Raw genomic sequence first — 72089 nt, forward strand, 5'->3', positions numbered from 1 at the left:
CATAAAAGAACAAATAGGTTCTCAAAATCATCAAATAAAATAGTTACTAGCAGCAGACAAAGAAAAAAAAAACAATTGAAATATGTTATCATCAATATAAAAATAAAGAGATGTGGTATGATTGCCAATGAGACAACTATCCATCGAAGTTCAACAGAAGTGGACGAAAGCAATTTAAGGATTTAAACTATGAGAAAAACCCATACAGTATAGTCGGTTATAAATGAAAATATGAAACAATTAAATTGAGAAAACTAACAGCGTAATTTATAACTGTACATTCTATGGAAAATACGCACCAACGACAACAACTGAACTACAGGCTCCTGACTAGAGATAGACAAATAAAGATCAATATATTTTTGAGCTTTTGGTTCCTTTTTAGATTTCTAATAGATGGTTGAAAGCGCATATAAAAAATTAACTAATGCCGCCGATTGAAATTCATGACTTATAATATTTGACTTGAGAAACAATACTGGTACTCCAGATTTAGGGTATATTGTTTTATTGTGGATGTTCTATGATATACAAATGTATAGCTATACAAACCAGGATCAATAATCTAAACAACATTACTGTCTGTTTTATGAACTCGCCTACACAAAGAAACGTCATCTGCAAAACATTTCATAATAAACAAATAAGCTTTTGAAATATGATAGCTAGGCCATTTATTTTTTGAACAAGCATGCTTATGTTAATGATTTAGTACAATTGACATACATGTAACCTAATTGATGCCCAAGCAAGTTGTGTCATGTTTGTTTGTTGATGATGAGATAAGACGTCCAATTAATTATGTTCAGGGTTTAAATCATAAAGCTGTTATTACCATTTGATTTTTATGTGGTTATCAATAATAATTAAAACAGTAGGGAACCGTTATGCGATTTTTTATACACCCAACTACAATACAGTCAACGCATATATTATAATAATACCATATGTGTTGTGATCTAGTTGACACATATTTATGCTAATTTACGAAAAATCAAGGTTCCGGTTCGTAAACATTGTTGTATAATTATGTCAAACAAGAGATCATTGACACTGTTTGGAACACCCACATTGTTCAATACCAAACAATACATATATGTGGAGGACTCTGAACCGCGATTGTAATCCAAACCGCGATGGTCATACTGAGGTCAGATGGTTTGACCTGAAGTTCAATGGTGGCATTGTGACGATATCTTGTTGACGGTTACGCACAAATGCGATGATCTACACGAACTACATTTTTAATGCTTTCTATATATGTCGATGTGGAAGTCATCTGTAGATTTTAAATTAGCAATCGATGGACAAGTAGAAAGTAAAATCACAAAAATACTGAACTCCGAGGAAAATTCAATCGGAGAGTCCCTAATCACATGGCAAAATCAAATGACAAAACACATCAAACGAATGGACAACAACTGTCATATTCCTGACTTGGTACAGGCATTTTCAAATGTAGAAAACGGTGGATTGAACCTGGTTTTATAGCGCTAAACCTCTCACTATAGTAGACCATCGCACATCAGCGAACAGGCCATTGCAAATGTTACACTTTGGCATAAACCGTCGCATTTCAATGTGACCATCGCACTTCAGCGTCACAATCGCACCTCTGAGTCCTATATATGAATGAATGATATTTTTGCAAAGATTGTCAAAATTGGCTCTGGTGAATACAAAGTCAAAAGTTTAAAACTGAACTTAAATTATAGTCTATAAACACGTGTAAAACACTTTTTTTTCAATTATGATTAATTATCTTTGATTTTACTTTCCCTAGGTGCAATGGTTTTTTTACGTTTAAGAACAGTCAACATAGATAAAAGTTAAGAATATCTCAACATTAATTTATGCCTGAATAAGATATAAAACAATCGATAACTCAGCATCAATTAAAGACGTATGTCAAGGGATAAAAAAAAACATTTAAGAAACATAAAAGTCGACGGAAAAGAAAAAAGAAATGATAAGAACAAAAACAAAATGAGGAAGAAAGACCTGATTCGTGTATACAGGCATGTGACATAGTATAGTGAGGCTTTGTTTTTCGTATATTAAATGTGACCCCACATCAGAGAAAGTTCTTTTCACCAAAGGGTGCCGATTGGCAATCACAAACCAAGGTTATGAAACGTATCCCATTTTGAAATTGCATCACACCAGAGGATGTCATATTTTATAAAAGTTACAAGAGTTATCATTATTAGGTAAAACCCCGCGATAATTCATCTTTGGAAAGCAAAGGATGTTTTGAGTTATAAACAATTGTTTTGCATCTTCTCGTCATTTATTCAGTGTGCAACACAAGTGTGAAACTGTATTAACACATGTCATTAATCTTAATGTAAAAAATTAAACGAAGATTATATAGCTAAGCATGAATTTGTTTAAAGAAAAGTTTGATCTTTCAAAAATAAACAAGAATGTAGTATCCGGTTCACTTTTATCGTTGATAAAAGCATTAATTTGGTAATATTAAGATTACTGTGGAAAGGAGAATTAGTGCTTTTTTAGTATATTTTACCTTTACATTAGATATTCATATCAACAGCAAGAAAAACATTTGATTCAGTCGAGGAATAAGCGAATCATTTGTTAAACGCGAAAAGATGACAATGATAATATGTTTACATGTATTAAGAAGTGTGGTTGTTGAAACAAAGTAGAATAAAAAAAAAAACGTTTTAGGTTTATAAATATGCATCAGCTAGGCAAGGGTTACGATCCAGTCCACTCCTCTACACCCTTGGAAAGTTAAGCCAACATTTGTAATTACAAAGATATGCTATCTACCGGTAGACAAAAACCACCCTCATTCTGACTGCATCATTTTTTACCATGGCAGCACCTGCACTCTCTTCAGTATGGAGATGTACACATGAGTGTGTCTAGTTTACAAATTGCATGAAGCAGAAACCGAAAATATACGTTGACATTTGCGCTAAAACATACCAAGACACTTCAATATTTGAGTTAGAACTTTAAAATTATCATTAAAATCATCCTATGTTACGGGGTTAAAGACATGTTTTACAAACAGCACGTGGCAATTGTTTATTAATATTTTCTACATGTACACGTGATCAGCTAAAAGTAGCTTTTTTGATTGAATGCAGCTAGTTACAACTGCGACTAATTAATATTATTACCTTATGGATCCTAAATTCTATCTTAATCAGCCAAAGGCGCTCAATGCAAGAAGGGGACAAGATCGTAACCCTTCGCTAGCGAAGATTATAAATATATGCAACATAAATCTTTCGGGACACAAATTCTGCACAGAAACCGTCCTACCTGCATGACGAATATGTATATGTCCTTGCAAATAAATCCCAAACTGCTGTATCAGCTAATAAGTCAAAGACAGTTCACTTGGAAACACCATATATATCCCTAAGATAGTAATCATGTAGCTAGGTACTCCTAGATAATCATAGGTGTGTTCTATGTTCCTTTTGAATTTCAACCAAAGATGAAGAACTTGATCTTTCGTTACTGTACTTGCTTTTGTATTTACGTAATTACCTTTACAATCAACAGTGTATTGCTGGGTCTTCAAAGTACTCATCTAAACCTAAATTATTAACATTAATGTTATAAGTAATCAAAGCCGGACTTATTACCTGAAAGTGTGTGGATGTGCTAGTACACAATATTGCATTACAGAAATAGGAAGATGTGGTATGATTGCCACAACTCTCCAGCAAAGACCGACTGACATAGTTCTTGAAATAGTTAACAAACACCTCTGCCTAAGGAACCATTTTATAATTTTCATGTGTGGCGACAAATGATGCAATAATATCTAATGTTTTTGCCAAGAACTGTTCGTATAGATACATGTATACTATACATTAAGGATCGCAAACTGTTCAAAAGATAATATTCTAATATTCCCGATTTAATCAGAAATCCATGTTTCTGGAAACTGAAATTGAGAATGGAAATGGGGAATGTATCAAAGAGACAACAACCCGACCATAGAACAGACAACAGCAGAAGGTCTCCAACAGGTCTTCAACGCAGCGAGAAACTCCCGCACCCGGAGGCGTCCTTCAGCCGGCCCCTAAACAAATATATATACTAGTTCAGTGACAATGAACGCCACAATAAACTCCAAATTGTACACAAGAAACTAAAATTAAAAATAATACAAGACTAACAAAGGCTAGACGCTCTTGACTTGGGACAGGCGCAAAAATGCGGCGGGGTTAAACATGTTTATGAGATCTCAACCCTCCCCCTATACTGGAAACTGTTTAGTTTGATATGAGGTCTTTTGTTTAGATAAAAATAAATTGATTTTAATTGTGAATGCGATTTATATACATTATCATTTTCAAAATACAATAGTCTATAAAGAAAGGACTAAGACAAACATATTTTTGATCAATATTTTAGCACGTTTAAGTCGTCAATATTTTCATTTTTTTTTTCATTTGGTGTTTTAAAGATGCCATGGTCAACACAAATGTTGATACTCAATTCATTGTATATGGGATTTATCTGGCTTTGCCTAATTAATCGCCCGATGACCAGCCTGACCTAATTATGATAAAAAAAATTTCTTGTATAGATGACTTCAACTATTACTGACCTTTGTTTTAGATCATCTAATAACATATATAAGGAGCTGAGGTTTGATTGAGATTTGACAAGGCATTATTATTTATTGTCAATTTCGATCAAATCAAGGTTTAGGTAATAAAGATATGATAGAAATTAGTAATTAAGAAATTAGAAAAAATCTTATATACTTATTTGATATAATTTGAGTTGATATCGGAATTACACAAACGTTTAGAAAAATGAATTTTACTAGGCCATTGTATTAATAGTACATATCTGTATTTCAGTTATATACCAATCAATTATAATCTAAATATTCTGAATGACATTTGTCGGCAATATGTTTAAAGAGCTTGATATTAGCGTGTTAGAAAAATGTAATTATTTAGTTTTTAGTATCAATCTCCAAACAAGGCAAATGTACATACGCTTTTACATTTACTGATTAGGGGCGATTTTATCAAAATAGCTGTTCACTGTTTTTTACCGCTTCATTGACACTATGAGAAGAATTACTGAATTTATCATCGCACATTAGGTTCTTCTTTGTACGTATATACATGTAAATAAAAATTGTTAGAGAAGCTACCAAATATATCAATACCATGTTGGTGAATTACATAATTATGTTAAACAAACTGATTCCATGAAAATCATGTTTTCTAGAGATACTAACTTTAACATCCGCATATGACATAGAATACACTTTTGATGTTTCACAATTATCATTATAAGTAAGACATAATCATCTGTTAAATTTAAACAAAAAGACCTCTGCATGATGAACGTAGTAAGCTTCAATTTTTCCTTCCATATGATGTTTAAGTTAATGAGGAACTCTTAGAAAAAAAAAGAAAAAAAACCGGCAGATTTGGATTTCCCTAGCTGCAATGTATATGCACGAGAAGTATTTGTGAATAAACGATCAGTGTGTATGACACTTATGATGAGGAGAGAAACGTTAAGAGAGCTTTTATAATACTGTGGAGCATTAAAAGAATACTGAAAAAAAAAAATTTAATCATTTACTTGTTTGCTTGTTTTTGAGGTTCTATAAAAACAATCGCCATTTTGATTTTTAATGCACTACAACGTTCAAATTCTTTTGGGCACCAATTTTTTGTTGATCTGCTTTAAGTCTTGTATCAATTGTCATCTCTTTCTTATGGTCATATGTTAGTATTACATTCATACAATTGATCAGTTAGTGTTGATTTGAAAGAAACTGTTGATCCAACGTTTCCAAATTATTAAGTTAGTGTCATTCCATAGAAAGTTTCTAAGAAGCTTACAGGATTTTGTTGACACAGAGGATATGTACAGATCAACACGGATGTATTTCACTTGGAGTAGTTACAACCATGTCCTCCTTTCCTCGATGTGTACATCCCCGAACGATCAAAAGCACAACATGTATATTCATAATTAGATTCTTGCATGACGGGTGCCACAATATGAGCAAGACAGGAATCCTCTTCCGTGGCTCGTGTGCTCATTTTAACTGCGTTCGGTTTATGTTTTACTTAATCTTGAGATTTCCTTGTAGTATTAGGGACTAATATTTTCATTATAGTCTTTTCTCTTGTTCTATAAGTTTAAAATAGACAATGTGCATCTTAACTAGGCAGGAATACACAAACTGGCATATGTGAAAACTCTAATGTGAGCTTATTAAGTATATTGATATGCAAATGGTTTAATCATTGAACATGTTAACACAAACAATGAAATGAACCTACCTTCACTCTGCCATGTTTGTTTAGATAAAACCGGCCATTCACAAATAATCTATCTGCTCCCAAGTTTGTATTCTTAAGATGTGATAAAACATCCGATTTAACTATGATTTAGTGCATTTATCAGATATCACTTGATAACAGAATAAGTTGATTAAAATGTGTGCGTTTCTTCTCCAAATAAGTACATACTAACAATATTATTTTTCTATATGTTATTTTTTTTCAAATATTTTTTTTCTGTAATGCAGCAATGTTTTGATACATCTTAATATTTAAATTTTCTTGTTTGCCGTTGAAAGGTATTAGGATTCTTAAAAATAATAGGCACATCAACAAAGACAAGAACTTCACCATATTTTCAGTTCTGTTTGCAAAACTATACACAAGTTACTATTCACATAGAATGACTGTCAAGCTCATTAAATAAGCCATTCATTAATAAATCCCATCATACAACAGCGGATATTCATATTCCAATTTGCACATGATATACATTTATTAATACTTAAAATACTAATTACGAAATAGTTGGTATGATATAACGCAAATAATACAATTTTCTGTCTCCTAACTAAGACCATGCACATATATTTCATAATGTTGTAGGGTTTAGCATATTTGTAAACGTTCACATCTTTCCTACCTTGGACAACGTTTACCAACACAACATAATTAAACTTTAGCAAATGGATTAAAAAGGCTTATCCTATGATGTCGGCACGAGAAAAAAATACAGAGTTCGTCAAGACCTCAGACCTGCTAAATCGATAATCAAGTTTCCTCAAACAAACAAACCAGTAAGACCATATCCTTTAACTTATTCAAAGATTTCATTAATACTTTGAAAAGGCATGGCCTACTGCAATGCCGAAGTATGGTTATAACATAATAAGATGAAGGCCCATTAGTGTTCATTACAGTTTGTCAATACCTATTTAATTATTTTGATATCGTTAGTAAAACACAAATGTTAATACCGATAAACTCAAAAATAAAAGAATTGATGAGATTAAAAAAAACATAAGATTACATCATTCGGATCTTAATGTAAGGGATCTATAACCCAAAATTGCCGTAAAATTAGGAAGTGAATATGGAGTGAATATGGATTATCTCTATTCCATTATTCAGTCATTTGTTTTTCTTTTTCGAAATAGTTTGCCTCCATCGTATAGCATGTATAGAGAAAATTGCAAAAATAGACAATAATCAGACATATTAACCATTACCAATTAAGTCGGTTTTCTAGATTACCTAAAACATCAATCACGCAAAACTCAATGTTTTATCACATTTTAAAAGTCATTTGTTATGTAAAAAATATCTTTTTTTTTACGATTTCGTTTATTTTTTAAATTTTTTTATCAGTGTTGTTCTACACATCTTAAGAAACTTATAATTTTTGGACGTTTGGGTTGTATCGTCGTTAGACGTTCAGACCTGCATTTAATTTACGGGTTTGTTTGTTTTTTTTATTTTTACTCTTGTACATTCGATATATAATTTAAATTGTGAATGCTATGAACTAACATGTTTTTTGCGGATATTTAGTTATTCGCTTAGACCTTTACGGTGACCTATAGTTGTAAGTTTCTGTGTCATTTGGTCTCTTGTGGAGAGTTGACAATCTACCACATCTTCTTTTTTATATTTACTGCGTTTCATTTTCACAGGTTGCTCAGGAAGATCAGTGCTAAACACATCAGCGAGCATAAATATTCGCGTTCATTATCTACTCTCGAAAGTCACGAGAATAAGTTATTTTACATATAGCATATGCACATTACTAAACAATACACTATATATACGTAACTTATGAACGATGTGCATAACATACATAGTAGACATATGATATTTAAGGTCCATGATTATTACAGTTTACCTTATATGTTAGTTGATTTCCAAAGAAACAACTATATGAATCAGATTCAAATAAACAGGGATTTAAACAACCATTGCATGTTCCTAAGTTACAAGCAAAATTAACAACTTAAGTTATCCCTTGCAATTCCCAACATGACGAAATACAAACAATTCGAACAATATCATAATAATATCAATAAAAAAAACTAAACAGATTAAATATTTAGAATTGTATGAGTTATCTTTTACAAAATACCTATGATAAAAGCTAACCTATACAGAGTTCAAATATAATCAATAGGTTCAAATCGTATGAAATGTTTTATATTTGTCTTCACTTATCTCTAATGATTATCTTTACACTCCGGGGGACTGTTGTATATGTCCGACAAAGGTAAGAGGAATCAAAATAATATTGCATTTGATTCGTGGTATGTACAGATAAATGTTATTTATAATAAATACATTGTTATTTTACGCTGAGTTAAATGTCAATTGATAAATGTCGAGTTTAATAATGTTATTTATATAATGAAGACCCCTAAAACATGATAAAATCAGTGATTTAAAAAATATGCAGTGAAACCTGATTGAAGAGAACACGTATGGAACAGCAAATTAGTGTTGTCATAAGATATGGGTTCGTTTAATATATTTTCAATACAAATGAAAAACACTACAGAGGATCCTAACATTAATTTTCTTAAAACAAAGGTGTTTGCTAAACACAGGGGATCTCTTCGATAGTAAAGACTGCATGCATACATAAATATATTGTTTTTTATTTTTCAAAAAAGGCGTATAAGTTATAAATTTCTTAATTTGCGAGGTTTAGTCTTCTTATGCTAGATTTTAGGGCCTAGACAAATCATTTAAATTCTCTTCAAAAGGAGATCATTATTCAATTGTGATTCAAGAGAAAAGAAAGAAAGGATTGCAGTAATGACCAGACGGTGAGTGTTTTGGTTTTATTTTATTGTTATTTTTTACGCACAAAATGTGGCCTCATCACTTAGACAAAAATTATTTAATAAACTGTTTTCTGACAATGTGCAATTGTGTAAAAAGTTAGTGCATACAATTTTCCCCTTTTTACGCTACAAATCATCCATTTAGTATGAGTAAACTGAACTAAAAACAGTAGACTTTACTTTTATAATAGGTCACAGCTGCCTGTTTTGCAAATTTTAAACATCATACATCACCCATTAGTGGCCTTTGGCTGTTGTTTGCTCTATGGTAGAGTTTTTGTCTCTTTGACACATTCCCCATTTGCATTCTCAATCTTATTGATACATATTCATGACAATTACAATATGTGTTTACATATTCATGTCAGCAGTCAAAAAGTTTCAGACTTATCATCCAGACTAAGATTTACCGTATAGCGGGTTATTTTCGCGGGTGTAAAATATCGCGATTTTAAGGATAAAATACCTGACAACGTGCCTCTGTATCTAACTTATTTACATATGATAGCCAGTCGGTGAACAATCGCCTTTGGCATTTATGGTATAAAATTTACAAAAACCGTGATTGATCCGTCCGAAGGGGAAATAATAGACAGTTTACAAAACGCTTCAACTTAGAAAGTATCGAACGTATGCATAAATTATCGCGGAATTTATCTTCGCGATTTCTCCTGACCCGCCAAAATAAGCGAAAATAAACACACCGCGAAAACAACCCGCTATACGGTATTATAATCAGGCAATAAGGGTTACATTCGGTTTCCTCATGAAAGATTCAAGTTAAATTGACAATTGATTTGGCAAACGGTAACTTTATTTTATGAGCCTGTTACTTGATTTTGAATTATATTGAAACATAAATGTTTAAATTTGATGACGCAATTAGTCCAGGAAAGAAATGACCTCTTCTAAAAATTGGACCTTTTTTGGGGGAATGAAAATCATTAAACTTTACTTCTGTGTTGAAAGTTCGCAACTGTAAAACGAATAATGAACGATTAGCAAACATCTGAGGATTTCATACCAAAAGTAAATATCCAACAACGGAATATTCGTTTCATTACAGCAACGTACGATAATGCTTGTGATATTGTGAAAAAACTCAGAACGCAGGTACATGGAATGTTTGGAAATGAGTGTTTTATACGCACAAAGCGTGTAACTTGTCAAAACAGCAAAAAATATGAAACTAGTGAGCGGTATCAATATTGTCAAAGTTATCAAAATACAAGCCGAAAATGAAAAGGTACAATAAGCACCAAAAGTGTTAATGGAATAATTGGAAATTAAAATATGATATATAGTATTCAAGTCATTCGTATACACGAATAAGAGCTACTAGACTGATGTATACCCAAAGACGCATAGCGAAATATCATCTATACTTACACAGGAATTGAAACCATAAAAGGTCAAATGTATTTGATGTGCACAACTAGCTGTTAATGCAATAAAACGGAGATAATGAAACTATTCTATATAAATATCAAATTTGTTGAGAACAAAACATGCAAAAGGCAGGACAACACAACCAGTTATTGCTGACTAAAGACTTGGCAAATAATTTGATTTATTCATTGTGATTTCTCAACGATCGCCGTTTAAATTCAGCAAATACAATTTCAATAGCCCGATATTAGTTTGGAATAATTGATAACAAAATGCAATACTGGTGTTCGAAAAGAAATGTTACTGTTTTATCATGCTTTACTTTATTTTATCTATATATATATTCTTGTTTTATTTTATAGACATGGGATTTAATGCATATTCAGTCATTTACGTGTTCATTGCCCAGATATGTAAGTTTCTTTAGATTGAATATTTCTATAGAATGTAAAATGTAATAAGAATGTTATGTGAACTGACTTGAACGTTGTGGTCAATATGAACTCCCTTTTACTACTCTGAATTTTACTTTATGGTATGAATAAAAATACATAATACGGCCCAAACAATGTTGATAAAATACAATCGAATTACATGGTTGAGTCCTAACACCATACTTAAAGTTGAAGTGCTTCAAACATGTTGAACAGATAAACCAACTATTGCGTATCATAACTATGGAAGTGGAACGATTGTTTGATATGAGCAAAACTCCTAATTGGTGCTCTAAATTCCTCCGCTGGTAAAAAGTTGCCGCCACGATAAAGACAAGATAGCTGAAAGTAGAATCAAACCGCAACAAGCAATTCAATTATAAAACAAAAACTCTACTGAAAGGACATAAATTGTGTTATCCGAGAACAATTTTAACCCGAGCCGCATTGCAAGACTGAAATATGCAATTCAACTCATTCTGTTTTTTATCCATATCTATTACAATATCTTAAACCTATTTGTATATCTAGGTGAAACTGTATAACAGCCGCATGCATATAATCCATTATATTGAAATATAAAAATAAAAAGGTATGGGCTTTGCTTATTGTAGGTGACCTATATTGTTAATTTTCTGTGTCATTTGGGTCTCTTGTGTAGAGTTATCTCATTGGCAATCATACCAGATCTTTTTATTTCTAAATAGAGTAGGTAAAATGTTTAAATATTTGTTTAGAAGTCAACATTGTGTTATAATGTTAATCACCATTAAAACATACATCTATGTAAACAAATACACACAAAATTGGATGTAGACACTATATACATGATATAGACAAAGCACATCATAGCTTAAAAACAGAACGGCAGGATGTATAAATACCGATCCACATCAAAGGAATTTAAATGATTAGTAAAGTAAATATACGACGGCAAATAAAAGGATTTTAAATGATTAGTAAAGTAAATATACGACGACAAATAAAAGGAATGCTATAAAACGTAGTAGAAATGATTAACAACTTCAGTACATAAAATCAATAATCAAAGACCATAACGTAAAATTTGTAAAGATGAAGCGGAATATTTATTAACAACGGTTGGTATCTCCCAGTGAACAATTTTATTTTAGAAAAATGCCGATGCGTTTTTTGTCTGAATATAAGTGCACATCCCACACTAGGCAGGTAGAACAATACAAATCTACCAAAGCAGCAGTGTTAAGATCTCAAATGTTATGGTGTTTACCACATGTACCAGTACTTAAAAAAGATATATCTCACATTGTTATTAAACTGAAAATGACTAATATATACCTTTGACTGTTAAATATCTTTTTAATTACCAGGGCTTTCGGTTATTATAGTCGAAGACAGCACCACATTGATACCACAAATCCAATCAGTTACAAAATCTACTCTGATTACGACTACTAATCCAATAACGACTTATATCCCAACAACAAATACTATCCTAACAACAAATACTATTCCAACAACAAATGCTATTCGAACAACAAATACTATCATAACAACGGATAATATCCAAACAACGGATATTAGCTCAACAACAATTACTAATCTATCAATGGAAAGTATGCGAACAACGGATACTTATCTTAAAACGATTTCTGTCTCAACAACTGATAATATATCAACGTCAACTACTAATCAAAAGATGATGTCAAATCCATCAACGACATCTACTCTAAAAGCGACATTAATACCAGACACGACTTCTACTCCAGTAACGAAAACTACTCAAACAATGGCTACTTATTCATCAACAAATTCTAACCCACAAGTGACTTCTACTTCAAAAGCGTCTTCTTTTTCAACAACTATGTCAGTTATTACAGCAGCTTCTATTCCGATGTCGCCAAAAATAACAACAACCCCATCGAATACTGCATCAAAACCGACTTCCTCTCCTCAAATAGCGACTTCTACGTCAATTAAGACTTCTACTGCACATTCGACTACTCCGACAACGATTTCTACTCAAACATCGAAATTAACACCAACAATGACTTCTACTCCAACAATGTCTGTTTCTTCAACTAAGACATCTACTCCAACAACGACTGTTGCTCCAAGTACGACTTTTACTCCATCGAATATATCTACTTCTAGATGGACTACTGCTCTACCGACAACGGCTCCTCCAACAAGGACTATTGCTCCAACAATGAATGTTGCTCTAACAACGACTTCTACTCAAACATCTTCTTCTACTCACAAAAAGACTACTGCTCCAACATCGAGGTATGCTTTACATACGACTTCTAGTACGAGGTCTACTAAAACAAAGACTTTAAAAACAACAACAAGCAATTCTGTCCCTACATCACCTTCAAAGAAAACAGCTATTTCGCATACAACAATTTCTCCACAGATGATGACGGTTGGTAAGTTATCATCTGTTTGAAATAAACAACAGTTCCGTACTAAATATCACAAAATGCAGAACATACATTGCAACCAACAGATAATTAATTTCAAAAAAAAATTTCTTTAATTTTGGCAACACATTTACACATGTTTCATATACATTTTCCTACAGAACGACCTCGTCATAATTTGCATTAAAAGACTGCATATATATAAAAAGATGTAGTATGAGTGCCAGTGAGACCATTCTCCATACATAAATGTACATTTTCAATGGAGGCAAATATGAATAAAGCAAAATGTAGGCATGCGGCAAGGCAACAAAAGTAGCAAATACGCAACCTTCAAAAAAAAGAAAAAAAAAAAAAGAAGAATACAACAGATGACGATTTGTTTTATTTAAATGTAGATAGATGTCTACGTTTTATACAAATCTCTAACCAGGTCAATAAAACGTTGGAACAAAAGAAAATCGAAGGTATAGCGTAAACAAACAATATAACGGTACCCATGTCAAAAATATTTTTTTTAAAATTCAAAAACATTGAAGAGATAAATGCATTTTAGAAAACCAAAAGGTATAGACAAATTATTACTTGGAACTATGATCGTTCGGAAGTCATTTAAAGATTTGAAATGAAACAGCATACGCATTATGGACATATTTAAACACTCTAAATCTATGAACTTGTACACACTAACACATATCAGAATAAGGAGTTGTGGTAGGGTTGCCAATGAGCCAATAATCAATCAGATGTTCATCATGACTTGGATATAAGCAACTGAACTTTCTGATACACTTAACTGAATAAGACAGGATTGACTGCATGCAAAAAAATGTTTTTATATTCAGACTTTTCAGATGATGCCAACACCATAAATGTCCATGTAGAACTACTAATGTTAAAATTGCAGCATGTGTATTTTACTTAACTGTAATAGAGATCATGTTACAATAAACTTTAAAGCAGATGTGTCATAATTAAGTAAAAGTTTGATAAATGGATGCAAACATATTAAATGAAAATTTTGAAATTAAGACAATATATTATAAAGACTATTAATAATATCTAAGTATCGAAACCATTAGTATATTATCACTAGTTGTACTTTTTGGTAATAAAGCCTTGAACGTTTTTGTTTTGAAACATCCTTCAAAAGTGTTGGATTGATGCTTTTTGATGATTAACCGCTTCGAACAAATGACATCTGTAAAAAATCTTTCTCTTTTAGTACAAACAATGTATTATAATCGTATGGTTTTAACTATTCAAATCAAGTGTTGTTTGAATGTACTTAAACAACCTAAATGCATGATGCATGCTTACAAAATAGATGTTTTGTTTTTATTTTGATAAATGCACTGCAACGTTTTACTCGCTTTTTGCTTGTGTGTTGTGTTTTATTTAACAGAGTTTTACTTGTGTATCGATCATATTAAATCTGTTATTGACATTTTATCATATTGCATAATAGCGTTTGTGAATTTTTAGTTATTTCTTATGTTTATATAAATTGATTGGCTACCTTATTTACATATTCTTATAATTTGATTTATATTTTTAGAAATATATTTTTTTTTGCAATGGATGGCATACAACAAGACTTAACAATTGCATTGCTTTTGTTCTATCTAGTTAAGATACTAAGTAAAGAAAACTAATGAAAATAAATTGTTGGCTAAATACATAATAGATCAATACCATTTGTTGACAAACACCGAAAAAGATATTTAGAGTACTTACATTTAAAAATAAATTAACAGAATCCAATAGATGAGGTACAAATTTGATTTAGTGTATGCTGATAACTGTATGATACAAATAATGAATGATTTGACATTAAGCAGTTGTGATTTGTTGTTTTAGAGCCTGTTACAGTTGGACAAGCTGGTAACTGTAGTTTGTTACTGAGATTCCTAGATGACGTCTGAACGCTGTTCAGCTTTTGTCGTATACACTTATTCATGTTGTTACTCAAAGTATTTATTTCAAAATTTAAGAAAGTAGAAGCGCAAATGTAATGCACCGTACAAAAACATGTAGAATCTGCAAAAATTACAACTTTTGGATTGACAAACACTAAAACAACTAAAAAATAGTTCCTGAATCAAAAGAGTGAGCATAATTGTTTTATACATGTATCTTATCTTAAATGCTAAGTCGTAAAAATACTGTTTATAATGTCATAAAATAGAGAATGGCACTGGGGAATGTGTCAAAGAGACAATAACCCGACCAAAGAGTAAAACAGCCGAATGCCACCAATGGGTTTCAACGCAGCAAGAAAATCCCGCACCCGGAGGCGGACTTCAGCTGGTCCTTTAACAAAAGTATGTACTAGTTCAGTGAAAAAATTGACGTCCTACTTAACTCTTACTATTACTTATCAGATGCATCCCTGAGGTGCAAGTGATAAGTAATACATTATACTATTTTAGTAGGTATGTATAGTAAAATGTTTGAAGTACAATAATTATTGGTTTTGCTAAATAATTATCACCAATTACATTGATGAAATATTCTTTAGAAAGGTAGGTCTTGGCAGCCGAGACATATAATAGTATTAATGTATAAATTCTTTTCATAATGTTCCTAAGTTGCAGTTAAGTGTTTACTATTGGTTTATGACTATCTAATTATTTTTTTCGTGCTTTGTTATAAATGAGATTATCAGTGTTTTGTTTAAATAATTTTTATTTTTTCATGTCTGGACCTGTTTAAAGACGACTACTGATTTTGTTATCATGCTTGATGGATGTGCAATGGCCTATACTTGCTAATACCCACTTCATCTCAACTCTGGTGGGTAGTTGTCTCATTGACAACCATAATACATTTGTACATTTCCAGATTTTTATAGAAATATATCGATGAAGGTATCATTTAATTATATCAACAGCCGACATCCAGGGACAATTGCAACACAACTGGGTCATTAGAAATGGAGCTACTGTTTACTTACAATACATATTGACAGGAAAAAAAATTGATAGTTTTCGGTGGCCAAATCATACGGCGAACGAACAAAAGCTACAAAAATTGTTCATATGAATATTCTAACATAGTTCTCTTCAACATGTAAAAACATTTTGTTATTGTTTGCTTTAACTTATATGCTTGGAGAGTATGATGACATGTTTTACATATCTTTTTGGCACATATACTGTAGTGAAATGAGTACTATGTCTCATTCTATATATAGTTAAATGTCAACTGTATTAACGGGGTTTAATTTCAAGGAGGTATTATAAGAATGAATCGTAAAATAGATGTAGATGGGTTATAAATATTCCGCTTTTCTTAAGTTGTCTGTAACATATATGTACTTATCTTTTTATCTAACTATCATGACTGAGCCCATTAACGATACCATCTACTCTAAAAAATGGCTGCTGTATGTTTGATATCTGATATATACATATTAGTTATGATTTCCTATGAAAAACATTTTTATGAGTCAAAATATTTGAATAATTCAATTCATAAATTGGAGTGTTTTTAGCCCATCCAGGACGTCTGAAATCTTTCAAACGTTGAAGATCCTAAGTCTGATGATTATACAAAGTTGTCTCTGTTCCCCGTTAGAAGTAAGCGATCGATCAACATGATAAAACCTGAAAAATTTAATGTTTGGAGCAATATATTTTGTTTTTGTTTTTTCAAAATGTATACCATGCCTGCCTGAACCCTCAAATGCTCTATATAAAATGTACAAGAGGGCAAACAAAAAGATTGTACAATTGATATTCTTTCGAATGGTATATACATGTAACTTAGCCGTATAATAGGTCGGTGCAATACAAATATAATTTATTGTCAATGTCACTCGACTAATACTCTTGCATGCCATATCTTGCGAAATTTTTGTTGTGACAACTGTGCATTTGTACCTCGTAGAAGATTCACAGTTATTAAATCATTATGAAAAAAAATCACATGGCTCTTTAAAGTGTCATAAGTACGTCATAAGGAACAACATATAAACCTGTATGCGAATCTTTCACCATTATAGATATGTTTCTGTCTATATTGCGTTACATTCGGTACCTGGTTTATACATCTTAGTTCATTATTAAAAATTACGATTTAATATAACGACAATGTAACCATTGCAATGCCTGGTGCATGTACGCATATTTGGTTTCCCTATATGAAATGAAGTTCACAAAAATTTTGACTGCCCTGGAAGTTTTGGGCTTATATGATACAATGTGATAGGAATAGACATTTTGGTTTGCAACAGGCTACCTACTAACCCTTTAAAGAATCCGAATGGCACTCTTTTTTACACGAAACATTATAACGACAAAACCATAAACTAACGAGAGAGAAAGAAAAACAATATAATCAGTGGCAAAAATTTTAAAGTATAAAGTTTATCAAACAGAGTCTTCCAGATTTAGCATCAACTAAGTAATTACATTTAATGGCAACACAGTTAAACCTTTTTTTTTCAAATTTGTTATCCCTGGACTCTCGAAATCAGCTACAGAGAGTCTTTGTTCGTCTATCTGTCCGTGCGTCCGTCTGGGCACAATCATTCCTTGAAACAATTTGCAAAACAAATGTGTGACACTTCGTAGGATGGTGTGTCATCGTATTCTGTTGATCATTGAACACTCTTATTGTTTTATTTGACAACTCTTAGGAATACATTTTGACCTTGGCCAAAATGATAATTATTGAAGCACTATGGCAGTTGTAAAGGAATGCCTATTTATTCCGTGTGACAGAAAGCGTTCATACTTATAATTATTCGTTAAGTTACGATGACGATTCAATTTGGCTTTTTAACTAGCATTTCTTGTCGGAGTTAAAAAAACTATACCGTGTTTACTATTTGTATTTGTTTTACTGGTAGCAATATATTTTGTATCGCCAATTTACAGTTTGTACAATAATTAGAAGATGTGGTATGATTGTCAATGAGACAACTCTCTACAAGAGACCAAATGATACAGAAAATAAGAACTATCGGTCACCGTACGACCTTCAAGAATGAGCAAAATCCATACAGCATTGTTATCTATAAAAGACCCCAAACTATAAACAATTCAAACGATAAAACTGACAGCCTTTTTTAATAGTAAGTAAAAAATAATGAAAGAAAAACAAATATGATACAAAGCAACAAGAGAAAAACAATTGAATCACAGGCTCCTGAGTTGGGCCATGCTTACATTTTGTTGTTATGCACATGAAAGCTAGTATACCAGCCCAAATGTTAGAAGTGTTAACGTAGACAGATTATTGTCACTAATACAGTCAATTATCGAATCCGACAAAATATAACTCAGTAATTCTCAGTCCCAAAGGGGGGACTTGAGTTAAGACGTATGGTCATCAGCTGATATGTTTTCTTGGCAGTGAAGGATTCAAAATTCGAGATCTTGTCAGGTTAGAGTGAAAATGTCAAATCGTATGCTTTGTTTAGGGCGAGTGTCCTTGCAAAAACTTTTTGGGGTGTTCGTATGTTTCCTGTTGCAAATCAAAATTACTGTCTCATTTTCCTTTGCATGTTGTGTCCCGCCTATTTCAGAACCTACATGTACATGTGCCTGTTCTATTTGTTGTAATTTTGTGCTCGTCCTGAATACGCTTGACAATGTGAAATTGAAATAAAACGTTTAACTAGCATATAATTCAGTAAATCTATAAGGTTGCTTTAGGAGGTTTTTTCCGTATATTTACATTTTGCTATGACCCTGACATGAAAAAATGTAAAATAATGCAAACGTAAAAAACTACGGTTTATACTAAAATACTCAACAAAATTTAAAAACAAATGACATATAGCAGCCTACGACAGTCACTGACTTATTTACAAGCTACTTGCTTGTGACGGGCTTATGCCAACTTTTTATGTTCAAAGACAGTAATATTAAACGTTGAACAAATTTGAAATATGGGTCTTAACAAAACACCCAATTAATCAGGAAAGAATTAATCGAAAATGTTCAGCATAATTTTACGTACAATTACACAATTTAGGCACACCAAATAAACAAGTGAAAGCATCCAAAGTAGACTAGCAAAATGTCAAGGGTTCATTCTAGAATGAGGAAGTCCAATCTCAGGTAAGAAAAGCTCATCAACATAATTGTCTATCCTTACATTTACAGATAAACTGTTTAATGTATATTCCGGTAAAACACAGGGTTCTAAATGAAGATTGCACTGTCAACGAAGAAAGAAGCTTGACAAGCAACCAGTAATCATTACAACGTTAAAATCATTGATAATTTAAGACACTCGAACCTTTTTTATCATGTCGATCTTTGGTTTTGTGGAGTGGTGATATCAGAAGAATTTAACAATCACCTTTCTTGAAATATGATCGTATCATTTATTCATAACTCTGTACTGCAAGAATCAAGAAGATGTGCATGACATTTTGCAAACAATATTTTAACGGGATATTAATTATCTTCCAGTTTTTCCTAATATGGAACATGCGTTGAATGTTGCATTCCTCTGGTTTACTAATTAGTACAAATCTGTGAAACCGTCTTGCCTGGAAATTCCCCTTATTGGCATGTTACAAAGTGTCGCTGCATCAGTATCATACTTCGTGCAATCTGTTCAATTATGATTTACAACTATATTCAAAACTACATAGTTGACAAATTTATAAAATACACCTGCCTAATGATGAGTAGTGATTATTTACCGTAAGCTTTTGGATATTTTTGTCGTTTGGTTGCTCTCATATTACGCTTATCAGTTATCATCTTAATTTAGAAAGTGAACTAAATAATAAAAGGATACGATGTCTATCATTGACTATTTTAAGATATATTAAAGATACAAAATGCTAAGAAAATTGTAGATACACATTTCTAAGGAAACGTATAATCTGAACTAAAGAAAGATGCATTGCCAAGTGAAATAAACGTAATATATTTGAGATATATGTATTTATTTATTAGAATATGATCTGAATTGGTGATCTATGACAAGAGATATAAAATAAGTAAGATATGTACTTAACTTTAGAGAGGTATTGTGCATGAAAAATATTATGGATCATTATGAAATAAATTGCAGATACATGAAACTTAAGGTAATTCACCGTAACAGTCTTCACGGTAAATAAAAACGAGATGTGGCATGATTTGAAATAAAAAGAACTTGCAGTCCACATAAAAGAACGAACCTATAACAAGTCAACCATAACAAGCACCAACATTACAAACAGTTTAAATTATATCTATCAGAATACCTATGTAGATTAAGTATTGATATTTAAATGGGTTATCTATTTCAAAATATGTATAATAAAAGATAATAAAAGATAATATATATATAGAGTGTAAATAGAATCAATACGTTCAAGTTTTATGAGATGTTTTAAGATCGTCTGAGCTTATCTTTCTACATAGATCAACACTACAGGGGACTTTTGTATTTTATCCGGCGAAGGTAAGAGATCACAAAATAATATTGTGTTTGATTTCTATTATATACAGCTAAATATGAGTAACAGTTAGTCAATTGTAATGTTATCATGTTTTTTAAGCTAAACGGTTGCTCCCAAATACAAAAAGACATAATAATGCTGCAATTAAAAGTGGGCATTACATGTCTTTGTGAACAGGGAACACAACACTTCAGCAGTAAAGAAATGTCTAAGCACAAGTGGTAAATCAAGTGTTATACCATCTTGGTTGATCGATGTTGTCAGAACCTATGATTTTGTGTTTACAAAAAAAAAAAATAATCGGTTGCATTTAGTTTTCAAGCTTCGCTTCAATTTCTTTTTATTAAAATCTCTCGCTCGCCCCAATTTTCCGAGTGGAAAAAATCAGTAGAACAAGAAATTAAATTGGTTTGGCCTAAAGCTTAATATAGTATTATAATTATCAAATATAAAGGCTCTGGCTATAAGGGGTATGGTGCACCCCCATTGATTTAGGAGGAAAAAGTAACAAGAATAACATGATCTTCGTTATCAGTTTGATATAATCATCGATGATAAACCTTTTTTTTTGTTTTTCATATCATAAACTTATTTATTTTTTCTTAGATAAGGATGCATTTTATAGAATCTGTAGTCCTATCCGTTCTGGTAACCCAAATATGTAAGTTGTATTTGCATGGAAAGTTTAAAGCGGCATATCAATATGTTTTTGTGTCTGCTACTGTTGTTTCAAAATTGATGTATTGCATTATAATATATTACCTATATATATCTTAATATTAATGGATAAACAATGAAAACAAAGTAAAAGTGTACACAACAAGGAAACAACGTACCAACAACAAGGAGCACACCTTTGCATAACAGTATTTAAAGATTGACAAGTTTCCGAATCTACAAGTATTTTTTTAATTGTTTTACAAATAACTCAAGCAAACATTTTTTGTAAAGCTACAACTGCAGCTTTGAACGCATTCGTCTTTTCTTTGGGATGTACAAATACTTGACAACGTCCGGTCAGAATAAGGGTACTATATTCAAAATATCACAAAGAGAACATGACATATTTACAGTGAATATGCATTTTTATTCCATCCCTTTCTATCTTCTATATTTAGTGTTATTTTATAACATTCTTAGTATGCATCAATGAACATTTTCAATCCTTTATGGGTTGATTTGAAATACAAATATAACTAAACAATGAACGTGGTTGTTAAATTTGATATATGCTTTTTTGTGCTTCTTTGTTAAATATTTGTTTTGTTTTTTTTTGTTCTGATTGAGATTGTGACACGGTGATGACTGCTGTACCCCTAGTTTGACAATTTTACCTATGACGTCTGGTTTGTTCACGCATCGTTGTAAATATATTTGAAGTTGGTGCGACTGTCATACAAGTGAGAGGTTTAGCGCTATAAAACCAGGTTCAATCCGCCATTTTCTACATTTGAAAATGCCTGTACCAAGTCAGGAATATGACAGTTGTTGTCCATTCGTTTGATGTGTTTTATCATTTGATTTTGCCATTTGATTAGGGACTTTCCGTTTTGAAATTTTCTCGGAGTTCAGTATTTTTTTAAATTTACTTTTTTTTTGGCACATCAATTTAACATATTGACAGAATCGATCTTCAAACACATTGATTCAAATGTTTACCAATTGAGCATAATATGTTGATAACAAACACGAAACGCGTACAAGAAATTGCTTTCATTACGCATAATTTCGACATTCTTATGAAGTTGAAACGACTTAAACCGATAACAATCAGGTAAATAACAAGGCGATCTGATTCAATAATAGAATATGTATAACAATCCTTGTAAATATCCTTTAATATCAAAATTAGTCGTGTATATGATTCTTGAATTCTTACCCTTTTTTTGTTACAACATGTATTACATGCATATTCATACATATATGCTTGTCTTTATTATGCACAGGGCTTTTAGACATAGTAAATGGAAACGGCACAACGATAATACAGCAATCAACATATTCTAATTCAATCATGACTGATTCTTCAACATCTGATTATGATTTAACAACGAATTCATCTCACACACCGAATACTGTTCCAGTTATGACTCATATTCCAGCAACATCACCAGAAACTACTACTCTTACAACAAAAATGACTACTACTCCTACAACTACTTCTATTCCAACAACAACAAATACTATTCCATCAACAGACAAGATTAGTACTAAAACAAGAACAACAACAAACATTCTAAAAACACTAATGACTGATACTGCAACAACACCAGGATCTAATTTTCATATAACAACTTCCATTCCAACAACAGCAATGACTGATACTACAACAACACCAGAATCTACTCTTCCTATAACAACTGTCATTCCAACAACAACAATGACTGATACTACAACAGCATCAGGATCTACTCTTCCTATAACAACTGTCATTCCAACAACAGCAATGACTGATACTACAACAACACCAGGATCTACTCTTCATATAACAACTTCCATTCCAACAACAGCAATGACTGATACTACAACAACACCAGGATCTACTCTTTATAAAACAACTTTCATTCAAACAACAGCAATTACTGATACTACAACAACACCAGGATTTGGTCTTCCTATAACAATGACTTATTCTTCAACAGCAGCAACAACAAAAACAACACAAACTACCACTCCTACAACACCTACTACTTCGACAACAACAAAGACTACTACTCCAGTCAAAACTGAGATTACAACTCCAACAACAATAACACCAACGTCTACTCCATTAACAACTTATATTCCAACGACAACAGGTACAACTGTATTTAGTGTTAATTTTATTCCATCCTATTTGTGCATCTATGAACATTCGGCATAACAATTTAATATATCGACAAAATCCATCATCGAACTCATTCGACAACCAATCGAACATAATAATTTATGTCGTCTGCTTTATTTCATGTTTTAAAAAATTGCCTTGTTTAATCTGTCGTAGTGTATTATTGACATCATATAGCACTATCTTTTTTTAAAGTTTGCAGCTTTAATTCTCAAATAATTTCAGTCATACTTAATTCATTTGTCATTTGTCACATTTGGATAATCCATTGAAAATTATGAAAATGAAACTCTTAAATGCAATTGGGATCAAGATTAATATTATTTATCCGAACCGGGTAGAACGTTTTATAACAAAAATTATGATTTTCTATTACAATTTAAAATTAGAAACGGGCTTATGCATTATAAATTCTAGTTTGACTGTCTTAACGTAATGACTAGAAAACGCTGCCTGAACGTCCCTTTACTTAATGTTATACTTTGTATATTTCAAATTTGAATGTTTTTTAATGTTTAGCAATATATTCAAAGTTCAGAATTTGCATTGTTCTTTAAGTGCATAGACAGATTTTGGTATTCGATCAATTATATGTCTTTATAAGTACGGATGCAATACTTATTTCCAGATATTAACGAGTGTGCCTCCACCCCATGTGAAAATGGAGGTATTTGTACAGATGGAGACAATAATTATACTTGTGATTGTGTCCCAGGGTATTCTGGAAAGAATTGTGAAACGGGTAAGTTCTATTGTTTCAAACAACAAACGGAGAAAAAAAATAATAATAATAATAATTTATTTACGTTATAGCTATTTGTTTGTGGTTTCTTTTATCAGTTCCTAAATTAAAGTTGTCAACTGATATTCATCATAAAAGCCGTACCAAATATGTTAGGCGATCAGGCTAAAAACATTCTAGGTTATAAACTAAAAGCGGGGAACGCATAAACTGTAAGAAGACAACAACGGAACAACAGAAACTCTGAACTGCAACAAAAACAACGTCAACATTCATAGATAAGGGCTATTCGATAACAGCTGACACATTCTTGACCTGATACAAAACACTTAAAGAAAATTGTTGGTTGAACCTAGTATTATGCATGTTATGGTAATGTTAAGAATACCACTGAAATATCAACATTATGTGACAGAGTAAATAAAACACATAAGGAAATATGCATAGTTCAGAATTCGTATAGTTCTTTTGATTATTTATGTGCTTATGCATATTGATCCAAAACTGCTAAACGTGTCGTCATTTCATTCAGATCTGCATTAATGACATTAACAAAGTGCAATCATAATCTAATTCATAACATTTATAACCGCGTTGTAGGACAATCAGAGTTTTGTTTTCGATCAGTAATTTATCTATATTTCTAATGAAAGCAATACTATTTCCCAGATATTAACGAATGTGAATCCAATCCATGTAAAAATGGAGGTAGCTGCACAGATGGAGTTAACAATTACACTTGTGATTGTGTGACAGGGTATACTGGAGAGAACTGTGAAATAAGTGAGTTCAATTGGTAAAAAACAAAAACGGAAAAGATCTAATAATAATAATATAAGTTAAAGGAAATTGTGTTAAGCTTCTTCATTAGTTCCTAAATTAAAGTTGTAAAAAGATGATTTCATATTACCGACTGTTGACTCCGGATAATATATTTCCTGAACAGGTTACCCTTCTATGGTTGGACATACTGGCACTCGGCAAAGTGAGAACAACCAAAATAAGTCAAATCAAACATATAATCAGTGTAATTTGAAGGGAAAGTTTACTGTTTTCCGATGATTTTGTGTGTAAAGAAAATATAAAGGAGTTAATTTTTCCACAAAATTGTACAATTTGAAAGCTTGAATTTACTTCTTTACTTTGCGCGTACTTGCCATGATACCAGAATGTCTTACCACATAAAAGGTAACCTGTCGAACAATGGTTTAATCGTGAGTCAAAATTCGGTAATATGAAAATAGTCTATTCAAATGCATTCAATATTATATAAGCCATATGAATAATGGTCTATATATCTGTATTGTAAGTTTAACTTTGTTTATGATTTTGACATTGCAAAATATTAAATAAAAGCAACAGAAGTATGTCGCTAAATGTAGTAAATCATAACCGACCGTGTCTATTTAATTTGGTTTATGTCTGAACTGATTTGAAAAAAAAAATGTTTTCATCTTGTTTTGAACTCTGTCCCCTATTTGGTTTATGTGAAGCAATTACTAATTCGTTGTATACAGGTTCAGTGTTTTCTAAAAATAGTCATGTTAACAATTTATTGCTGAATTAATGCCTTTAAATAACAACAATGTTTCTAACTTATACACTATATTTTTATTCGAGCGTCACTGATGAGTCTTTTGTAGACGAAACGCGCGTCTGGCGTAAATATAAAATTTCAATCCTGGTATCTAAGATGAGTTTATTTAATATATCTTGCTCTGATATTCATTTCAGATATTGATGAGTGCTCATCTAACCCATGTTATAATAACGCTACCTGTAATGATACGATCAACGATTTTCAATGCGTATGTCTTCCTGGATTTACTGACAAAACCTGTAGCACAGGTAACTATAAAGTAGAATTACTGTCATTACTTATATATTGTGCCTCATATCTGCATTCAAAATGATTTTGTTTATGCTGTTGTTTCATAAAAACCTATAAAGAACTTCTTTCTGCTATTTAACAAACATCCCTGAACATTTTGTATCGATTGAATATTCGGGTTTATGTGATATATATACTTGTTTGCATGTTATTATGTTCATATGGAAGACGGATGGGCAAAGTATACATTGAGTAGGTATACTGAAACGCTTTTATAACTGTTGAACTTTTTTTAGTAATAAAAGGTGTTAATGACATGTAAGTTCCTGATTTGGAGTCATACTCTTTTCATCATTGTTTAAATGATTCATGTTACTATGAAATGATGTATCAACTTGATAAGTTACGTCTGCCTCTGTTTACAGTGGCAAATAATAAAGCATTGGTCAATGTCAATCTGCAATCAGCATAAACGATATATAACATTTAAAAAAGAACACGTTTGGTTTCTTATTTGACTGAACCTATCAACGTTTTGCTGATCATTATATATCCTATTTGACAAAATGTAACCTGCATCGATACGAAAAAATGTATGTGTTGATTGTGTCTATGCATCTGGATATAATGATATAACTTGCAACACATGTAAATCACAAACGACCGTGCCAATTTAATAAGGTTTATGACTTCATTTTGCCTTCGGATATTGCTTTGAATAGCATTCAAACAAAGCACTGATTTCCAACTAGTTTTTTACTTCGTTCTCTATTTGATGTATGTGAGGTAATACATAAATCGTTGTCTACAAGATCCTTGTTTTCAAAGAATAATTCATGATACGAACGTATTGCGAAATAAAGACCTTTAAATACCATCAGTGTTTCTTACTTATACACTATATTTGATCTGGCTCTGATTTTCATTTCAGATATTGATGAGTGCTTATCTAACCCGTGTTATAATAACGCTACCTGTAATGATACGATCAACGATTTTCAATGCGTATGTCTTCCTGGATTTACTGACAAAACCTGTAGCACAGGTAACTATAAAGCAGAAATACTGTCATTACTTATATATTGTGCCTCATATCTGCATTCAAAATGATTCTGTTCATGCTGTTGTTTCATAAAAATCTATGAAGAACTTTGTTCTGCTATTTAACAAACAGCCCTAAACATTTTTTGTCGATTTAATATTCGGGTTTATGTGATATATATACTTGTTTGCATGTTATTATGTTCATATGGAAGACGGATGGACAAAGTATACATTGAGTAGGTATACTGAAACGCTTTTATAACGGTTGCACTTTTTTTAATATTAAAAGGTGTAAATGACATGTTAGTTCCTGATTTGGAGTCATACTCTTTTCATCATTGTTTAAATGATTCATGTTACTATGAAATGATGTATCAACTTGATAAGTTACGTCTGCTTCTGTTTACAGTGGCAAATAATAAAGCATTGGTCAATGTCAATCTGCAATCAGCATAAACGATATATAACATTTAAAAAAGAACACGTTTGGTTTCTTATTTGACTGAACCTATCAACGTTTTGCTGATCATTATATATCCTATTTGACAAAATGTAACCTGCATCGATACGAAAAAATGTATGTGTTGATTGTGTCTATGCATCTGGATATAATGATATAACTTGCAACACATGTAAATCACAAACGACCGTGCCAATTTAATAAGGTTTATGACTTCATTTTGCCTTCGGATATTGCTTTGAATAGCATTCAAACAAAGCACTGATTTCCAACTAGTTTTTTACTTCGTTCTCTATTTGATGTATGTGAGGTAATACATAAATCGTTGTCTACAAGATCCTTGTTTTCAAAGAATAATTCATGATACGAACGTATTGCGAAATAAAGACCTTTAAATACCATCAGTGTTTCTTACTTATACACTATATTTGATCTGGCTCTGATTTTCATTTCAGATATTGATGAGTGCTTATCTAACCCGTGTTATAATAACGCTACCTGTAATGATACGATCAACGATTTTCAATGCGTATGTCTTCCTGGATTTACTGACAAAACCTGTAGCACAGGTAACTATAAAGCAGAAATACTGTCATTACTTATATATTGTGCCTCATATCTGCATTCAAAATGATTCTGTTCATGCTGTTGTTTCATAAAAATCTATGAAGAACTTTGTTCTGCTATTTAACAAACAGCCCTAAACATTTTTTGTCGATTTAATATTCGGGTTTATGTGATATATATACTTGTTTGCATGTTAATATGTTCATATGGAAGACGGATGGACAAAGTATACCTTGAGTAGGTATACTGAAACGCTTTTATAACGGTTGCACTTTTTTTAATATTAAAAGGTGTAAATGACATGTTAGTTCCTGATTTGGAGTCATACTCTTTTCATCATTGTTTAAATGATTCATGTTACTATGAAATGATGTATCAACTTGATAAGTTACGTCTGCTTCTGTTTACAGTGGCAAATAATAAAGCATTGGTCAATGTCAATCTGCAATCAGCATGAACGATATATGACATTTAAAAAAGAACACGTTTGGTTTCTAATTTGACTGAACCTATCAACGTTTTGCTGATGATTATATATCCTATTTGACAAAATGTAACCTGCATCGATACGAACAAATGTATGTGTTGATTGTGTCTATGCATCTGGATATAATGATATAACTTGCAACACATGTAAATCACAAACGACCGTGCCAATTTAATAAGGTTTATGACTGCATTTTGCCTTCGGATATTGCTTTGAATAGCATTCAAATAAGGCACTGATTTCCAACTAGTTTTTAACTTCGTTCTCTATTTGATGTATGTGAGGTAATACATAAATCGTTGTCTACAAGTTCCTTGTTTTCCACGAAAAATTCATGATACGAACGTATTGCGAAATAAAGACCTTTAAATACCATCAGTGTTTCTTACTTATACACTATATTTGATCTGGCTCTGATTTTCATTTCAGATATTGATGAGTGCTTATCTAACCCATGTTATAATAACGCTACCTGTAATGATACGATCAACAAATTTGAATGCGTATGTCTTCCTGGATTTACTGACAAAACCTGTAGCACAGGTAACTAACTATAAAGTAGAATTACTGTCATTACTTATATAGTGTGCCTCATATCTGCATTCAAAATGATTCTGGTCATGTTGTTGTTTCATAAAAACCTATAAAGAACTTTATTCTGCTATGTAACAAACAGCCCTTACATTTTTTTGTCGATTTAATATTCGGGTTTATGTGATATATATATTTGTTTGCATGTTAATATGTTCATATAGAAGACGGATGGGCAAAGTATACCTTGGGTAGGTATACTGAAACGCTTTTATAACTGTTGCACTTGTTTTAGGGTATGGAAAGGTGTAATTGAAATTTTAATTCCTGATTTTGAATTATACTAATCATGCTTTTGCATTCATTTCAGATATCAATGAATGCTCTCCTAACCCATGTGAACATGGCGCAACCTGTAGTAATCTAGTCAATGATTTTCAATGCATATGTCCTCCTGGATTTACTGACAAAAACTGTAGCACAGGTAACTCTTAAATACAGGTAGCTTCACTAAAAATAAATAAGCTAATATGCCTCATATCTGCATCCCAAAGTATTACTTACTGATATTGTTATTCATCAAGCACATTTATTTTCTTTCTGACTTCAGTTTATAAACTACACGAAAAGACCGTGTATTGATTAAATATCCGTGTTTATATGATATATTTATGTTGTTTCTGGAAACATGTTCATATAGACAAGAAATTGTCAAATACAGATCAAAAAGTTGTACTGAAACGCATTTATGCTTTTTGCTTATGGATTAGAATATAAATTGAATAAAGAAAAGTACATGTAGATTCCTGAATGTGAATTATGTGCTTTTCACCATAAGCCATTTTGGTTTTTTTTTTTTGGCTTAAAAAGAGCTTAAGGATATTGACTTCAATAGCTTTTTATCAACAAAAACTGTTTAACAACCAAATTATATTACCGTTCTTTGTTTTATTTATCTTACCAAATAAAAAATCAATTGTCTAAAGATGTTTGTTGTCCTAGAACACTATATCTATTGTATTTATAAAACAAATAAAAGATGAACGTGTGGCTACTGAATTAAAAACAACCGTTCTATCTTATACACTATAGTTAATAAGTCTTGCTTTGGTCTTCATTTTAGATATCAATGACTGCTTTCCTAACCCATGTGAACATTGCGGAACCTGTAATGATCTGGTAAATGATTTTCAATGCATATGTCCTCCTGGATTTGCTGACAAAAACTGTACTACAGGTAACTCTTATGCAGCTTCACTGAAACAAATAAACTATCATGTCTCATATCTGCATCTCAAAATATTACTTGTTGAAAATGTAATTCATAAAACACCTTTATTGACCATCTTACTCTAGATGCTCGACTTCCTCAAAAGAATGTGTATTGATTAAATAACCGTGTTTCAGTGACCAACATGTATCTATTTTGTTCCCAGTTATATGTTCATATAGAACACGAATTGTCAAATACACATCGTAAAGTTATACTGAAACGAATGTATGCTTCTTGGTCATGTATAAGAATACAAAAGCGTGCAAATCACATATATATTCGAGAATTTGAATTAAGCGCTTTTTATCATTGGCCATTATAATTGGTTTAAAAAGTGCTTTTGGATACGAATCTAACATCTATTCAAACAAACAAAAAAACGCGTTTTACAACTAGTTTGTATTACAGTTCTCTGTTCTCTTCACATAAATAAATAAACCAACATATTACATAGACGACTAAATGTCAAATACAGAAATAAAAATTACCCTGAAACGAGTTTATGCTTCTTGCTCATGTTTTCGAAAATACATATAGATATAGGAAGATGTGGTATGAATGCCAATGAGACAACTCTCCATCCAAGTCACAATTTATAAAAGTAAACCATTATAGGTCAAGGTACGGTCTTCAACACGGAGCCTAGGCTCACACCGAACAGCAAGCTATAAAGGGCCCCACAAATTAATAGTGTAAAACCATTCAAACGGAAAAATCAACGGTCTAATATATATAAAAAACGAGAAACACTTATGAACCACAGAAACAAAACGACAACCACTGAACATCAGATTCCTGAATTAGGACAGGTGCAAACAATTGCAGCGGGATTGAACGCTTAATGGTACCAAACCTTCTCCCTTTTCTGAAACAGTAGTATAACATCACAACATAGAAAGACACACTATAAAATATCAATTGGAATGACTTAATTAACTCAATCAAAAAACGAAGTGACACAAATAAACACACAATGAACGAATAAATTTGATGTTCACATAGACGACTAAATGTCAAATACAAAAATAACAGTTACCCTGAAACGTGTTTATGCTTTTTGCTCATGTTTGGAAAATAGATTTATGATAATTACATGTTATTCCTGACAGTGAACTAGGTGGTTCTCACCAATGGCAATTGATTTTGGCTGATATTGTGCTTTAGAAACTAGGTGTCCAACAGCTTTCTAACAAAAACTGTTTAACAACTTGCATTGTTTATTTTACCGTTCTCATTTTGATTTATCTGAGGAACCAGAACATCAGTTGTCTACCAGTATTTGCTATCCTAGATTTATTAAAAAAAACACAAAAAAAGTGAACACGATGCTACTGAATTACAACTATTGCTCTACCTTAAAAACAATAGTTAATAAGTCTAGCTTTGGCGTTGATTTCAGATATCGATGATTGCTTACCTAATCCATGTGCACACGGCGGAACCTGTATTGATCTGGTCAATGATATTATATGCATATGTCCTCCTGGATTTACTGAAAAAAACTGTAGCGCAGGTAACTAACTCTTAAGCAGTTTTACTGAAACAAATATCATTTGAATCTCAAAATATTACTTGTTGAATTTATTATTCCTAAAAACCTAGTTCTTAGTAATATGTTTACATTGACGACGAAATGTCAAATACAAAAATGTACAGATATAGAATTAACCCTGAAACGCGTTTATGCTTTTTGCTCATGTTTTGGAAAATGCATTGGTGAAATTTACATGTAATTAATAAAGGGGAACTAGGTGCTTCTCATTTGGTCATTTAATTTGGCTGAAAAAGGGCTTGACAATATTAAGTCCAATAGCTTTCTATCAAAATAATGTCTTAAAACTAGTTTATAAAACCGTTCTGTGTTTAATTTAATCTTACCAAACAAGCAAACAGTTGTGTACAGGTTTTTATTGTCCAAGATCTAGATTTATTTATAAAAATAAATAAAAGGATGCTGCTTAATTTAAACAATTGTTCTACCTTATACACTAAAGTCAACAATCTTGCGTTTGCGTTCATTTCAGATATCAATGAATGCTTACCTACCTCATGTGAAAATGGCGGAACCTGTAATGATCTAGTAAATGATTTTCAATGCATATGTCCTCCTGGATTTACTGACAAAAACTGTAGCAGAGGTAAGTCGTGTGCAGTTTCACTGAAATTAATAAACTAGCATGCCTTATATCTGCATCCCTAAGTATTACTTATTGATATTGTTATTCCTCAAGCACATTTATTGACTTTCTGAGGTCAGTTTATAAACTACATGACAAGACCGTGTATTGATTAAATATCCATGTTTATATGATCTATTTAAGATGTTGTTTATGGAAATATGTGCATATAGACGAGAAATTGTCAAATACAGATCGAAAAGATCTACTGAAACGCGTTTATGCTTTTGCTTATGCATTCGAATATAAATTGAATAAAAAAAAAATACATGTAAATTCCTGCATGTAAATTATGTGCTTTTCATCATTGGCTATTTTTTTGGCTAAAAAGAGCTTTAGGAAACTGAGTTCAAAAGCTTTTTATCAACAAAAACTGTTTTAACAACCAGTTTATAATACCGTTCTCTGTTTGATTTATCTAACCAAATAAAAAATCAATTGTCTAAAGGTGTTTGTTGTCCTAAAACACTAGATCTATTTATAAAACAAATAAAAGTTGAACACAATGCCACTGAATTAAAACAAGCGTTTTACCTTATACACTATAGCTAATAAGTCTTGCTTTGGCGTTCATTTCAGATATCAATGATTGCTTTCCTAACCCATGTGAACATTGCGGAACCTGTAATGATCTGGTCAATGATTTTCAATGCATATGTTCTCCTGGATTTACTGACAAAAACTGTACTACAGGTAACTCTTAAGCTGCTTCAATGTCACAAATATACTATCATGACTGATATCAACATCCCAAAATACATTTGCTTTTATTATTATTCTGAAAACAACTCTAGCGACTTTCTTACTGCAAATTATAATCTGTCTTAAAAATCTTTGTTTCTTTATGTGATCTATTTGTTTTGTTCTTGCTAATATACACAACAGATTGTCAAAATACAAATGTACGGATCCAGGAGGCCTACTAAAAAGTAATAATACTTCTAGCACTTGTAATGGGACAAGAATGGATGTAAATGAAATAAAAAATTCCCAATTCATATTAGGTGATTTTCATCATAGTTACAATTATACATTTTGTAATATTTTAATTTATGGTTTGAAAAAAAGCATCCGCCTATATCAACAGTAATATGTATTGCAGCATAAGTTAATGCCGATTAACAATGAGCATAACATATATATATAAAATTTCAATCTTGGTATCTTTGATGAGTTTATTTACAACCACTGGGTCGATGCCACTGCTGGTGGAGTTTTAATTCCCCGAGGGTATGACCAGCCCAGTAGTCAGCACTTCTGTGTTGACTTGAGTTACCATTGATATGTTCATAATTATAAATTAACTGTTAACAAAACTTTGAATTTTTGAAATACTAAGGCTTTTCTACCTCAGGAATAGATTACCTTAGCTGTATTTGGCAAAACTTTTAGGAATTTTTGGTCCTCAATGCTCTTCAACTTCGTACTTTATTTGGCCTTTTTTAACATTTTTTTATTCGAGCGTCACTGATGAGTCCTTTGTAGACGAAACGCGCGTCTGGCGTAAATATAAAATTTCAATCCTGGTATCTATGATGAGTTTATATATATATATACAATAATTAGAAAGCATGATACTTTTTGTGCGTTAAAGAATCTTAAAAGAACGTTATTTCTATTCAAATATTCATATTTTTTACAGTACAAATCTTACGTTGGTGTTTATTTGAGATATTGATGATTGCTTTTCTTACCTCTGTCAATATTTCGCAACATGTATTGATCTGGTCAATGATTTTCAATGTTTATGTCTTCTTGGATTTACTGACAAACGTTGTAGCACACAGGTTACTTTTAATCAGCTTTATAGTATTACAAAAATCACATGCCTTATTTCTGCATCCCAAATATTTGTTTGTAAATATTGTTCTTCCAAAAATTGCTTGATTGGCATTCTTAGACTGTCTTAAAAGAGCATGTATTGATTGAATATATGCTCGTACATGTACATGATCGAATGATATTGGTCCTAGTAATTATGTTCATATAGAAGACAAATTGTCAAATACAGATGGAGAAATTCTACAACAATGCATTTACGTTTCTAGCAATCTTATAAAAATATAAATTGGTATCAATCACATGAAAATTCCTGAATTCGAATTAGGTGCTTCTCACCATTGGTAATTTACTTTGGCTGATGAAGTACAATGAGTGCAATAGCTTTCCAACAAACAACTGTGGTACAAATAGTGTGTATTACAGTTGCCTGTTTTTATTTAATGTTACAAAATAAAAAATCATTTGTCTACAGGTTCTTGCTGTGCTAGATCTATTTGTAAAACAGATATAAGGTTAACACGATTTGATTGAATAACAATTACTTTATTGATCTAGTCAATGATTTTCAATGCACTCCTGGTTTTACTGACAAAAACTGTGGCACATGTTACTCTTAAACTTACAACTGTTTTTAATATACTATCATGTCTCATATCTGCATCAAAAATATATTTCATTTATTTTCTGATAACGAAAACATCTTTTACTGACAAAAACTGTAGCAGAGGTAACTCTTGTGCAGCTTCACTGAAATTAATAAACTAGCATGCCTCATATCTGCATCCCAAAGTATTACTTATTGATATTATTATTCCTCAAGCACATTTATTGACTTTCTGACGTCAGTTTATAAACTACATGAAAAGACCGTCTATTGATTAAATATCCGTGTTTATATGATCTATTTATGTTGTTTCTGGAAACATGTTTTTATTAAATATTCACATGCCTTATTTCTGCATCCCAAATATTTGTTTGTAAATATTGTTCTTCCGAAAATTGCTTGATTGGCATTCTTAAGACTGTCTTAATAGAGCATATATTGATTGAATATATGCTTGTACATGATCGAATGATATTGGTCCTACACAGCAAAAAATGCAACGCATGTAAACGCATGTTTACCAGGAATTTACCGTACGTTTCTAAACATGTCAGAAACGCATGTTTGGAGCACCGTACGTTTAACGCATGTTTGGGGAACGTATAGTTTACATGCGTTTATGTGAAACATGCGTTTGAAAACACATGGTAAACGCATGTTCATGGTAACCATATGTCTGAGAACATATGGTAAACACATGTTCATAAACCATATGGTAAACATATGTTTGGATGATGGTTGCTTTTCTTCCAGTGGCAGGTCAGATGCATATTCAGGTTATGAGATCATAATAATGAGAAATGAGCACTAACCCTGCTTTGTATTAGACTGACACCCTGAGACAGATTTTAAAAGTGCTAACTCACAAAGTAACAATTTGCAGGAAGACATGTCACCCTACCTGGAAACATTGTTCTGACTACGAGTCGATTCAGTCTTTGCTCTTACTATTTAATGATGCTTGCCTAGCAGAGATGCAGCTAATACCAGTTTTCAAGTCTTTGCATTGACTCCGCCCCTGTTTGAACCTATAATAACCTCCTGCACTCATGGCAAGCAGTCTCAGACTAACCGAGGCGGTCTAACGTATGTTTGAGAAATATCATGTACAATATATGAACAAAACATAAGTCATTATGTGAATTATGCGTTTGAAATTAAACTTTCATGGTATCAATTCTATTGCACCATATGAGCATTTCATCTGAGTGCAGATGTTTCAATCAATAAAGAATATACAGCTATATAATTTGCACTTTGACCCTCAGTTTTTTTAAGATTTTTTGAAGAGCACTTATAAATCATATTATTAAGTTGAGAACACCTTAACAATCCTGTCAGCCTAAGTTCAAACCAATTTCTATGCATACACGTTTTTCTTGAAATTGCAGGATTGATAATAAATTCTTGTCTGTGGTAGAAGAATATATTTTTAAAATTTGTAAAATGTAACATTTCAAATATATTGTAACAAAAATAAGTCAATTTCTTCATCTTTTTTCTTTTTCTTCAAACTAGTTTCTTCCCATGGCAGATTTTGAAATAAAGCAAGATGCAAAGTTTATTATAACAGCAATCAACTATCAATTTATCTTTATTTTAAAACAAGCAAAATAATAAGTTAAGGTTAATATTATGTACAGTGATACATGAACATCTATGTCTATTAAAAACCATCAAAAACACATTATATCAGAATACATATTTAAACAGTTATCTTCTTCCTTCTCAAATGACTCATTAATAAAGGAAACCATTTCTTTTTATATCCTCAACTGTCACCTTTCGAGTTTTAATTGTTTGATATACTATACATGTCTTTTTTAAGGCATATAGGTACATGTTCATGTGTCTTGTCTAACTTAATATAAACTCCCTCATAATCGACTAGAAATTATAAAATAACTGTTTATGTTTTCAATTTTATTTCTATTTTGTTGTTGAGAGTACAGAAATTCAAAAGTAATATCTTTATCCAACCTGTAGGACTCTGAACCATGAATGTCATGCTGATGTGCAAAGGTTTAACGATTAAGTGCATTTTTGATCAAGCCGAAGTGCGATGATGGCATTGTGACACTTTCTTATTGATAGCTTTGCCGAATTGCTATGGTGGTTATGTGGAAGTGCGATGGATATCATAAAATATATTTTCAATGTTTTTTTTTACATGTTTACATGTCTATTTGGTCAAGGTATATTCTATATACCACCCACTTCATTAATTGGTGATATAATTTGATTGGTTCAGGTCACAACTTAAACATTATATATATATATAGACTTTATAACATAATACCTTGTCTTTTCTTGCTCATGCTGGTGTCCATGTATGTAATATTTCCCCCTTTTCTGTATCACTAATATGTTCCAGTTCTCCCAAATATCCAAGAAAGAACTCGATTTCATCAGGCCCATTGACATTTAGCTTGTTTTTGTGGAGAAATGACCTCTGAAATTAAAACATTGATTTTATTACAATTTACTGATTTTAATTTTAAGGATTATACACGTATGTACCCATCTTATGTCCCCATGTTAGTTAAAAATCACCTGTCTTTATAAGTGATTATTTTATTGTCAACTTATAAAACTACACATATATTATAAAATTATAGCCTTTGTATGAGGTTGATATAGGGTTATACCAAGAGAAGCATATTGACTGTGCACAAGGCCAAGGTTGATATGCTTCTCTTGGTCAATATAATCTCCATGGAAATGAGAAGTGCATATCTTACTTCAACTACATAACAAGTGTTATTGACAAGTTTATCATAAGTTATTTCTTGGTTCCTTTTAAACTGACCAAATAATGAATTTTAACAAATCTTGAAGATTTCGCCTCTGTCAAAAACAATATACCTACGTCTCACCTTCATGACTTTGCTATGGCAAGACAAAAACTAGAGGCTCTAAAGACCCTGCGTTGCTAATCTTGCCAGGTCTATAATGCATATTCAACAAAGGACACTCTCCCACATTGCAGACGAGAATGGAATGAATGACAAAAATCTTTCTTTTTTTTATATCTTGTGGATCATTTAATCTGTTTAATTTCTTTCTATCTAATTAAATGTTTGCTCAAAACACAAAAGATGGTATAAAAAATCTTATTTAAGGGCAACCATTTCTATATATATAAAGAGCAACAGTCTACAAGCTATAGAGCATATTTTGACTTCAGTTGATCTTGCATTGCTCATAATTTTGTGATTTACAGTGTCTACCAAGTATTTCTCTATTATACATTGTAATTATTATAGTATAAGGTAAATTAAAAAAAAATATATAGAACAAGCATTCTGAGAGTATTGCATGGCAATACATAGTCCCCTACCAGTTAAAAATTAATTGTACTGGAACAAAATGCTAATTATATAACTTGATCTATAACTTGTCATGGTGTAAACTATATAACAAATATCAAGTCAATATCTTCAAGCATGACGAAAAAAAGTGCGGAAAACTGATAATTTAAGTGAATTTTCTAAGTCCAAGGACCATAACTCTGCAAAAAATCATCCAACCGAAACAAAATTCAAACTTGGTCTGTAACTTATCATGATTAAACTATATACCAATTATCAAATCAATATCTTCAAGCATGATGAAAAAAGGTGCGGAAAACTGATTATTTGACCGAGTTTCCTAAGACCAAGGACCATAACTCTGCACAAAATCATCAGACCGGAACAAAATTCAAACTTGATCTGTAACTTGTCCTGATAAAACAATGTACCAATTATTAAATCAATATCTTCAATAATGACGAAAAAAATGTGATAAACTGAATATTTGAGTGAATTTTCCAAGTCCAAGGACCATAACTCTGCACAAAATTATCAGACCGAAACAAAATTCGAACTTGATCTGTAGCTTATCATAATAAAACAATATACCAAATATCAAACCAATATCTTCAAGCATGAAGAAAAAAAGTGTGGAAAACTGATTTGCCGGACTGACAGAAGGACAAACGACAGACAGACGGACGGACTGCAAACCTAAAGTCCCCTTCGACTTCGTCGGTAGGGGACTTAAAACAAAATGCATTAAAGGGCAATAATTCTCTTGAAGTTGTTGGATGATTTCCCCCATGCGGTCTCTAAATTGGAGATCTTGTCATGCTGATCACATTTTTTTCTGTACTAAGTTTTCATTACCATGACTACAATTTTTAAGATGAGGCAAAAACGCAAAAAAATTGGTAAAATTTTCATCAATGTTAGACTTGTGCTTGATTTTCATATGATGAACACATAATCTTTATAAATCAGTTTAATCGAGGTCTGGAGCTGGCATGTCAGTAACTGCTAGTAATTTATGTTTTATTGTCATTTTACTTAGTTTCTTTTTGGTATCAATGTACTTATCCTGACATTGGACTTAGACCTCTTTTGAACAGAGTTTCACTGTGTGTTTGTTTATTCTACATTAGCTAAAGGTATTATATAGAGGAGGGTTGAGATCTCACAAAACATATTTACACTGCTGGATTTTTGTGCCTGTCCCAAATCAAGAGCCTCTGTTATGTCTTGTATGTTTTTTCAATTATAGTTCATTTATATGTTTTGTAGTTTAGCGTGAAGTCAATTTTCCTGTCAGACTTAGTTCACATTTTGTTTGGAGGCAAGTTGAAGCAAGCCTTTGGGTACAAGATTGTCACACTGAGTTGAAGGCTCATTGGTGGACTTCGGCTGTTTTCTGTCGTTTGGTTGGGTTGTTGTCTCTTTGACACATTCTCCATTTCCATTCTCAAGTTTATTATTTTAAGAACTTGTCTTGGTGATAATTTTCAATTTTTTTCAATTTAAAGTTTCTCTCAATCTACATTTCATTATGACAAATCCTATTAGGCGTTGTTTGATAGTTCCGCCTCTATCAGATTTTCTTTATTATAACGGGTTTCAAAATAATAGACAAATCTTGCATTTCACACTTATGTTCTATTTTTAGACATGTCAGCCATCTTGGTTGGCAGGTGGGGTCATCAGACAAATTTTAAAACTACATGTAGATATCCTAATGATGATTGTGACCAATTTTGGTTGAATTTGGTTACATTGTAGTAGTTTCAGAGGAGAAGATTTTTGTAGAAAATAACAGAGGACAACAGACAACGGACACCAAGTAATGAGAAAAGCTCATTTGGCCCTTTTGGCCAGTTGAGCTAAAAAGAACAAGCAATGTAGTGTTAAGAGAGCTTCCAATACTATTTTATATAAAATTGACCAATTAAAATGAATAGTTTGTCACTGCTAACATGGCTAATTTTCAAACTAACCCAAGAATGAAAATTTTCACCTTTATGACCTCAAAATTTACTTGTAAGTCTGAAAACAAAAAAATATTTAAACAAAGGCATAACTTTTATGACATGACATGTACCTTTCATCACACAATGATTCGTTGGTTGCTACTCCTTATTTGCACATGAATCAATAAAGCAATTTTCAAATCCACTACTAGTCTATATATTATCTAGAAAGCATTGCCTCTAATGACTTCTGTTCTGTTGATTATCTTCTCCTACTTCTCTAAATACATGTACTTTCATTAAAAATGCTAAAAGAAAAATGTTTAATTGCATAAAAGGAAGTTATAAAAACTGTCAAATATGACTATACAAAATTTCAAAAAGCATTTAATTATTTTAATGTTCTTATACATCATATCAAATCAATATAACAGTTTTGTGAATGAAAATGGTGATATTGCATGGTTTACAATGCCAATCTTTGGGCAATAAAGGAATAAAGAAATTAGAAGTTATACAAAGATGTTAAATTTGGTCAGTGTAATTGTGATCAACGTAAAATGAACCCTGCTAGACAGACATGCATGCTTTATAATTTCATACACCAAAAGTTGACCTATTTTACAGTATCTAAGAAATTGACTAGTCTACTCAAGGAAAACTTAACGTTGACTAATGCAATGATTCATGAAAATGAGGTGGAGGTCAGATGTACCAGCTGCCATATAAACGTTTTATTTCACGTTTCAAACTAGCAGTTAGGGTGTATTAAAACCAGAAGGCATTTCAGAAAAGAATATCTCACTTTAATGTGGTCCGTAAAATAGGATGGAAATATTGAAAATCTTAGCAGAAAATAATTTCTAACAGAAACTTACTTACCAGGTAAACTTACTAAGCTATTGATCAGAGGTTAATTTAGGGGGAGAAGGGCAGGACCTCTTTTGTGGGGAAAATTTGGTTGATTATTAAAGGAATTATTGAAGCATGACTGGAGTAGGCCCCAGTTTTGCAGTCAGTGCAACCCCCCATTTTTATTAAAATTTCTGGATCTGCCACTGTTGACCAATTCAATCAGCTGTGAAAATGAGATCAAGGTCAGGTGAAACTAGTCATTCACTACACCCAAAACAGTTGACTTATTGCTTATTTACTTGGAATGCAGGCCTGGGGTAATGGTAATTTGTAATTGTAATGCATTGTAATATTACATTTTTTTGGTGTAATGCAAAGTAATTTGTAATGCAAATTTTCTGCATTACAATTACATGTAATGTAATGATTACTTTAGTTAAAAATCAATGTAATGTCTCCATTACTGTACATTACTTTTCATTAAAAATTAGTAAAATACATAAAATTGAAGAAGACAGTAAAATAAAAATAAAATATTAACAAAAATAAAAGAAAGTATTGAATAAAATTATTGTCAAAGTTAATTACTGTATTTAATCATTATAGATAGTTTGCACTTAAAAAATCTTCTAAAAATAATTATTAAACAAAACTATACAGATGAATGGAAAAAATATGAAGATGAAATTTTCATAATTCTATACACACCTTACATGTATTTCAATGAAAGAATGAATATGTCAATCAACATTTTTTACACCAAACTGTGGTTGTTATTTCACCTAATTATATAATTAATATCAAAATCTTTTTATTGCAATCAAATCTTCTCAACTTATGTTTGTCCTCACAGAGCCCTTAGACATTTAACAAGATAATCCTTTAATGGCACATTTACTATATCCCTTTGAAATCCCTTTATGATGTCTTAATGATTAAGTGATCAATGTTAGAAACAAAATTATATGATAATTTTTTTTATTTTTCAAGTATTTGAAGACTATGTCACTAACACTGTATATATATATGTACATATACCCTGATAATATTTATCAATTTCTTATAAAAATCTGTTTTTTAAATGTTTTTAGTTTTTATATTGAAAAAGTAATGTGTAATGTAATGCATTAAACAGGCAAAGAGTAATTGTAATGTAATGCATCACATGTGAGAAAAAATGTAATTGTAATTGTAATGGATGAATCACAAAGTAATTGTAATGTAATGCATTACATAGCAATGTAATGGTCCCTGGCCTGTTGGAATGATCTATTTTTGACTTTCATTTTTTACATAAACTAAATTCATATACAATCAAACAGTGACTGTGTATCCTAAAATGTGTATGACCGACAAAATGTCAGCTAGAAATTTTCAGATTTTTTTAGTTGAAAATATGGTAGAAAAATGTCAAATTTCTTTTTCGGTCAGACAAACCCTTTTCCAAATAATTGTGACGATTTGAAAGGCTATTTTATTTTTTTGCTTTGACGCTTCAGTAATGCGTGTTTTTCATGTTTCTACGTAAAAAGCCTAGTGTTTTATTTGCCTTTGAAATTATATTATTAATATGGGGCCCCCAATATCATTGCTTATTGTAACTCCTAGATACTTACTGTCTTTGACAGATTCAAGTACATAATTATGTAATTTATATTGAAATAAGTTAGTTTTTTACTTTTTAGAAATATTTATGCCATAGCATAATTTTTTCAGGATTACATTTCTTTTGCCATTTAATATTGCTTTCAAACAGGGCCAATAGTTACGGCTTTTTCATAGGACCAACACGAAAAAAAGGCCGTATTGGCCCATGGGCTAATGCGGGACGTTCATTTCCGGTTTCAATTTTCTTACGCCTCAGCTTATATTACATAACTTTAGGGTATGGACTTTAGTCTTTACGTCCCATGGACGATGTGGCGGTATGCCGTATGGCCAACATATCCTATGCCTATGGACGTCATGGATATATGGCCGTCGCGTCTCGAAAGCATTCGTGAATACCATTTAAGACTAACATCCTCCTGCTTTTATCCATTTATAATGTGAATGATAAATTATTTTTACCTTTCTTTGTGCTTTCCAAGTCAACCATCAAAACAAAAACACTTTCGTTGCGTTGACTTTCATTTGTATCGTTACTCGACTCGGTTTCTCCCAGTTAATCGACAAGTCATCTATTTCAATTTATTTCCATATCGGTTTGACCATCAGTTTGAACAACCAGAGTTCTTTATATCATATATCTATGACTCTGTCCATTCTTACAGCAAAAATTGAAACCTCCACCAGCAGCTCGTGAGCGTCCATGGATTTTGCGTCATGGTATACAAAACGGTAACGGTGAGACGATTTCCGGGTTTTCGTATTCGCGTACATTTATCTACATTTGTATTTGTACGTTCATGAGGGTCTGAACACAGTTTTGGGATGAAAGAACATAGAATGATGGACGAAAAGTGCAGAATAAAGAGAAAAAAATAAAGAAAGGAGAGAAGAGAATAAAAAAGTCAAAAAATTGAATAAATAACAATTGAGAATCATGCGGTTCTAAATTTATATAAAGACTGAATATTAAGAATTATTGAAAGTAAAACACAAACTATAAAATGAAGAATTGAGAAAAATGTTAATGATCTGAAAATTAAGGAATAAAGGACCCCACTCAGAACCTCATATTTATAGAGAAAATTATCACTTTTATTCAATTAGTTGCACTGAAAACTGGCATATTTACAAAGAGTTGAACTATAAATTCATTTATTTTACATTTCTTTTCACCGGCTGTCAGTAATAAATAAATACCCCTGCCGAGGGCTGTGACATTTCTTATGTGGGATTAACTTGGGGGGGGGGGGGGGGGGGGATTTTGAAAAAAAAATCGTGGGATTTGAGATACGATTCCCTTTGTTTCCAACCCCTCCTCTGCTGTCGCATGCCATGATTCTGTTACTGAAATGCATGCCGCCGCATTTGCTACGATGTTCAGACACTGACAATATTAACAGGAAAAAAACTATTCTATTATATAACATATAGTTACATGACATTTTTATAAAACGACATATTGCATTCCCACACCCAACCAATTTTTAAAGGCAACAAACATGGTTAAAGAAATAACACTAATGCTGTGACCATTTCCCCACAAAAAAGGGGAAAATAGAATGATGAATGCCTTATAAGGCAAATTTATATTCAATTGTACACTAGTTTTTGTGCCTAGAGTTTCATGATATATCCTCTGGGTTCTTGAGAGGTAAAAAGTCAAAAAGGTCAGGTTGCCATCTAAAAATTGTGGAGTTTTATACAGATTTGAAAGCCTGAGGTAGAGGTGGGCTTCCGGTGAACCTCTGTAGTACCTATGCATCCATGAAAAGAAATAGAGAATGTGGTGTTCAATTAAATCATTGCTATCAGCTGTGTAGAAGTTTCAAACAAACTTTTACCATAAAAAGGGACCTTAGACTGAGGACTACTCTTATCAGAGAAAAAATAAAATGCAATAGAGTGTAATAAAAAACATAGGAATAATTTTGGATACATAGTTGTCGAAAGTACTGTAAGTTTTACTGCCCGGAAGGTCTATGGTTCTCTCCATATTCCTCTGTCATTAAAAAAACTTACTACTACGAAATAACCAATATTGTTGAAAGTGGCGTTAATCAATCAATCTTGGACACATAGGTGTTATTTAAGCCAATTTTACTAATATAACATATGATTAGTTAAGAATCACAAGTCCTTCCTTAGTTATATGTTTGGAAATATGGTTTTATGCACTGATGCATTATGTTGATAGTTTTGATTAGTTTGTAAGTTGTTCTTACATAGAACTCTCTGATGATTAAAAACATTTCTTCAGTGGTGCGAGTTCTGTCTCTGTGTGACACGAGTGCTGTGAGAAAGAAGAAATTTACTAAGATAAGAAGAAAACAATTTAATGAGTAAGCACATTTCTTCGAGTTTGTTATATTTCTTTTTTTTAATGGTGGTATTTGGATAAAGTGATGCAAGTTGAAAAGAGAAATTAAGAAGGACATTTATTCCACATACGAAATTTGAAAGAAGTAATTAAGAGGTGTCTAAATTATGACATCACATGCATATGACGTTACTTGGTTGCTATTGCCAGACTGTCAAACTCACAAGAATTACAATTGTTCTAGTTGCATGATTAGGCGGATTGGAGGGACATTAGATTGGCAGGTATAACGGTAAACCCATCTCAACCATCAAATTTTGCATAAAAACACAAGTAAAATAGAAACAGTTTATATCCTTTGCTTTAAAATCACACTAAAAAAGAAGAAATGCATATTATGATGGTACATTATTCTGTACATTGCATAAGGGACGAAGTGACACAATTTAGTGACTGTTGTTTGTCATGATTTTAACACGATAAAGTGTTTCTTTCCACTAATTTGAATGAGCATCATTGAACAAGAGAAGACAGAAACTACCTCAGATCTCCAACAATCTGACACTTACTTAGGGAACTACCATTTAACTTCAAAAAGGGGGGGGGGGGGGGGGGGGGGGGTAATTTTTTTTCTAAAAAAATATTCTGATCCCCAATTCAATGAACAAAAAAAATTTCTGGTCAAGCAGATGACAAAAAAAATATTCTGAATGCAGATTTCCCAAATACCTTATAGTGTTAAATTTTGAAAAAAAAATTGATTGATAGCGTCGAAAACCTAAATAAATTTGTTCACGCTTTGCGCGAAAAAAAATTCTGATCCCATACCCCTCCCCCCTTTTGAAGTTAAATGGTTACTCCTTAATATCAGCAATATAAAGTAATATAAAATATGAAAACATATGTAATTTAACATAAATATGTTTATCGGGTATTACTCAAAACATACGTTAACAGCCTGTTTTCCAACATATGTTAACCAGGTGTTACTCAAAACATGCGTTTACCAGGTGTTTTTCAAAACATAAGTTTACCACATGTTTTCAAACACCTGTTTACCAGGTGTTTCTTAAAACATATGGTAAACATGTGGTCAAACGTATATTTCTCATGCGTTTTGTAAACATGTGTTTCACATGCGTTCACATGCGTTTTTCAAACATATTGGAAACACATGGTTTCAAACACATGTTTACCACCTGTTACTCAAAACACATGGTAAACATATGGTGAAACGCATGTTTACCATACGTTTTCAAAAACACCTGGTAAACATGCGTTGCATTTTTTGCTGTGTAGTAATTATGTTCATATAGAAGACAAATTGTCAAATACAGATGGAGAAATTCTACAACAATGCATTTACGTTTCTAGCAATCTTATAAAAATATAAATTGGTATCAATCACATGAAAATTCCTGAATTCGAATTAGGTGCTTCTCACCATTGGTAATTTACTTTGGCTGATGAAGTACAATGAGTGCAATAGCTTTCCAACAAACAACTGTGGTACAAATAGTGTGTATTACAGTTGCCTATTTTTATTTAATGTTACAAAATAAAAAATCATTTGTCTACAGGTTCTTGCTGTGCTAGATCTATTTGTAAAACAGATATAAGGTTAACACGATTTGATTGAATAACAATTACTTTATTGATCTAGTCAATGATTTTCAATGCACATGTCCTCCCGGTTTTACTGACAAAAACTGTGGCTCATGTTACTCTTAAGCTACAACTGTTTTTAATATACTATCATGTCTCATATCTGCATCAAAAATATATTTATTAATTTTCTTATAACGAAAACATCTTTTGTGACTTCCTTATTGCCGTTGATAATCTGCCTTGAGAGAACTTGTTTTGATTGATAAGCTGTTTGTATGATTTCTTTTTTTAATTGTATTATAAAAAAGACAGATAATCAAGGTAAAGATCGAGTAGGTCTACTGAGCCGCAATTACACTTCTTGCACTTGTATTGAATATGACATATATCTGCTTTAAGTCAACTAAGACGCATTCTGACAATGATAGTTTTTAATGTATAATTTTATAAGTAGCGTCTGCTTATGTTTTCAGTAGAATTTATTAACAATGAGAATAGTATATATATACAATGTTAAGATTACATGATATTTGTCCTGTGTTTAAAACTCTAAACAATAACCTTCTTTCTGTTGAAATTATCTTTTTTACTAACGAATTTGGCAGGACAACAATAACGTGTCCCCTTTTGAATTTTACTCTAAATATTGACAAATGTGCACCTGTATTGATCTGGTCAATGATTTTCAATGCATGTGTCCTCTTGAATTTACTGACAAAACCTGTAGCGAAGGTAAGTATTTAAACAGCATCATTTTCAATACTTAACTGTTGTGCCTCATATCTGCTTCCAAATTCATTCTGCTTAGGTTGTTGATTCGAAAACACCTGTGTTTAAAGGTTTGGTTAGCTTTTGAGGTAAATGCCAACATTGTTGTGCTTTGTAAAGATCATTACCATAACAAATTGGAGGTGAAAAACAGGAACGTATAAGATTTCTGCATGTCGATTTAAATTTCTGTATGACGGATATTGCAACTTCATATCGAGTAGGTTTACTGAAACAATTTATACATTCGTTTGATGCGTTTGAGCTTTTGATAAGGCCATTTGATTAGAGACTTTCCGAGTTTGGTATTTCTGGTATACAGTATCTCTTTTTCAACTGTATTGGAGTATGTTGTATGGATAGATGAACATGCCATGTTATTTCCTAAATTCAAATAATCAAAATTAATGTTTATGTGATCTATGTACTTGTTTGCATGTTCAGGTTCAAGGTGTTTGTGTCGAAATACCTACATTGTATACCGACCGTCTTTCTGCTATTTTATAAAAAAAAAAATATAAGTTAATAAAGCATTAGTCAATGGCGATCGGGAATCAGCATGAACGATATTTAATATTTTCAAGTAACATGATTTTTTTTCCTGCGTTTTGGCTTTAACAAAACAACTTTTTGTTCTGTAATTTCAATAAACCTAACGACAAATTGATGTCCATTATATATCCTATTCGACAAAATGCAACCTGCATCGGTATGAAAAGTTGTTTTAATGTGTATATGCATCTGGAATTATGACAAAACTTGAAGCACATACAAATCACTAACGACCGTGCATATTTAATGTGGTTTATGTCTGCATATTTCATTTTGGATATTGATTCAAATAGCAGTTCCAACAAAAAACTGTTTTCCATATAGTTTTTTATTTAGTTTTTCAACAGTCGAACCTCGTTGTGTCGAAATCGAAGGGACCAGACCAAAGTATTCGACTCATCCGAGGTTCGACTAACCCAAAGTCCAGTGCGTCATGAAGTTTTGTCTATAGCACTGGACAGGTTACAATTTTACTCATGCCAAGTATTTCTTTATTTGAAACAAAGATAAATTCTGCACAATTTTTTTAAAAGTGCAAATTAAACAAAGACAAATTTGGAAAAATCAATAGTGGTATTACACCTGCAGGATGTTGTTTCGAAAACACATATGACTACTTTCTTTCTGTTATTTACAAACTGTCCGAAAGACTGTGTATCCATTGACTATTTGTGTTAATGTGATCTATATACTTGTTTGCATGTTGATGTTCATATGGAAGACAGATGGTCATAGTACACATGAGAAGGTCTACAGAAACGATTTTATAATTGTTACACTTGTTTTTGAGAGAGGTTAGGTAAAAATGACATTTTAATTCCTGATTTCAAATCATACTCCTCTCATCATTGTTTAACTGATTCTTTTTGCTTTCAAACTATAATGTATGAACTTTTGTAAAGTCTGCCTCTGATAACAGTAGCAAATGAAAAAGCATTGGTCAATGTCGATCGGCATTCAGCATGAACAATATATATTTGTTTTCAATAAACATTAACATTAACGAATTGCTGTTGATTTTCTTAGCCTTTGTGAAAAAATTCAACCTGCATCGATACACAAAAAATATTTAGATTGTATGTGTGCATCCAAACGTGCAACACATGTAACTCACTAACGACCGTGCCCATTTAATATTTAATAGTGTATTCTTATACTGATTCTAATTCCGTATTCAACAAAGACTGTTGTTCAACTAGTTTTCAACTCTGGCCTCTATTTGATTAAAGTATCAAAATACACAATTTGCTGTCTACAGTTGCCTTGTTTTCCTAAAAACATAAAACTGTTGATCATGATGCCATTGAATTACGACAATGTCTCTAATTTATAAACTAATGTTTAAGTCTGGCTTTGGTGTTCGTTTCAGATATCGATGAGTGCTTATCTAACCCATGTGAACATAACGCTACCTGTATTGATCTGGTTAATGATTTCCAATGCGTATGTCTTCCTGGATTTACTGACAAAAACTGTAGCAAAGGTAACTATTACGCAGCTACATTGTTATTTATGAAAGATTATGCGTCATATCTGCATCCAAAAATATTTTTTGTTTATGTTTTTATACCGAAAACACCTTTATCGACTTTCTTACTGCAGTTTTCAAACTGCATTTAAGACTTTGTATCGATTGAATATCAGTGATTATGTGATCTATTTTTTTCATGAATATATGTTTATTTACCTGTTTTTAAAGACGAATGATAAAAAAGCGCATCGGGTAGATCTACTGAAACGCGTTTATGTTTGTTTTGAATATTGATACATGTACATGTACATTGCGATAAAATGAAGCGGCTCTTCGGAGTTGCTGAAAACCAACAAATAGAAATCTAAAACCTTCTGCATTCATTAAAAACCATACACAATCTAGCCAAACTCTGAATTTCAAATAAAAAAACATAAGACAAGCAACTGATAGAAATTAGAGGTCTTAACTAAAACGGCGAATGCATCATGAACATATATAAACCATAGATTAGCATGGTTAAGTGAACTACACATAGAATTTCATATTTTTTTGTAATGACTTTTTTACACTTAACGATGGAGCCGATGAACATCATAGTATAGTGAAACCTGTTAACGATGGATGTTTATCAAATTAAAACTTAATATATTAGATAGCTATATATTTTTGTTTTCAAATAAAAACATTAAAACATTAATAACGAAATTATTCAACACCGCGGTCTTATTTGATTGTTTTATTTTAGTAAAACTTTTTACTTCATACCATCATTACTTAGTATAATAAATTTTGCATATTGAATGTTCACATTTAATTTGATCTTAAATGGTTTTATGATATAGTAATGCATGATGTATGTTAATATATATATATATATATATATATATATACCCATATAATTTAAGCTATTTTGCTGCTAAATTTTAATTATATTTTATGATATGCTGCAATATATTATTTACACTTTGCTTGTGTGTTGTTTTTGTGCATATATATTTTCTCGACTTCATCCATTTTATTGCATTTAAATCATATTATAGGTTTTCTGTATAGTTTGATATTCATAAGATATACTTCTATTCTATCAAAAAATATTAATTTTGTTTTTGTGTTTTAATTTGTTTATATAATGCTCTTGTTAAAGCAAATGTCAATTGATAGCATATTTTTCTTTTTATAGTATGAAGTTTGAAAAAAAATAATACATCAATTGCAATAAAACAAATAAGTTAATAATTTCCATGCCGTTTGTATTAAAATAATTGATGCAGTCAAACTACTATATTAAAGGAAACGTAACATGTAATGTTCACAAAAAAGGCATTTGGGGTCAATATATAACAAGGCATCAATTCGATAATGATAATTTCCGGTTCACTTGATTTAATAAATGCAAATATGTTTCTAATTCATCTAATTGTATATAAATTAAATGTAGAAAATATATATCTTCAGAGTTGCAGTAGTACCAGTGTGTCAGGTACATGTATTAATGAATGATAGAACATTTAAAAATTAACTAGAGTCTTAATTCAGAGATGCAACAGTATAAAAAGTGGTTATTACTGTTATGTGCCACTTTAGTTTAAAGATATGACTGGTGAAAGTGGATCTTTGATTTTCGTCTTTTATTATTCAAGCGTCACTGATGCGTCTTTTGTAGATGAAACTCGCATATTGCCTACAAATTTGCACTCTTGGTATCTTTAGTGAGATATTTCTCTATATAGAACATTCAATACCTCTTAGCTTCCAGCTGCAAAGAACCAAAAGACATATACATTATTAAAGAAGATACCATAGGGACATTTAAACTCATAGATCGAAAACAAACTGACAACGCGATGGCCAAAATAAAAAGACAAACCGACAAATGATAGTACAGATGACACAACATAGAAAACTAAAGTCTAAGCAACACGAACCCCACCAAAAACTGGGGGTGATTTCAGGTGCTCCGAAAGGGTAAGCAGATCCTGCTCCATATGTGGCACCCGTCGTGTTGCTTATGTTATTACAAATCATGAATGCAGAATGCCGAATATTGAAATTTGTATTGAAAGCATGACAGGATTACAAAATGACTAAAATACCCACTGTACTTGTAACATGTGTAAGACCTGTTTGCTCAGGGTAATATTATTTGCACAATTTTTTTTTTCAAAACCGAGGTCGTTAAACAGTAATTAGTAACTAAACATTAACTTAGAAATAATTCAGGTAGTCAATCCAAAACAAATCTTCAAAAAAACACCAGAAATAAGTGACACAAATTAAAACCGCTAATTGAGCAATATCAGATGAAGAGGTAAAGTTTTGAAGAAAAAAACATGATAAGGGGATTGCAAATAAGTTATAAACATTAATGGTTCAATAGTTTTTCGTGTAAATGACGCATATTCGAGAATAACTAACAATTGTCTTTAATAGAGGATTTTGTATATTACTGTAATGCAATATCATATGTAACGTCAGTTTTGGTTTAAATGTAATTAGTTGTTTTCAGCATGTTAAAACTTGCGGATTAATTCAAAAATTGATTGGAACCGTTAACTTGTGCTTGTATTTTATTAACCTACTTTTTTAAATAAGAGTGATATGTTTAGATGCTTCTATCACTACGTCAGTTTTGGGATTTCACGGTACCAACGTTACAAGCACAGTAAAGTCATTTCTAAAGTGAATTTTCAAATTGAACAAAAAAAGACATGGTTTTCATTGATGTCTTTTCGCAGGAAGTTTAGCAGTACTATTATTAGTAACAAATGACCACGTTGAAAAAGTATTTCCAAAATATGAAGCATGGCCCTAATATCTTTTTGGATTAAGTGCAAATCAAGAAAGTGGAAAATGTTTGAAGACAAAGATATTGTTTACAGATTGTGGAAGATTATACAAGACAACGACACTGTTATAAGTAAATATATTAAATTAAAGTTATATGTTTATGCATGAATTTGATTTACATTAATTTTTTCATAAAAACGCCATTAAGTATTTGCAAGTATAATAAGTGTATTAAGAGCCCATTGGTTGTATTGACTAAATAATAATTAAATATATTCTTATTCTTAGCATACTTTTACAGATTTGAAGTACTAGTTTTTGCTAATATAAAAATTAGACGTAGACGAAGATGTGGTATGATAACCAATTAGACAACTGTCCACCAGAACCAAAGGGTGAAGATAGCCGGCTTTGATGTTCAATATAAACAGTTTATTTTAATGTAAATCTGTGTGCTCTTAACTTGGTATCAAATATGATTTGTGACCAAATTGACAAACCAGAAATGACTGCGTGATGATTTAAAACGGTTCTACAATATCATGAAAATTCTGATTTTATAAGTTAAATATAATTTCATTGGTTAAAGTCATGCCACCAAAACGTGTGTAAATATATAACACGTTTTGTGACGTCTCAATAGTTAATTCTTTGAGACAGAATAGTTCTCTAAGTATTCATGAAATACAACTTTGGCATTAATTACAGTGCATTTCATTGAAAATATAAGTAATTTTACATATAACAATAAAATATGGTTTAATTGACGATGAGACTACCCTTCACCAAAGACCAAATCACATAGAAGTTTACATTAATAGGTCTATGTACTGTCGTCAACAATGAGCAAAAACCCATACCGCATTGTTAAATACCCATGACAAATGTAAAACATTTCAAACAAGAAAACTACAGATACGGTCTGAGTTATGTACAAAACAATGAACGAAAATCAAGTATGATACATGTATGCAGCTTCAAACGACAACTAATGAATTACACATGTTAAAGGCTCCTGACTTTGGACATGGGCATATACAGAATGTAGCAGTTAATCAAATTTTCCCTAACCTGGGACAGTGGTGTAATAGCACAACAAATGAACGAACTATAAAAATCTATTGAAAAGGGCTGTACTTGTCAGATCGATACGACGCAGAAACACATGCATCAAAACAAATTACAGACTGGACGTTGCAGGGTATTTATACATCCCCACAATAGGAAAGACACTAAGTACAGATCTGAGAGTATCCACAATCACTTACAGCTGGTTAAAATTATAGGACTGGGTTTACACATCAATAAAATTCTTCCAAGTAATAATTTTACCTTTATTTTTTATGTGTCAGGTTTGATAATGCGGATTATATGAATAAAGGCAGCTTTCTTTATATTTTATAGACCGCATCCATTGTAAACTGCGAAAAAACAACAGTTGGAGTATTTGAACATGTTGAAGAGAAACGTCTGTTTACAGACAAGCATATTGTTTTTCTTAAATTGTTTAACATTTCACAGCGGTATAACATGTTACTTTAATTATTCTTCCCTTAGTTTATTTATTTTATATTTACATTGTATCATAGATCAAATTTATTTGTTCAGTGTATGTTCACTGGTGTTAATATGTCTTTTGATTGAGTTAAGCCATTTCAATTGATATTTTATAGTGTGTCTTTCTATGTTGTGATGTTACACTATTGTTTCAGATAAGGGTGAAGGTTTGGAACCATTAAAACGTTTCAACCCGCTGCAATTGTTTGCACCTGTCCTAAGTCAGGAATCTGGTGTTCAGTAGTTGTCGTTTGTTGATGTGGTTCATAAGTGTTTCTCGTTTCTCGTTTTTTATATAGATTAGACCGTTGGTTTTCCCGTTTGAATGGTTTTACACTAGTAATTTTTGGGGCCCTTTATAGCTTGCTGTTTGGTGTGAGCCATGGCTCCGTGTTGAAGACCGTACTTTGACCTATAATGGTTTACTTTTATTAATTTTGACTTGGATGGAGAGTTGTCTCATTGTCACTCATACCACATCCTCTTATATCTATAAGACAATTTTAACCAGAAACAACTATTTTTTTAATTACCAAAGAATATTGCTGTCCACATTATAGCTAAACAAAATAAATCATCAAAATATTCAGACAGATTTCTCAACATCACGTAAAAAAATGCGACTTTTCATGTTTTTGTTATAACTATTATGCTTGGGGAATATGATGAAATGCTTCTATGCAACCGCCGCAGCGAAGGGGGCATTACATGTTACCCTAGTCCATCCGTACGTCCATCCGTATGTCTATCCAAAATTGGTTTCCATTCTCTAACGTTAGTTTGCATCAAACAAATGTTACAAAACAAATATACAATGATTATTACTACAAAAGGCAGATATAGTTTGAATTTGGATGGCGTCATTTTCACCGTTCTCGAGTATTGCCCACCCCGGACATCGGTACTCATTTTTTAATGTTGAAAATCCTAGATCAGAGTATTTTTTGTTACTCTTGTTTTGTCTTACTTTCCGCTCACAGTCTATCCTAATTTGTGACCTTCAGAACTGACTGCGCTCATATGTTCTCTGTCAGGTCCCACTTTGTATCATATCATTGATAATAATGTAACAGTCACGGAAACCCAAGTAAAAGTATTAAAAAATGAAACTGCCTGTTTACCTCTTAGGAAGAAACCGTTCAACATGATCATGATGATACTACTTGAAAAATATCTTTTTTGAAGTCAAGTGTGTCCCAAGAAAAAAAAAGGTCTTTTTATCCTTCGTCATTATAGATATGGTTCGGTCGATATTGCGTGAAGTTCGATAACAGGTTTATATATTTTACTTCATTAGTAGAAAAAAACATGACATAATGTAATTACACAATGATAACATTGCAATGGCTGGTGTATGCATGCTTATTTGGTTTTCTTTTATCTTTTATCAAGAATCCTTACTAGAAATAGCGAGAGACAAACAAAGTCTCCAGCATAATGTTTGGATTTATATTGCTTCCAGTTAGTAGCATCGTAAAAATAAGTTAACATTGCCATTATATCGATGACAGGGAACGTTATAATATAAAAAAAAGGAAGTTCACATTATACAAATTTCTGATCCCATACCCCTCCCCCCTTTTGAAGTTAAATGGTTACTCCTTAATATCAGCAATATAAAGTAATATAAAATATGAAAACATATGTAATTTAACATAAATATGTTTATCGGGTATTACTCAAAACAAACGTTAACAGCCTGTTTTCCAACATATGTTAACCAGGTGTTACTCAAAACATGCGTTTACCAGGTGTTTTTCAAAACATAAGTTTACCACATGTTTTCAAACACCTGTTTACCAGGTGTTTCTTAAAACATATGGTAAACATGTGGTCAAACGTATATTTCTCATGCGTTTTGTAAACATGTGTTTCACATCCGTTCATCAACGCATGTGTACCACATGTTTTTCAAACATATTGGAAACGCATGGTTTCAAACACATGTTTACCACCTGTTACTCAAAACACATGGTAAACATATGGTGAAACGCATGTTTACCATACGTTTTCAAAAACACCTGGTAAACATGCGTTGCATTTTTTGCTGTGTAGTAATTATGTTCATATAGAAGACAAATTGTCAAATACAGATGGAGAAATTCTACAACAATGCATTTACGTTTCTAGCAATCTTATAAAAATATAAATTGGTATCAATCACATGAAAATTCCTGAATTCGAATTAGGTGCTTCTCACCATTGGTAATTTACTTTGGCTGATGAAGAACAATGAGTGCAATAGCTTTCCAACAAACAACTTTGGTACAAATAGTGTGTATTACAGTTGCCTGTTTTTATTTAATGTTAGAAAATAAAAAATCATTTGTCTACAGGTTCTTGCTGTGCTAGATCTATTTGTAAAACAGATATAAGGTTAACACGATTTGATTGAATAACAATTACTTTATTGATCTAGTCAATGATTTTCAATGCACATGTCCTCCTGGTTTTACTGACAAAAACTGTGGCTCATGTTACTCTTAAGCTACAACTGTTTTTAATATACTATCATGTCTCATATCTGCATCAAAAATATATTTATTAATTTTCTTATAACGAAAACATCTTTTGTGACTTCCTTATTGCCGTTGATAATCTGCCTTGAGAGAACTTGTTTTGATTGATAAGCTGTTTGTATGATTTCTTTTTTTAATTGTATTATAAAAAAGACAGATAATCAAGGTAAAGATCGAGTAGGTCTACTGAGCCGCAATTACACTTCTTGCACTTGTATTGAATATGACATATAACTGCTTTAAGTCAACTAAGACGCATTCTGACAATGATAGTTTTTAATGTATAATTTTATAAGTAGCGTCTGCTTATGTTTTCAGTAGAATTTATTAACAATGAGAATAGTATATATATACAATGTTAAGATTACATGATATTTGTCCTGTGTTTAAAACTCTAAACAATAACCTTCTTTCTGTTGAAATTATCTTTTTTACTAACGAATTTGGCAGGACAACAATAACGTGTCCCCTTTTGAATTTTACTCTAAATATTGACAAATGTGCACCTGTATTGATCTGGTCAATGATTTTCAATGCATGTGTCCAGTTGAATTTACTGACAAAACCTGTAGCGAAGGTAAATATTTAAACAGCATCATTTTCAATACTTAACTGTTGTGCCTCATATCTGCTTCCAAATTCATTCTGCTTAGGTTGTTGATTCGAAAACACCTGTGTTTAAAGGTTTGGTTAGCTTTTGAGGTAAATGCCAACATTGTTGTGCTTTGTAAAGATCATTACCATAACAAATTGGAGGTGAAAAACAGGAACGTATAAGATTTCTGCATGTCGATTTAAATTTCTGTATGACGGATATTGCAACTTCATATCGAGTAGGTTTACTGAAACAATTTATACATTCGTTTGATGCGTTTGAGCTTTTGATAAGGCCACTTGATTAGAGACTTTCCGAGTTTGGTATTTCTGGTATACAGTATCTCTTTTTCAACTGTATTGGAGTATGTTGTATGGATAGATGAACATGCCATGTTATTTCCTAAATTCAAATAATCAAAATTAATGTTTATGTGATCTATGTACTTGTTTGCATGTTCAGGTTCAAGGTGTTTGTGTCGAAATACCTACATTGTATACCGACCGTCTTTCTGCTATTTTATAAAAAAAAAAAATATAAGTTAATAAAGCATTAGTCAATGGCGATCGGGAATCAGCATGAACGATATTTAATATTTTCAAGTAACATGATTTTTTTTCCTGCGTTTTGGCTTTAACAAAACAACTTTTTGTTCTGTAATTTCAATAAACCTAACGACAAATTGATGTCCATTATATATCCTCTTCGACAAAATGCAACCTGCATCGGTATGAAAAGTTGTTTTAATGTGTATATGCATCTGGAATTATGACAAAACTTGAAGCACATACAAATCACTAACGACCGTGCATATTTAATGTGGTTTATGTCTGCATATTTCATTTTGGATATTGATTCAAATAGCAGTTCCAACAAAAAACTGTTTTCCATATAGTTTTTTATTTAGTTTTTCAACAGTCGAACCTCGTTGTGTCGAAATCGAAGGGACCAGACCAAAGTATTCGACTCATCCGAGGTTCGACTAACCCAAAGTCCAGTGCGTCATGAAGTTTTGTCTATAGCACTGGACAGGTTACAATTTTACTCATGCCAAGTATTTCTTTATTTGAAACAAAGATAAATTCTGCACAATTTTTTTAAAAGTGCAAATTAAACAAAGACAAATTTGGAAAAATCAATAGTGGTATTACACCTGCAGGATGTTGTTTCGAAAACACATATGACTACTTTCTTTCTGTTATTTACAAACTGTCCGAAAGACTGTGTATCCATTGACTATTTGTGTTAATGTGATCTATATACTTGTTTGCATGTTGATGTTCATATGGAAGACAGATGGTCATAGTACACATGAGAAGGTCTACAGAAACGATTTTATAATTGTTACACTTGTTTTTGAGAGAGGTTAGGTAAAAATGACATTTTAATTCCTGATTTCAAATCATACTCCTCTCATCATTGTTTAACTGATTCTTTTTGCTTTCAAACTATAATGTATGAACTTTTGTAAAGTCTGCCTCTGATAACAGTAGCAAATGAAAAAGCATAGGTCAATGTCGATCGGCATTCAGCATGAACAATATATATTTGTTTTCAATAAACATTAACATTAACGAATTGCTGTTGATTTTCTTAGCCTTTGTGAAAAAATTCAACCTGCATCGATACACAAAAAATATTTAGATTGTATTTGTGCATCCAAACGTGCAACACATGTAACTCACTAACGACCGTGCCCATTTAATATTTAATAGTGTATTCTTATACTGATTCTAATTCCGTATCCAACAAAGACTATTGTTCAACTAGTTTTCAACTCTGTCCTCTATTTGATTAAAGTTTCAAAATACACAATTTGCTGTCTACAGTTGCCTTGTTTTCCTAAAAACATAAAACTGTTGATCATGATGCCATTGAATTACGACAATGTCTCTAATTTATAAACTAATGTTTAAGTCTGGCTTTGGTGTTCGTTTCAGATATCGATGAGTGCTTATCTAACCCATGTGAACATAACGCTACCTGTATTGATCTGGTCAATGATTTCAAATGCGTATGTCTTCCTGGATTTACTGACAAAAACTGTAGCAAAGGTAACTATTACGCAGCTACATTGTTATTTATGAAAGATTATGCGTCATATCTGCATCCAAAAATATTTTTTGTTTATGTTTTTATACCGAAAACACCTTTATCGACTTTCTTACTGCAGTTTTCAAACTGTATTTAAGACTTTGTATCGATTGAATATCAGTGATTATGTGATCTATTTTTTTCATGAATATATGTTTATTTACCTGTTTTTAAAGACGAATGATAAAAAAGCGCATCGGGTAGATCTACTGAAACGCGTTTATGTTTGTTTTGAATATTGATACATGTACATGTACATTGCGATAAAATGAAGCGGCTCTTCGGAGTTGCTGAAAACCAACAAATAGAAATCTAAAACCTTCTGCATTCATTAAAAACCATACACAATCTAGCCAAACTCTGAATTTCAAATAAAAAAACATAAGACAAGCAACTGATAGAAATTAGAGGTCTTAACTAAAACGGCGAATGCATCATGAACATATATAAACCGTAGATTAGCATGGTTAAGTGAACTACACTTAGAATTTCATATTTTTTTGTAATGACTTTTTTACACTTAACGATGGAGCCGATGAACATCATAGTATAGTGAAACCTGTTAACGATGGATGTTTATCAAATTAAAACTTAATATATTAGATAGCTATATATTTTTGTTTTCAAATAAAAACATTAAAACATTAATAACGAAATTATTCAACACCGCGGTCTTATTTGATTGTTTTATGTTAGTAAAACTTTTTACTTCATACCATCATTACTTAGTATAATAAATTTTGCATATTGAATGTTCATATTTAATTTGATCTTAAATGGTTTTATGATATAGTAATGCATGATGTATGTTAATATATATATATATATATATACCCATACAATTTAAGCTATTTTGCTGCTAAATTTTAATTATATTTTATGATATGCTGCAATATATTATTTACACTTTGCTTGTGTGTTGTTTTTGTGCATATATATTTTCTCGACTTCATCCATTTTATTGCATTTAAATCATATTATAGGTTTTCTGTATAGTTTGATATTCATAAGATATACTTCTATTCTATCAAAAAATATTAATTTTGTTTTTGTGTTTTAATTTGTTTATATAATGCTCTTGTTAAAGCAAATGTCAATTGATAGCATATTTTTCTTTTTATAGTATGAAGTTTGAAAAAAAATAATACATCAATTGCAATAAAACAAATAAGTTAATAATTCCCATGCCGTTTGTATTAAAATAATTGATGCAGTCAAACTACTATATTAAAGGAAACGTAACATGTAATGTTCACAAAAAAGGCATTTGGGGTCAATATATAACAAGGCATCAATTCGATAATGATAATTTCCGGTTCACTTGATTTAATAAATGCAAATATGTTTCTAATTCATCTAATTGTATATAAATTAAATGTAGAAAATATATATCTTCAGAGTTGCAGTAGTACCAGTGTGTCAGGTACATGTATTAATGAATGATAGAACATTTAAAAATTAACTAGAGTCTTAATTCAGAGATGCAACAGTATAAAAAGTGGTTATTACTGTTATGTGCCACTTTAGTTTAAAGATATGACTGGTGAAAGTGGATCTTTGATTTTCGTCTTTTATTATTCAAGCGTCACTGATGCGTCTTTTGTAGATGAAACTCGCATATTGCCTACAAATTTGCACTCTTGGTATCTTTAGTGAGATATTTCTCTATATAGAACATTCAATACCTCTTAGCTTCCAGCTGCAAAGAACCAAAAGACATATACATTATTAAAGAAGATACCATAGGGACATTTAAACTCATAGATCGAAAACAAACTGACAACGCGATGGCCAAAATAAAAAGACAAACCGACAAATGATAGTACAGATGACACAACATAGAAAACTAAAGTCTAAGCAACACGAACCCCACCAAAAACTGGGGGTGATTTCAGGTGCTCCGAAAGGGTAAGCAGATCCTGCTCCATATGTGGCACCCGTCGTGTTGCTTATGTTATTACAAATCATGAATGCAGAATGCCGAATATTGAAATTTGTATTGAAAGCATGACAGGATTACAAAATGACTAAAATACCCACTGTACTTGTAACATGTGTAAGACCTGTTTGCTCAGGGTAATATTATTTGCACAATTTTTTTTTCAAAACCGAGGTCGTTAAACAGTAATTAGTAACTAAACATTAACTTAGAAATAATTCAGGTAGTCAATCCAAAACAAATCTTCAAAAAAACACCAGAAATAAGTGACACAAATTAAAACCGCTAATTGAGCAATATCAGATGAAGAGGTAAAGTTTTGAAGAAAAAAACATGATAAGGGGATTGCAAATAAGTTATAAACATTAATGGTTCAATAGTTTTTCGTGTAAATGACGCATATTCGAGAATAACTAACAATTTTCTTTAATAGAGGATTTTGTATATTACTGTAATGCAATATCATATGTAACGTCAGTTTTGGTTTAAATGTAATTAGTTGTTTTCAGCATGTTAAAACTTGCGGATTAATTCAAAAATTGATTGGAACCGTTAACTTGTGCTTGTATTTTATTAACCTACTTTTTTAAATAAGAGTGATATGTTTAGATGCTTCTATCACTACGTCAGTTTTGGGATTTCACGGTACCAACGTTACAAGCACAGTAAAGTCATTTCTAAAGTGAATTTTCAAATTGAACAAAAAAAGACATGGTTTTCATTGATGTCTTTTCGCAGGAAGTTTAGCAGTACTATTATTAGTAACAAATGACCACGTTGAAAAAGTATTTCCAAAATATGAAGCATGGCCCTAATATCTTTTTGGATTAAGTGCAAATCAAGAAAGTGGAAAATGTTTGAAGACAAAGATATTGTTTACAGATTGTGGAAGATTATACAAGACAACGACACTGTTATAAGTAAATATATTAAATTAAAGTTATATGTTTATGCATGAATTTGATTTACATTAATTTTTTCATAAAAACGCCATTAAGTATTTGCAAGTATAATAAGTGTATTAAGAGCCCATTGGTTGTATTGACTAAATAATAATTAAATATATTCTTATTCTTAGCATACTTTTACAGATTTGAAGTACTAGTTTTTGCTAATATAAAAATTAGACGTAGACGAAGATGTGGTATGATAACCAATTAGACAACTGTCCACCAGAACCAAAGGGTGAAGATAGCCGGCTTTGATGTTCAATATAAACAGTTTATTTTAATGTAAATCTGTGTGCTCTTAACTTGGTATCAAATATGATTTGTGACCAAATTGACAAACCAGAAATGACTGCGTGATGATTTAAAACGGTTCTACAATATCATGAAAATTCTGATTTTATAAGTTAAATATAATTTCATTGGTTAAAGTCATGCCACCAAAACGTGTGTAAATATATAACACGTTTTGTGACGTCTCAATAGTTAATTCTTTGAGACAGAATAGTTCTCTAAGTATTCATGAAATACAACTTTGGCATTAATTACAGTGCATTTCATTGAAAATATAAGTAATTTTACATATAACAATAAAATATGGTTTAATTGACGATGAGACTACCCTTCACCAAAGACCAAATCACATAGAAGTTTACATTAATAGGTCTATGTACTGTCGTCAACAATGAGCAAAAACCCATACCGCATTGTTAAATACCCATGACAAATGTAAAACATTTCAAACAAGAAAACTACAGATACGGTCTGAGTTATGTACAAAACAATGAACGAAAATCAAGTATGATACATGTATGCAGCTTCAAACGACAACTAATGAATTACACATGTTAAAGGCTCCTGACTTTGGACATGGGCATATACAGAATGTAGCAGTTAATCAAATTTTCCCTAACCTGGGACAGTGGTGTAATAGCACAACAAATGAACGAACTATAAAAATCTATTGAAAAGGGCTGTACTTGTCAGATCGATACGACGCAGAAACACATGCATCAAAACAAATTACAGACTGGACGTTGCAGGGTATTTATACATCCCCACAATAGGAAAGACACTAAGTACAGATCTGAGAGTATCCACAATCACTTACAGCTGGTTAAAATTATAGGACTGGGTTTACACATCAATAAAATTCTTCCAAGTAATAATTTTACCTTTATTTTTTATGTGTCAGGTTTGATAATGCGGATTATATGAATAAAGGCAGCTTTCTTTATATTTTATAGACCGCATCCATTGTAAACTGCGAAAAAACAACAGTTGGAGTATTTGAACATGTTGAAGAGAAACGTCTGTTTACAGACAAGCATATTGTTTTTCTTAAATTGTTTAACATTTCACAGCGGTATAACATGTTACTTTAATTATTCTTCCCTTAGTTTATTTATTTTATATTTACATTGTATCATAGATCAAATTTATTTGTTCAGTGTATGTTCACTGGTGTTAATATGTCTTTTGATTGAGTTAAGCCATTTCAATTGATATTTTATAGTGTGTCTTTCTATGTTGTGATGTTACACTATTGTTTCAGATAAGGGTGAAGGTTTGGAACCATTAAAACGTTTCAACCCGCTGCAATTGTTTGCACCTGTCCTAAGTCAGGAATCTGGTGTTCAGTAGTTGTCGTTTGTTGATGTGGTTCATAAGTGTTTCTCGTTTCTCGTTTTTTATATAGATTAGACCGTTGGTTTTCCCGTTTGAATGGTTTTACACTAGTAATTTTTGGGGCCCTTTATAGCTTGCTGTTTGGTGTGAGCCATGGCTCCGTGTTGAAGACCGTACTTTGACCTATAATGGTTTACTTTTATTAATTTTGACTTGGATGGAGAGTTGTCTCATTGTCACTCATACCACATCCTCTTATATCTATAAGACAATTTTAACCAGAAACAACTATTTTTTTAATTACCAAAGAATATTGCTGTCCACATTATAGCTAAACAAAACAAATCATCAAAATATTCAGACAGATTTCTCTACATCACGTAAAAGAATGCGACTTTTCATGTTTTTGTTATAACTATTATGCTTGGGGAATATGATGAAATGCTTCTATGCAACCGCCGCAGCGAAGGGGGCATTACATGTTACCCTAGTCCATCCGTACGTCCATCCGTATGTCTATCCAAAATTGGTTTCCATTCTCTAACGTTAGTTTGCATCAAACAAATGTTACAAAACATATATACAATGATTATTACTACAAAAGGCAGATATAGTTTGAATTTGGATGGCGTCATTTTCACCGTTCTCGAGTAATGCCCCTTTATAACATTATAGTCAAGCGGGGTAATCATCTGTGTTCAATGGTTATTTTCAATATCTTTTTTGGCACATATACTGTATTTACATGAGTTCTATATAGTCTCTTCTTTTGTTTAGTTAAGGACGTCAAGTATATCAATAGGGTGCAATATCACTTAGGTAATTTGAGAATTGGTAGTAAAATATATATGAATGGGTCATAAATATGCAGGTTGTCTGTAAAAGTTAGTATGTACTTATCTATATATCGAACTATCATGTATGATATTATGAACGATAAAACTCTAATGTAAATGTCTATTGTATGTCTGATAAGTGGTTAACATAAGATGTGTTTTTATTTTTCATATTTCATGAGTCAATCTTTTTTTAATAATTAATACATGAATTGGGGGGGGGGGGGGGGTGTTGTAAGCCCACCCCGGACATCGGTACTCATTTTTTAATGTTGAAGATCCTAGATCAGAGTATTTTTTGTTACTCTTGTTTTGTCTTACTTTCCGCTCACAGTCTATCCTAATTTGTGACCTTCAGAACTGACTGCGCTCATATGTTCTCTGTCAGGTCTCGCTTTGTATCATATCATTGATAATAATGTAACAGTCACGGAAACCCAAGTAAAAGTATTAAAAAATGAAACTGCCTGTTTACCTCTTAGGAAGAAACCGTTCAACATGATCAATATCTTTTTTGAAGTCAAGTGTGTCCCAAGAAAAAAAAAGGTCTTTTTATCCTTCGTCATTATAGATATGGTTCGGTCGATATTGCGTGAAGTTCGATAACAGGTTTATATATTTTACTTCATTAGTAGAAAAAAACATGACGTTATGTAATTACACAATGATAACATTGCAATGGCTGGTGTATGCATGCTTATTTGGTTTTCTTTTATCTTTTATCAAGAATCCTTACTAGAAATAGCGAGAGACAAACAAAGTCTCCAGCATAATGTTTGGATTTATATTGCTTCCAGTTAGTAGCATCGTAACAATAAGTTAACATTGCCATTATATCGATGACAGGGAACGTTATAATATAAAAAAAAGGAAGTTCACATTATACAAATTAGATGAAGTATTTTAGATGGAAGTTATCTGACTGATTCTATATTTTATTTACAGTTTGAGACATGGTGTAGGTTAGAGCATTGAGATAAATCTCTGTAAGCATCAACATGGGTCGGCCACAGATATCTGCAGATTTCATTAAGTTTATGTAACTATGAAAATATGAGTAACCATTAATATTCAATATCCGTTAAAGCTTACAGAGAATGTCCCTTGATACGTTTTAGACAGCAATCTATTTTTGATGACCAAGTCTAAATATTGAGATGTATATGTCCTAAATTGATTGTTTACCGTCCAGATAACCTCGGCGGTAGCGTTGAGGCGTGTTTTGGCTAGCGAAGATGGTGCGGGGGAAGCTGGTTCGAAGCCATGCCTGGTCAAATCAAAGTCTTAAAATGTTGCATATTTTGCTTCTCGTGTGCAAAGATTGGTCAGCTCATTGTCAGAAGAACATGCCCGGGTAGTCCGATACGTCTTCCTGCTAACTGTAACCTTGTGATCTAGAACGTTAAAATACCGAGTCAGAGTGCTAGTCTAGGTTACATAGTCATATGATATTAACATCTTCTTTTTCTTGTGTGTATTCTATAATTGCCAATAAAATTTAGACACAAGTTATCATTAACATAGCGTTTTGCTTGTATCCATGAAATCTCGCATTGAAGTGAATTACCTTACATTTCTTTTTAGTCTTGCATATAAAACCAAGTCTGATATCGATGTGTTGACAAATGCGATTTAAATAGACTCTTAAGGTGGTTTGGGTGTCCTCCGCCATCTTGAATGGTAACATAGCAGAACGCAATCCTTCTAGAAGATATAAACCAGTCGAAAGATACTAAGGAAATATTCAAACAAATAAGTCGAACACAAACTGACATTGACATGGCAAAAACGACCAGAAGACAAACACCAGTACAGAAAACACAATACAGGAAACACCGGGTGTGATTTCAGGTGGTTCGGAATGGTAAGAAGACACTGCTCACCATATGGCACCCGTCGTGTTGTTCATGTATATAACAAGATCAGTATAAAGTCACCAGTAGTATACCGGTGTTCAAAAGTCATAAATCGATTGAGAGAAAACAAATCCCGGTTACAAACTTAAACCGAGGAAAACACATCAACTATAAGAGGAAAACAAAGTAACAACAGGAACACTGAAGTGCAACAAAAACAAACGCCAACATACAAAGAAACAAACTATTTGATAAGAACTGCCATATTCCTGACTTGGTACAGGACATTTTAAGAACAAAATGGTGGGTTTAACCTGGTTTAATGACTAGCCAAACCTCCCGCTTTATGAAAATGTTAAAAAATATAAGTATAAGTTTCCATTGTGTCTCCAATTGCTGGAAATTTGTATCCGCCTTTTCCTTGAATATATCTTAATTTTGCCATATGTAGAGATAATTATGTTCCTAGTAAGAAGGATAACTCTACTATAACGATATAAATTACATTATTGGTCGTTCTTCTGCCTATATGACTCTGCTCAGCTCTTAATAAAAATTGCATATCATTGCGTTGTGACGTCAAATACGTTGACCAAACCTTAATAACTTTGACCCAGACATATCAGCGAAGTCATAATGTATGAACCGACGTCGATAAGTTTGACCCGAACTTATAAAGGTATCTTCCGGTTCGCTTGCGAAACAAAGTAAACACTTGTTTCTATCATGCAAATTATGCAAATTATGCAATAATAATAATATGTACGTATAAGTAATAATGTACCAGAACGTAAGGAAAAAGAAAAAAACATGGGAACTTTGATCTAATTCAAAGTAACTCCATACGATACTCATAGTATTATATTCTAGTATATATACAATGTATACTATCTTTATTACAGTACAGTAGTGAGATTAAAAGACTTGAAATTCTTGTATCGGTTTTCATCAAAGGTTTTGTTACTCTTAAAAGTCCACGATCAATGGTGTGTTTCGCGTTGCATAATCTTAAATAGTTGATGTAGGAGTTCGTTCATTGTTTTTCGTTTTTCATCTTTTATCTTTTTAAGCACGACTTTTTAGTTTCTATTGGATTTTGGTTTTTATTGTGTCTTAGTATATTCTTTTTATAATATTCGTTTGGTTAAGATATGTTTAAATATAAATGTGAAACATCAACTTTTAATACAATAGATACAACTGGGTTCATCTGTAAGAATGGCCATCGACTTTTGTGAATTTTCCAAATAATTTCTGTTATTCTGATTTGATTTAGAATTTCTCTGTCTAATATAAAACATATATATATATATTTTTGTTTTTTTCCAGCTAGTTGTAAGGCAAATCTGTTTCATGAACGATTGTTGTGGTAGTTAAGGACATGTTTCATTTCATTCAATATTCTTTTTGATTTGATTATAAAAATACATGTACATTTTGTACTACAGGTAGTGGTTAAGATCAATCGAGGACAGATTGGTGTATCTGTTAAGTATACGGTACATAAAATAGTTTTGTACTTTGTGTTTTTTGTTTTTTGTTTTTTTTGTTTTTTTTTTATTATTTATTTTATTCTATTTTGACGGGTAGTGGTTTCTTCACATGAAAGTAGATTTAGCGGTATTATAAGATTAACCTAGTTTTCATTCTATGTCTACATATACATGTTTGTTAAACATGTTATTATCAGTGCGTAACTGAGCTATAAGTCTTGAGAATGCCAATAAATATTTTTATAACTCTTAACGAAAGTCAACACCAAATATGTATTGTTGAATGTCTACAAAGCTGAAGCATATTTGATTGGTCTTCATGCACAAATATTCATGTATGTTTTGCTGTGTGATGTATTTTTGAATGGTCAACATACCCAGACCATATACATGTACATAAAATATGCATTCCAATCTTAACTGTCAATCCTTTGTATATAAATTCAAATAACAATATTATAACATGTAACATTAATTTAAAACTGGCGTTCCTTTGTTGACAACAGGTCTTGATATTCATATTTTGTGTTTGGTTACATGTCTCGGTTAAAGCATGTTTTGTGTTTACTTAATTTATCCATTACAAACATTCCGCAGGTGGAGCACGTATCATGTCAGGTAACCGTTGAAATTGCACTAAAAAATATTTGAATATTTCAAGAGAATAACAAAGAGATATAATTTGTCAATATCAAGTGATATTGTCAATAGTCTCCTTATGTCATATCATATCCGTCTGCAAATAGTACAAGACAAAATAGATCAATAATATTATTGTTAAATCAAATTGTTCCTTCTTTTTATCCTTTTTATTTAGTTGTATTTCAATTTACTGTCTATGGGTCACATATAGACCCCTCCTCTCGTTAAGATATTTATTTAATAAAAAAATGAAAGAAGTGATTACTTCATATCCATCCATTTTCTCCTGACTAGTTAATATATTGATTGATTTTTTTTTGGTGTTTTAACGCCACTTTTAAGCACCGCTTTTGGGCTATTTCGTTGCGGCCAGTTTTTATTGGTGGAGGAAACCGGAGTGCCCGGAGAAAACCACCGACCTTCGATAGGAAAACTGACAATCCTAGTCAATTAAGATTGGAGTCGAGTGCACCAGCACGAACGGGGTTCGAACGCACAACCTCAGTGTTGACTAGCTAGTGATTACAGTAGTAACTACTTACACCACTCGGCCACCGAGGCCCCCTGTTAATATATTGCAAAGTAGTTATGTTTTGTTATACACGTTACCTAAACCTTGAAATACCTTTTTTTTTGCAATGAATATTTATATATCAACATAAACTGACTTTAAAATTATATATCATGAAAAAATGCTATCATCAGGTGTGAAATGGATTTAATGCAATGGCCCTATTACAACATACTCGTGTTAATCAATCGATAAAGCCGGCTATTATCATCCCAATGAAAAACTAAAAAAAAAAGGCAATGTATGAAACATGTAATATAAAATTAGATTATTGAGTACATGTATGATTGGTAATTATATAACTTTCCACCAGATCTAGGTCACATTTGGTTCCTTGAATATGAAAATAAAACAAAACGTTATAATGGTTTGATTTTCTTGTTTCTAATTGGTTTATTTGGTTGCGTGTTGCCTAATATATATTTAAAATGTATTCATTAATGTATTCTTGAATTGCATGTACGGATATCAGTTTGTTTTATTTTTATGTTGGCCTCGTTAGACAGTTTTGAACTAGTTGTATTATTAAGTTTGAATTGAGTTTGATTTTAAGTCAAAATTGAAAAGTTTACCACACTGAAATAAATGTAACATATTTTTTTTTTTAATCTAAAAAAATGTTTGGCGCAAGAAGTGAATCTATGAATACATATTTTTTTTAAATAATCGTTTGCTAACAACTAGTAAAGAGATTAGATCAACTATTTTCAATCAATGGGGTCTCAACGTATAAATTTACCTGATAAATTTCATTAAAATGCCCTGTTAGCTATTGTTTTTAAAGTAGTCAACATGTTCAATGCATCAGTACTGATATGATTTATAACAAAATTCCTGGTTGAGAAATAAATGAAATTGAGAATGGAAAATTAGGAATGTGTCAAAGAGACAACAACCCGACCAGGGTGCAGAAAACAACCCAAGGCCATCACTGGGTCTTCAACACAGCAAGAAAATCCCATATCTTGAGGCGCACTTCAGCTGGCCTCTTGTTAATGTGTACTTATTCAGTGAAAATGGACGTCACATTCAACTCCTAAATATATAAATAAACTAAAATAAAAAAAATAACACAGACTAACAAAGACAGAGGATCCTGATTTGGGACAGGCGTAAATTGCGGTTGGGATTAAACATGTTTCGTGAAATCTTTACCCTCCCCCAATATATCCTGCCAATGTAGAATATACAAACACACAGCAAAACCCAGTTTGAGAGAATTTCAAGTACGATGTCAGAAAAGGTAAAAATAGGAACAATAATACATAAATTACCAAAGGACTACTGTCAGTTACTGGCATGCCAGCTACAGACCTAAATTAAACTGATTGAACTATTATGTCGTCATTCAATGAAAATCAAGCACAATCCCTCCCGTTGGGGATTTAGTATCATACCATCATAAAATATATGAGCACATTACCCGTAAAATGTAAAGAAACTAAGGTTCCAACTTCCTCGGGCAAAGTTGACCATATATAAATTTGTCAGTCTCTTTTTTAGCTCCAAAAATGTCAAGGTATCTATACATCCCTGGTTTTCAACGTTACGATTTGATCGTTTCTAATCAAAATAAAGCTCTTTTGGCACACATAAGTTATTATTTTGTACTGTTGTAAAATATTCTTTTAGCGACAATGCACCTTGAAAACGATGAAACATCATTGTCGTACATTTAACGAATGGTGTACCATTGCCATAAAGGGATACATTGTAAGTTTTGATTCCAAAACCAAATACTAGTATATAACATTCGGCTGTGACGCCTCCTTTGTAATATTTGTAAAATGTACAATCGAATTTCTAAATCAGTTAATTTTAATTTTAAAAGAAACTTTGATATTCAAATTTTGAACAAAGGAATCTTAAAATCTCACCACTTAGCAAACTAACTTACTCATAACTTGATCGTCTGTAAATCATATATCAAACTGTCTGGTTGAAAAGACACATTTATATCTTTTTTTTTAATAGGAGTGTAAGTATTTATTGACACACATGTTTATATAGAGATGTCTATACGAATTATTGACTCTAGAGAGCGCGATTCTCCCACCTTGATATATGGATTCTCTCCAATATTGTCAACTAGGATAGATTTCATGACAAAAACCTTTTGTTTTGTTGATCTTGTATTGCTGACATTTTTTTCTCTAAAAAGTTTCTCTTTATTTTCTTCAGTTTTTTCCCAATACATACACAGCAATATAAAACGAATATCATTTAAGGCAATTTTTGCTTTAAAGCATAAACCAACGATTTTGTAGATATAATGACTTTCTGATCATTCATGCCATTCGAAGTTTCTATCTGTGTTTAATAGTTTCAAGAAAGTAGGCAAACACGTAAAATGATGAGAAAAGCTTGGCCTTGTAAGTCAGTAAGCTAAACCCAGGTAGATGCGATATAAGTGCCTATAAGACATTTATCCCCCAGAGTAAAAAAAACGTGAAAGTAATCAATGATAGATCAGCGCACGTCATCTGCAGTAGGCAAGACCCATATAGTCGGCTAAAACAGTTCCTGACATGACCAAAATACGAAACAAGACAAACGGAAAAACCATCAATTTTATGACTAAAAAAATATGTTAAACATGAAGCAACGATAGCAACTGATTTCAGGCTCAAGACTTGTTCAGACATACATATAATGTGGTGTGAATCATGGACGCTCATAAAATGAGTTTGAATAGTTCCTACATATATTTTTCATGAAATTTTTAAAAGCTTGATCAAAATGGTAACAAAAATGTTCTTATTTTCACAAGTTTTAGGCTAAGAACTATACTGAAATTTCATATTCGTTTGCCTTCAACAATGAGCACACCTCATATGTGGTGAGGTTAAACAGTCACAACAAAAGAAAAAAAACAAAATGACATAAAGACAAAGAACATAAGCAAAATAAGAAAATGACAACAGCACAACAACATATTGGCGGGATGGTAACAAAAATGTTCTTATTTTCACAAGTTTTAGACTAAGAACTATACTGAAATTTCATATTCGTTTGCCTTCAACAATGAGCACACCTCATATGTGGTGAGGTTAAACAGTCATAGCAAAAG

At 31.7% G+C, this 72089-nt stretch overlaps 1 protein-coding gene across 1 annotated transcript; it reads left to right on the forward strand.

Moving 5' to 3' along the window:
- Window positions 1–12646: 12646 nt before the first annotated feature.
- LOC127718755 (mucin-2-like) lies at window positions 12647–60549 on the forward strand. Its single transcript, XM_052224810.1, has 16 exons — window positions 12647–13256; window positions 22731–23582; window positions 24240–24353; window positions 25023–25136; window positions 26088–26201; window positions 27116–27229; window positions 29172–29285; window positions 29644–29757; window positions 30397–30510; window positions 31946–32059; window positions 32571–32684; window positions 33303–33416; window positions 49450–49523; window positions 52630–52649; window positions 58930–59066; window positions 60488–60549. Exons 1-16 carry the CDS (start codon window positions 12647–12649, stop codon window positions 60547–60549), a joined length of 2895 nt encoding a protein of 964 aa, XP_052080770.1.
- The last annotated feature ends 11540 nt before the right edge of the window (window positions 60550–72089 follow it).

The sequence above is a fragment of the Mytilus californianus genome, unplaced genomic scaffold, assembly GCF_021869535.1.
Source record: "Mytilus californianus isolate M0D057914Y unplaced genomic scaffold, xbMytCali1.0.p SCAF_10, whole genome shotgun sequence".
Classification (NCBI taxonomy): domain Eukaryota; kingdom Metazoa; phylum Mollusca; class Bivalvia; order Mytilida; family Mytilidae; genus Mytilus; species Mytilus californianus.

What these genes read in the sequence shown, in the direction of transcription:
- LOC127718755 (XM_052224810.1), top strand. Translation starts at nt 12,647, where the DNA reads ATGATGTCAAATCCATCAACGACATCTACTCTAAAAGCGACATTAATA. An exon ending in TGAAAAAAACTGTAGCGCAG is followed by an intron (nt 32,060 to 32,570) that starts GTAACTAACTCT and finishes CGTTCATTTCAG; the next exon opens with ATATCAATGAATGCTTACCT. An exon ending in TGACAAAAACTGTAGCAAAG is followed by an intron (nt 59,067 to 60,487) that starts GTAACTATTACG and finishes AATTAAATGTAG; the next exon opens with AAAATATATATCTTCAGAGT.